The sequence below is a fragment of the Rosa rugosa genome, chromosome 4 (assembly GCF_958449725.1).
Source record: "Rosa rugosa chromosome 4, drRosRugo1.1, whole genome shotgun sequence".
NCBI lineage: Eukaryota > Viridiplantae > Streptophyta > Magnoliopsida > Rosales > Rosaceae > Rosa > Rosa rugosa.
The window spans coordinates 30,106,495-30,178,583 of NC_084823.1; the positions used below are offsets into that span (position 1 = coordinate 30,106,495).

Below are 72,089 nucleotides of genomic sequence, written 5' to 3' on the forward strand. Positions count from 1 at the left end.
CGCGGGAGACCATGGGCTTGGATCCAGATAGCCAGCTGATGGACCGGAACATCCTCAAGTCTAGCATCAAGGGGCCAAATGTTGATGCAAATTGTATGTCCCATAACAGACCAGGGACCACGATTAAGGATTTGCTGTCCAGTTTCCCACTCCATTGGTGTAATGGTGAAGGTACGGTGGTCACGGATAGCCTCAATATGAACCTCGCCAAACTCAGACCAGGCTCGAGTGAGGATTCGGATCACAGCCGCAACATTGAGAAATTTGTCAGCAATAAGAAAGCCGAGAAGAGTAAGAGGTTGATTGAGGTCCAGAACCTAATCAGCAGGATTTGGATTGGCCAGGTTTGGATTATCTGGGTTTGGGTTTGGATTACCTGATCAGCAAATCCTGATGGGTAGAGAACATTAAGTGAAGTGAGAGGATAGAGGTCGAAGGATGATTATGCCTGGAGAAAGGATCTCCGAGCAGATTGTGCCGAAGTAAAGGCAATTGTGTACTTGGACTGAAGATTTAAAAGCTTTGGTTCATCTTGTAGGGGACAGATGGTAAGTGATGAATAAAAACTTGAAGTGATAGTCTGCAAACAGAGAATTTGCAGAGAAATTGAAGGCTAAATGGAGAAAAATCTGGGTATTGACATGACCTGAAAAACAGAGGGAAATAAAAGCAAGTGGCGGATCTCATAGCATTGAAGCCCGATTTCAGGATTGAAAGATCTCATGCATTGAGGCTGGGTGATAGGAGGAGATCTGGGTTACAGAATGAGATCTGGGGAAGATTCAGATAGGGGCGCAAAGGTATTATGGTGGAGAGAGAAAGCAGAAGATGAACTGGTTCGTAGGTGGTAGTAGTAGATCATAGAGGAGAAATGGCGGATTTGATTGATAGGACCGATAACAAACTCCGAGTTTTGCAATTAAGCTCGGTGGTCGGAAAGAAATATTCTGGGAAGTCCACTGTTACGTGGGGGATCTCTAAAACTTAGAGAGAGACGCTCTCAACCTTAGTGAGAGGAGCTTCTGATAAATTTCCATTAGTAACTCTCTTTTGTCATTTGAAATGAAACTAGAAGCCTAAGAGATGCATTTTTTACAAATGAATGAAATTTGGTACTTGGATATAGTAAACAAAATTCTTCACTACCATAACATTTACTATTACTAAATAAAATTTAGTAAGTGCTAGCTAGCAAGTTTAGATTCACCCTTTTGGGCGTGGCCTGTTTTGGCTTCTATAAGCGAGACTAATAAATGAAAGACTACGTACTTTGGTTTCTATCATTAATTTAGGGCATGTTTTACGAAATAGGAGAGTGAAGTGATTGGAGATATCAATGGGGAAGGAGTGTGAGTGAGAATTAGAATCGATCATTTCCATGGAAAGTTGTTTCCAATTTACAATTTATATGAAATCCAAATAGGAATAATAAAGCTGATGATAAGTTGATAACTAAGTTTTTTAGTGTCATTGTTTTCAACCTAGCTAGCTAGGGTCTCTCTCTCTCTCTCTCTCTCTCTCTCTCTCTCTCTCTCTCTCTCTCTCTCTCTCTCTCTCTCTCTCTCTCTCTCTCTCTCTCTCTCTCTCTCTCTCTCTCATATTTCAATTCCTTTTGGTGGCGTTGAATGGGCAAAGATCACTCACGTACTCTAACTTATGCCAAGGAAAGAAAATTAGTACAAAAACCGTGACCTCCATGCGACATTATGAATATCTTATGGGTCCCATATATCTTCTTCATTCTAGTGAAAGCAAAAACATCATGAGGTGAGGTGATAAGACAGATTATGATCCTTCACCTAATTGTCTCTCTATAAGAAAATCCAGCTGCATGTGTGCCCCAACATTTCCTTTCAGCTAATTAAAGATTCTATATCACCGGACTATTTACTTTCGAAAAAGAGAAAATCTCACAAATAGTAATTGATTTATCGGCCACTAATAACTTTCGTACCTCAAGTTCAAAAAATATCAGATTGATACCTGAACTTCTGACCCCGACCCAATATCAGTACCTGGGAACAGTAAAATCGTTAACGGGGTTAATTTTTGAAGGGTAAATCTGTCATTTCACTGTTCATCATCTCCAAAACTCTCCCCTCTCTCTGCAATACTAGATTTCTTCTTCTTCTTCTTCATACCTCATCACCACTATCAACCAACCTTTCACTTCTTCAATAGCCACTGTCCCATCCACCACCAACTCCTCTCACCTCTCACCTCTCCTTTGGTCGATTTGGGTTTGTGTGTGTGAGGTACGAAGAAGATAATGAAAAATCTGGGTTTGCAGAGAGAGAGGGGAGAGTTTTGGAGATGATGAACAGTGAAATGACAGATTTACCCTTCAAAAATTAACTCCGTTAACGATTTTACTGTTCCCAGATATTGATATTGGGTCAGGGTCAGAAGTTCATGTACCAATCTGATATTTTTTTAACTTGAGGTACGAAAGTTATTAGTGGCTTGAAGTTCAGGTACTGTTTGTGAGTTTTTCCCTTCAAAAAACGATGTAATGTATTTTACTCTTCAAATACCAGAATTTCTTGCTCATCCTATTATGAATAAAAAAGTTCACAGCTCGTTATAGCTACCTCAGACATCACATTGGACAATCCGAGACACACAGATGTTGACGAAATGACGAACTATATAAGTAATTCAATCGAGAAATATATAACAAATGGAAGAAAAAAGTTTAGTTTAGTAAATGACATAATTAAATACCTGGCAGTTTCAGGCATCATCATCCGCCAATAGTAAGTCATGGCAGCCGGAATTGCACCGAGCATGAGTATCAACCTCCACGCTATGTCAGCCTCGTCCGGCGTCGCTTTCTCCGGATCCGGCTTGCTCGCAAAGTTAAAGACGGCGCACACCACGGTGGTCACTATAGAGCTCGCCAGAATCCCAAACCCTTGCATGGAGAACACAGCCGCTATGAACGAGCCACGCGTCCTCTTGTTGGCAAACTCCGACATGATGGTCGCCGAGAGGGGGTCGTCTCCGCCGATGCCGACGCCGAGGAGGAACCGGAAGAAGACGAGGCTAACTAGGACGCAGGTGGGGGAGGTGCAGATGGAGAAGCCGCACCCTATGGAGCTCAGCACCATCATCATCAGCGAAAGCCCGTAGACACGTCTCCTACCGACTAGGTCCCCAAGCCTGCTGAAGAGCAGCTGCCCCAGGACGGTGCCGAGGAGAGGGAAGCCCACCAGCGCCGTAACGACTAGCGCCGGGATTACGAAGTTGTTGTCGTTGTTGTTGAATACTGTGTCGTTTGGTTGACGTTTGTTGTAGTATATGCGGCCGAGGAGTCTTATGATGGGAGGGATACAGAAGAGGTCTTAGGCGTCGGTGAAGAGGCCCATGCCGGCGATGATGATGGCCTTGAAGTGGTACCATTGCGTTTTCGCCGTGTCAAGTGCGGAAAGCACCTTTAGCGCCATTTTTTTTCACTAATGTCACTTTTGCTTGCTCTATGTTGCTAAATGCTCATACTTTTTTTGGTCTGAAAGTGGTTCTACTTATACTATCTAAATATAGGTATAGCCTATAGATACAGATAGATACAAATTAATTACAATGAATAGACTAATATCTATTCATGAGTTTGAGCCCTTGAGGAAGGTATCGAGTAGTTTCGCAGGGTAGGACATTGATGTAATCCGAGGTTTAATTAGACTAATATAGTATTCATACAAGTCAATGATTCTACGAATATGCGGTATCATTTGATTCACCCCACTCATTCTTAATCTACATCATATGACAATGTAATACTAGTCAAAATCGTGCAAGACTTTTCATATCGTTTTTTTAAGGAATTTTTTTTTGGGCTAAAGACTGTTTAGTCCCTGTATTTCCTGACATTCCAATTTAATCTGAAAAGTCCCTGAGGTCTCAATTTCAGTCTAATAGGTCATTTCCGCGGGAAATTAGGAATTGACTTTGGGTGAAATGTCCAATATACCCCTCAGTTATTTATTTTTTCTTTTTTTCCTTTTTAATTTCTTTTTTTCTTTTTTCTTTTTCCTTTTTAATTTCATTTTTCCTTTTTTTATTTTAATTTTTTTCCTTTTTCCATTTTAATTTCTTTTTTTTTTCTTTTTTCTTTTTCCTTTTTAATTTCTTTTTTTCATTTTTTTCTTTTTCCTTTTTAATTTCATTTTTCCTTTTTTTTCATTTTTCCTTTTTAATTTTTTTATTTTTCATTTTTTCCCTTTTTAATTTCTTTTTTTATTTTTCCTTTTTAATTTCTTTTTTTTCTTTTTCCTTTTTAATTTCTTTTTTTTCTTTTTCCTTTTTTTTTTCTTTTTTTCCTTTTTCCATTTTAATTTATTTTTTCCTTTTTTTTTTTTCCTTTTTAATTTTTTTTTTACTTTTTTTTTTTTTTTTTTCTTTTTCCTTTTTAATGACCATCATATTCTGCTGCATCAGTAGCGCCACGTCAGCGAACCAATCCAGATCGACCCGAAACCCCAATTCTTGTTCTCCACGCCAGCGGCCATTTTTCTTTTCCATCACTATTCTTCTTCTTCATTTCTGGTTTTTGTCAACTTGGCCATCAAAAACCACCATTTCAACCAAACCCAAAATCCAAATCACCATTTTGAGCAAGACCCAAAAACCTCAGAGTTTGAAAAAATGGTAGTTTTCAGTGAAAAGTTAAAAAATGATAATTTTCAGTGAAAAGTTTCCAAATTGAGGCTTGATGTGGAGAGAGAAAGTGGGATTTGAGTGGGAGAGAGAGAAGTAGGCTGTGAAAACAAGAGGGGAGTGGTTTAGCGGCGAATTTCCGAGCTGATTGGGAAACAAATGGGTTGTGGAGTTTTATCGGAATGGGATTGGTGGGTTGAGGAAGTAGAAAGTAGGCAAAACGAAAAAGAAAAAAGAACTTTAAAAGGAAAAAAAATTAAAAAGGAACAAGAAAAAAAGAAGAAATAGCAAAAAAGAAATTAAAAAGCAAAAAAGAAATGAAAAAGAAAAAAGAAAAAAGAAAAAAGAAAAAAGAAAAAAAAGAAATTAAAAAGGAAAAAAATTAAAAACAAAATTAAAAAGGAAAAATGAAAGAAAAGGAAAAAAGAAATTAAAAAGGAAAAAGAAAAAAATTAAAAAGAAATTAAAAAGGAAAAAGAAAAAAGAAAAAAGAAAATTAAAATGGAAAAAGGAAAAAAGAAAAAAAAGAAAATAAAAAGGAAAAAGAAAAAAAGGAAAAAAATAAATTAAAAAGGAAAAAAAAGAAAAAAGAAATAACTGAGGGGTATATTGGACATTTCACCCAAAGGCAATTCCTAATTTCCCACGGAAAGGACCTATTAGACGGAAATTGAGACCTCAGGGACTTTTCAGATTAAATTGGAATGTCAGGGACTGAAACGATGAGAGAGTTATAGTACAGGGACTAAACAGACTTTAACCCTTTTTTTTTTTACCCTATCGTAAGCTAGTCATGCACTTCAGTTACATTAGCGAGTTAGCAACACATTACTCAGTCAGTATTCGGACCAAGGTCCATGCCAAGAGAGTATTCCAGCAAAATCAGACTAATTCTCTGCCGTAAACGCACAAACTCAAAATACCCTCAAAACTACCGGTCACAAACTGATGGAGTTGGGACTCAAACACAAATACTAACAAACTAGAAGAGAGAAACCGCTACTAAGCTAATATTAACATCAATTATAAGAAGTGTACTATTTTGAGGACCCTTACTTCTTATAATTCCCCATGTGAGTAATCAACTTTCATAATTTGAACCGCTATTAAAACATAGAATAAAGACGATCTCAATATGTAATCAATTTGAAACTCTTTTCAGTTTTCACAAACTCTATTAAAAATCCCATCAGCTTAACTGTTTAACATAATACATCACACATGTTTCTTCTAAGAGCAAGTCCACCCGTTGGGTAACCGGGTCACTTACTATTCACTACTTTTTATGTTTATTTCCACCCTCTGGGTCACGGGTACAGTTTCCAAACTGACCTGGGTCACTTTCTGGGTGAATTTTGTGACCTGCAAACTGACTCGGTGACCCAGGCCAGTTTGAAAACTGTGCCCGTGACCCAGAGGGTGAAAATAAAAATTTAAAACAGTGAATAGTAACTGATCCGGTGACCCAACGGGTGAACTTGCTCTAAACTTTGCTTTCTAACAATATGGTTTTGTTGTTTTCCTATTGAAGGGTACGTGTTGGACTTTTGGGAGTCACGCATTTTGATGAGTTATGGCGTTGTTGACTTGGAATTGAATTTGTTTAACATTTTGTGCCGCCGACTTTGGATTAGGGTAGATTATTTGTCTGCATCAGCTTTTGTATAACAATAATGAAATAAATAAAACACACAGCTAAATAATTACTAGGCGTTTAATGATCTCCGGCTCTCTTAGCTATCTCAAAGGAAATGTTGCAGTTGTCATAAAAAAAAAAAAAAAGGAAATGTTGCAGCCAGCAGTTGCTGCGGGAGCTGGAATTTATTTATTAGGGGGAGGGCTAGGTAGGTAGGTCATAATCCACGTCCTAGGAATATTATCATCATGGATCGGCTTCTTCTTTTTGGCCGCCACATGTCTATCTAGTTGCCTAGAGATATCACCAAATTTTTCCGGCCTAAGTTTTTGAAGAGGCTCATTCTCGTCACATAATTTCTTTTCTTTTCTTCATCACCACTCGTTGTACATAACCATATACAATGGCGGATCCAGGATTGGAATCTTGGGCGGGCTGGATTTCTTAAACAAAAAAAAAATTATATATATATATATTATGGAGAATCTTGACGGTGCGAGAGAATTTTATTAATTTAAAAAAAATGTACACCTAGTCAGGGGGGGGGGGGCGTAGTGAGCCTTACCCCTCAAATACATATCTATACAAAACTAAAAAACAAAATCAACAACAAAATAAACGTGCAATGCAATACAAGAACCTAAACTAACTAAATCTAACTCTACGAGTTCCATAAGCTTCAAACTCGTGCAATGCAATACATTTGTTCTTTTAAACCATGAGTCAATGAATTTTGATCGCTTCGGTTTTGGCTCATGATTTGACATTTTACTCTAACACCTATAAATTAAGAAATTAACTTTGAATTAACTACTTTTCATAATAACTAATTTAACAAAAATAAAAAACCACAATATAAGCCACAATTTTATATGCACTCATGCACAATGGAAAAAAAAAAGAAAAAAGTACCTTTGTGTTCCAGTTCGTAGTTCCAATTCATAAGTAAACCCACTGACAGAATCCCTTTGCCATTCACTTAATCCGTTATACTTTAAGTAAACCCACTGACCTGTTTAAGTATTGAAATCAAATAATCAATTAAACCCACAACAATTGCACAGCAGAAAGCCAGAAACTCAGATTTGCATTTAAACCCACAAAAAATTTAACCCACATCAATTCAACAATAACTTGCAGATTTGCAGAACCAAGAAGAGTAGAAGACGGAGAGAAATCAGATCAAATGCTGCATACCAGATTTCCAGACCAAGAGACAACCTTCTTCCATGAAATCTTCAATCCAATGGACCAATACAACCTACGAAATTGAATTTCACATCAATCTTAACCCTATAAATTGCGCCAAATTGGATTGATTCAATTAAACAAAATCTTACATTTAATTCATTGGCCCAAATTGAAGAGGGAGAGTAAGAGGAGGAGGACTGGAGGATGAGGACGAAGTCACGAACTGGAGGAGGACTCGAGGAGGCGATCTCTGAGACTGAGACTTGAAGTGGAGAAGCCGGGAGGAGGAGGACGAAGTCACGAACTGGAGGAGGACTCGAGGAGGCGACGAAGTCACGAACTGGAGAATCGAATACTGGAGAATCGACGAAGGAGGCGATGAAGGAGGACTGGAGAATCGAATAGGTTTAGTTGAAGTCGAAGTCGAGTGGAGTGGGTTTAGGACGGGCTTGAGTTGGACAATACCCATTGACCCGTAAAAAAAACCAAGTATACATCTAGCTTTTTTTTTAGGCCCAAAATTTTCGAACGGCTCAGTTAAAAACAACAATAAAATCATTGTAGAATCTATCATCAGAGATGATCATGACTTGATCTATTTGCTTGTATTGAAAATCTAGGGTGCATGGTGCGTGGACTAACATCTTTTCGGTGAAACTTTTGTTTTTCAAGAAAATTTATCTTAGGCTCTAATAAAAAGACTACAAGAAAGTTCTTGTTGAAGGAGACTAGCTTGCAGATCTTCATAGAGAAAATTATTGGAAGGTGCAACACACCTTTGTGCATGAAAACTTTAGTCAAAGGCATTATATATCCAGCTCAAATGTTCAAGACATCTCTCCAAACATGTTCAGCGAGAAGCAAACTTCACGGCCAATATTTTTAGCTAATTTTGGTCACTCTATTTCAAGAAGCCACTACTGGAAATATAGTCTTTTACTTATCATTTCAGCTTTTTAATTTTGATTCATTTGATTCTGATTGTGCATGAGATTCTAAAGTTCAACCTTTGTTGTAGTTATTTTCATTTTTTTTTTAAATGACGTTTTAATTCAACCACGAAGACATAGCATTACCGTCTAACATCCTAAGACAGTCTTTGAAACCCTAACAGACTTTCCTGAGCTAACCTAAGGATTTTAGACAGTAATTTTCTCATTAAAGGAGCAACAACGGGAAGAACAAAGAGTGTAAAATTTTGCAAAACCGCGTGGACCTTTAGATGGTGACACTTATTTGGATGAATCTTTCACTTAAATAATGTCCTAGTGATGGACTAACATAACTGCTTTCGTCTGTACCTTAAGAAACACAATCACAGTAGGAAGCATTTGCTCTAAGTAGCGTCATGCTGCTCCCACACTGAAAGCAATGAGGTGACTGACTTGAAGCAAAGAATGGTGTAAATACCAGATAGAACAAAATGATTAAGAAAACTTCTTTGCAAATGTAACAATGAACTTTCAAGTCAACACCAAGATTGCTAACGCAGTGTAAACCTCTCCACTGAGGAAACTTCACTGCGTGGCTTTTAACGTAACCAACACGAGAAAACAATCCACTATGAATCAAATACATTCACAGTATACAAGTAGTGTTGTTCATAACAATCACTTTCACTTAGCAAATAGCTAACTTGTTTTACAACTGTTCTAACTCCTAATTCAATAATCACCCTATTCAAATGAGTCAATCTTCCATTCTTCCTTGCACTCAACGTCTCACTGATCTTGAGAATGAACTATGCTAGAGACAGAGTATGCTAGGAAAAGAAACATATAACATGCAAAGAGAGTTTTTCAGAAAATAACTTGAGTAAACATATGCAGTACTGATACAACAAGTTTTGTTGCATAAAAACTTTATCGTTAAAATCAGTTCCGAAACCTTTTATAGAGGAGCAAGACTCCCCCTCAATCAAATCTCTTTTTCATATCAAACCAGATAAACAAGGAAAGCTTTTAAAACTGATTTCGATAAACACTCAATACTTCCTAACTGTTTGCAAATCCAATCTATATTTGATATGCATATCAGAAACCTTTTAATGCAGATAAGTATCTTAAATCAACTTAATCGACATGCATATCAATTTCAAAAACATATTAATGATATGGAATGAATACCACTTTTAACTCAAGATCAGTGAGTCGATTCTCCTTGATTTTCTCTACATAGTCCGATTTTGCAATCTTCTTTTTGTTTCCTTGAAACACCGGGAAAATAGAAGAAATACTCTCCTAGTTCTGTACAATCTTCTCGTCTCCTAGTGTCTTTGGGAATGTGTGTGTTGAATGAGAATAGCCCAACATATTTACAAATGGTGAATCATGTTTTCTCTACTCTACTAGAACAACATTCGTGCACACATGTTTTCTCTGTTGGATAACAGTAGAAGCGTAAAATCAGAAACTAATTTTGAGTAGGGAGATATGGTGCATGAATGACACACAATATGGGAGATGTACAGTCCAAAGACATGTACATAGCTCCTAGAGAGAGATATGGAGGAGACTCTCAAACTACCTGATAAAGGAATTCACTCTTATGATACTTCTATAAAATACTCTTCTACACACATTACTCAACTAGACTAGCCTACTTATATAAGTCTACACTAGACAATGTCATAAGTATGACAATTATAACGAACATAAGTAATTTACAACTCAAATTCTGTAACTCCTGTAACCACCATAACTGTCACATTATGTCACAATTATTCAAATCATAAAAACTCTCATAATTCTAAATTATTCATAACTTCCAACATCCTCCCTTAATTTAGAATTATTCTATCATTAAGGTGACTCTTTAGCTTCTAGCCTTAGTCATCAGTGATGTTGACAATTTCCTCCGTTGGATCGATACTCATTCTTTGATCCACACTTTCTTCTACATTTTGGTTGTTGCGAATTCTTTCTTCTTGCTCCATTTCTAACTCAACTATATCGAATTGCATTTCTGTGATTACCCCATCAAGGTGGTCAACATGTTCTCGGAGAGAATCTCTTTTTGCAGTCAACGCTGTCACTTTTTCCTTGAGCGCCATCAATTCATCAAAGTTGAAATCTACTACATATATTTCTTTCTCCAACTACAGATAATGCAAAGCAACGAAGGCTGCTTCATTTTCAGCTTCTTTCTTGGTGGCTTTCCATGGTCCTTTAAAGATGGGATGCTTTACAACTTTGGTGTCAATTTCACACTTGTATCTGGGAGCGTGAGAGGAGCCATCAATGGTTGTCATGAAAACAGGTTCAGGCAAACTCAACTTCCTGACCGCTTCTTGAAACACTCTTTTGAATGGAACAACAATATTTGTTGGCATCTTCACAAGATTGCAAAAGAGAGCATTAGTATTGAATCATGCATACGAATTCATTATGCATGCAACTTAATTATGCATTCATGATGCATTTCTTCATCGGGCACCATTATGCCACAAGGGAGTGATTAGTCTAGGCATCTTTGTGCCTCTAGAGAGTATGCAATTTCCTTTTGGCACCTACGTACCTCCTTCATTCAGGGACTTTAACCCTAACCTTCTTTCATTCTCTCAGGGTGTAACATCCCGTATCTTGATTCACCGGTTTACTAATCATTAGGACGGTAAACGACATTTACTATCACTTTTATTGTCGTTTCAGTACTTTTAGGTGGCCCTAAAAGTTGACTTTTTATTCGGGTCAAAATTTGAGAAAATGTTCTTCATGAAAGTTGTAGAGGACGTTAAACCGAGCGCGTGCATATGTAGTACGTAAAAATCGGAGCTCGTATGCAAAAGTTATAAGCGAAATAGTAAAGTTACTGTTCATTGGTAGTTAGTATATATTTGAAATTTTTTTACTATGGCCGGTAACTCTTTTCTCTCTCCCCCTTTCCCCCCCGTTTTCTTCTTCCTCTCCCCGAGCTGTCGCTCTCTCTTTCTCTCCTCTGCAACTCCGGTTGCTTTCTCTTTCCGGCCACCAAAAAGCGTGAAACCGGTGGCTACGGACTCGTCTCGACTTCCTCTTGGCGCTGGCGGTGGTGGCTCACGGCGGCTTGGCCAGAAAACGACGCATCAAGCCTTAGAAGTTTACTGTAGCAGTTTGAGTCAACGCCGATTTCTTCCTATTCCGGCCACCTCCGACGACGAACCATAATCATTTGGAAGCGGCTTGCGATGTAGATGATGCTCCCCAAATATTTTGCAACGATTTGCAGTGTAGAGGAAGAATCGACGATTGGAAGATTACGGTCACTATTCACAGTTTGAGTTCAAGCTTCTCCTTAATTGTTGAGGTACTTCCGCTCATTTTCTAACTTAGTTACAGTTGAAAGAATTATTGGGTCCGTTGAGTAGGTGCTGCTGCCAAAGTTTGGTGGCCATCGGAGCTGGTGGCGGTGGCGGCGGCGCCGCCACTGTGGGCGGCGGTAGCGGCGGCTAGGGTAGCTTTTTAATTTCAATTTCTGGCTAGTTGAATTCTATAATTATCATAGAGATTGTATGTGAAGTTTGGTAATTTTTGGAGGAGTTTGGAATTATTTGTCAATTTCCGAAGTTTGAAGTTTTGTGATTGAATTGTGGGAAATCCGGTCGTCGGATTTCCTTCGTTTTCGTTGTGGGATATATAAATTGAGGAATTGGTGTTGTGGAAGAGATTTGAGTTGAATTTGAGAAGTAATGGAGATAGGGATTTTCGGGTTTCGTTTAGGTTCGTAATTATTTTATCGGATTGTCGTTTACGGAAATATAATTGTGTACAGGGCAATGCCGCGAGCTACGGTTAAATGAAGGAACTCGTTTGCGTGGTCGCCCAATAGTACTGTGAGTGGACTTTTGTTTTTAAGTAATTGATGCATGCATTATTTCTTAAAGTATGCTCTATTTATTCATCAATTTACATTTCGAGTATGAGATTATAAATTGATTTAGTATTATCTCATATAAGTACTTTCATTATTGATTCGTTTCCGAAATTGCTTTTGATTTATAATCTTAATGGTGAATTAGCTTATTTCCGAGGTTATTTCCGGAATTATTCTCTAATTATATTTTATTTCGATTTGAGACTTCTAAAGGAGTTTCGAAATGGGATTTCGATGGAATTATTTCTTGTTTATTTATTCGATCTTTGGTTTTGGCATTGGGAATGCCTTAGTAATGATTTCGGTTTGAGAATTGTGATTTTGTTTGATCTCGCTTTTCTGCTATTGATTTGGAGATACTTTTGGCGTGTGGGACACGTCGTTGGAAATTCTTTAACGAGAGATGGGGGAAGCCTTATGTATTTTGGATTTACTGGATTTTCGGTTATGTTTCCCTGTGCCATACTGAGGGGTGATTTTATCATGCTAGCATTGATTTTCCGCCTTTGTGGCGCGGTGATGGGATCACCGTAGCCCTTCCGCCTTTGTGGCGCAGGTTACTGTCTCTGTGACAGTAATTCTGTAGCCCAGTATCCTATCGCTACACTTAGTGGCGTAAGGGTATATTACGGGAGTTATGGGAGTTCTTTAGCCTGGGAGGCTATCACCCAACCAAGCCTGAGTGGCTTATTCGTATGGCTATCATCTTCCCCTACTTATACTATTTTTGACTAACGGGGACTAGTCTGAGTTTTCTTAACCAGCGGGGCTGGACTTATATTTTCGAGTTTTGAAATTTCAATCTTTTACTCTATTGTTGTGACTAGCGGGGCTAGTCGGTTTTCTGGAGTTCAACGTTTTTCAGATTATTTTCTTAAGTGTTTTATAAAGGTTGCATGCATCCGGATTTTACATATATATCGAAAAATGTGGGAAAGTATGAAATACATTTGGTTTTAATTTGTTTATTTTTGTCCACTCACGCTAACGTGTTTTTCAATACTTTTCCCCTGGGCCCTTCGGTTTCAAATGCCCAGTTTGCAGGCGAAATTAGTTGAGGTCGGGCGTACATGGAGTCGAGGCATAGCCAACAGCATTGCTTCCGCGTACTCATTCTATTTCTGTTTTCTTTGTTACTTAGTGGATTAGTATTGCTCTGATAACCTATGGGATTAATATTGTTTTTGGGTTGAGACTGATATTTGTGAAATTGGAGTTGTGATTTGGGGAGCAGATGGCTCCAGAAGATTAAGGATGGATGATTTAGAAGTGTAAATGTTTTCCTACAGGTTTTGGGTAGCCTACTTTTATGGGAAGTTCCGCCAAATTTTTGGTAGAATCTCTTCTAAAGTGGGCCCCGCAGGGCCACTTCGGATTTCAGGGTGAAATCTGGGGCGGGTCCTGTCAGTTGGTATCAGAGCATTAGGTTGTTAGGTTCTGTAGACTCGTTTCTATTCTGTTACCTTATATGCTTGGTGTTGCCCAGTACCTCTCGAGTGATGGCCCGACTGCAGCGGTTCCCCATCGTGTACTCTTCGGTGCTGTGGTATCCATCAAGTGTGTAAGGTACAAAGCTAGTTGGTTTTCTTCTGGTGCTATGCCTCTTGTACGCCGACCTCTTAGGGATTCCGCTGCGTATTGGTCTCCTTACATATGCACCTTTCCCTGGTATTGGTAGAGTAAGGCTACTCTACAAATTCGAGTTGTGCTATGAAATGTGATTCGAGGAAATGTTATGGTTATCCCTTCCTCGATGCCGACAAGTTGTTGGGGCATGGTTAAGGTGCGAGACCGGAGTTTTATTTTGTACTTTATTGGTAGGGATGAACGACCATTGTTTTGGGCTGTCTCTGAGTATTATAACTGTTTTAGAATCCGGTTTTGGAGAATTGAAATTAGTAATAATGATGGTTCTAACATTGAATTGAGTTTTGGAGAATGTGTTACTTGATACGATCGGCTCTGTGAGCGGCATGAGGAATATTACTGGAATTCGATGGAGATTCTTTGTGAATCTCATTGTTGGAAATCATTTATAGAGAATCCACATTGGAATGTATCTCAACTGGACACCTTATGTCGGCATCATTACGCATCACTCTCCGGTAGACAACAGATAAAATTGAAGAGATGTCCTGGGTTGTTATGTCTAGAGGCTGTGTTTTCAAGTGGCTATGGTCACTGATGTTGGTAAGTGGGAAGAGATAACAGTAAATGAGAATTTTAAATAGAATGAAATTTTTTTTTTAAAAATTGTCGATTTGGGTCGTTGACCTAACCAGGGTGTATGAGCATAGTTTTGCTCGGAATAAAAGAAATTGACTTTAGATACCACAACTTATAGTTTTGTCTACCTGAGTCTTGGATGGTATCGAGTAGGGAGATGAACATGAGTGGGTTTTTATAGTTATGTGTTTGAAGTTCTAGAGATTGGTAGAATGCTTAAGGTTTTATAATAGAGTTACTGTTTTGGTCGGTAAATAATTGGGAGAGTTGGAATCAACTCTTCGTACGTGATATTATGCAAATGGGTGTCCTTGGTTATCCGCTTTTGAGTGAAACAGTTACACATAAGTTTGGGGAATAGCAGTAATGACCTTGTTGGGTGTCCATAGAAGTTCGAACGGAATTACTATGTGATATGGAATTTGATTCGAGTTTTGAATTATGGAGCCTTGAAGGTTGAATTGTGTTAGGCTCTTGGTGGAAGTTTTGCCTGACGGATGGGTTGTGATATGATATTAGCGGTTGGTGGAATAACTTTAAGGAAATAAGTTTTCAGTTAGTTCCGGAAATATTTTAAGTCAAGGTTTGACCAGGACTCTTGTTATTTTGGGTGGAAGGTATTGTAGCATACTTTAAGTGATGTACTTTAGTGTTGATTACTTTGAGGAAATTGGATCATTATTGTGGTGGGACCACATTCGGATCCGGATATCGCTTGGTGTGCTACAAGATGTTGGACGGGTGTCCTATGATATATATAAAGGATTGTTCAGGAAAGATCTTGTGAATTGTGTTAGCTACCTTGGGGGATTGATTATTGCTTGAATCGAATATACGTAATGGATTCCTTGGGAGGAATTCGGCGAACTTTGCCACCGTGGTGACCTTTAATTGGAAATGTATAGGAAGTTGTTGGTATGAATGAAATCCGGTCACCACTTATCTAAAGGTAAGACGACTTGAACAGGAAGTAGGAGTTGAGTTGGAATAAATTGATTGGGCTTATGTTCTATCAAGGGTTCAATGGATATTTAAGTACTAATTGTTGAGCTACTATGATTGAGTTATGTTATTGGATTAATTCTTGATGAGAAGATTTAGAAAGTTTTTGGTACAATTTTGGTTAGCACAGGAAAGTCATAGGAATTCTTGTTGTAGCTGAAATTTTATAAGTTAAGCGTCGCTCGAGGAGTGGATTCGTGGTTATCTTATCCTCTTTTCGGTAAGGACCGTCGTCCTTTATCAGCATTGGCCTTAAGTTAAATAAGGAGAGTTGACTATATTCTAGTCCTTGCAAGTTCAACGTTGTTTGACATGACTGATTTTTGGTGATTCTTGTAACATCAGATAATGAACTTCTTTGATATCTCATTTTCTTGTCTTGAGAATTAGATTTTCGTTTCTGTGGTACGCAAAGTGTTATTTGTTTAATTAAATGACTTTGAGCTTTTCCATTTGGCCTATTATTCGACTTTCTCTCCAGGTTGTTTTGAGCAAAAGAGTTTTTGCAAATTTTTGCTTAGTAGTGGATAAGACTTTTTGGTAATGCTTGAGGGTATATTTATACTTTAGAACTGTTGAGTCAACAAGGGATGCTGTGAATTTTGTGGGGATTGTTGCCTCTGACCAGATTCCAGCTTGAGGATTTTTCTTTTCAAATGTTGAATTTCTTTCCTGCTGGTCAGATTTTGGATCAGATTTGGAACAATTTCTAGTGTTGTTTGATGCATCATAGTCCATTAGAGGTATGTGTCCATTAGAGGATTTGACACATACAGAATTTAGAACTTTTCTATAATGTCATACCTGTAGTAGAATTGTTATGAGGTGATGTCGGACAGATGGTTGGAAATGTTCTACTTGGGACTGGTGGAGCAGTTATGAGAGAGAGTTTTTTTAATTATCTAAGGAAGTTATTTTATTTGAGTTTGATCAGAATTCCAATCAAGTATTTAATAATTACGGATAGTGGTGTTTTCGGTTGTGAGAATTACATTGGTATATGGATTAAGAATATCAATTGGGGCAACAGAGATCAACGAGAACGACATGGATTCAACCAGATTTTAGATCTATGACTATTAAAGAAGTGTAGCTTCGGCTAAGAACAACTTGAGTGTGATGCATCTTCTTCCAGATATGATTCGTTGAGCTGGAGTAGAGTTAGTAGTTATAATTCTTGCTTGCACTGGATTTTTGAGGATGTGGTACATGACATGGTAGTTAAGCGAGTACTAACTTGTAAGAATTATTAGCAGTTTTGATCAGAGGCATTTGTAAATAGTAAATTTCTTGTGACACATTTGATTTAGAAAAGTTTTTCCACATTATCATATTTATAAAAGTTTTTGAGTGAGGTGTTATATGTGTGGCCAGTAAGGTAGCTATCAAATGAGTTTTTTTAGTCGGCTCGGAACGTCATCTCAAGGCTGGACTAATGATTTTAGTCAGATATCAGAGTAGCGCAGTGGAAGTGTAGTGGCCCCATAATCTACTTGATTAAGAACTTATAGGTTCGTTTGAGGTCGACCTTTGTATGTTTGACAACTATGGGACCTTTACGTGAACGACATTTGATTAGGAACTCAAGCACAAACAAGGAAGTGCTGTCTTGTGGTAGCTAAGGAAGTGATGTCTTTTGGAATTGTTGATTAGCAGTGACCATCTTGTGGCATGGTTATCACAATGTTGTTGGTAAATGGGTTGGATTTTCACTAAGCGACTTTTGTGAGAAGGTTATGAATGCTATAATTTTAACAGGGTGATTTGTGACGTTAATACCATGTGTTATCTGAGCTAACCATTGAAATGAATTTTCTTTTACACCGGAATTCATGTACTTGCGAGTTTATGGTGCTACATGGTTTAACAAGACAAGTGAATCGATTTTGGACGTTGATAATTTTGGATTATAGGCATGTCTTCATTGCTTTTGTAGTGGGGATCATAAGAGTTTCTGTGGTTGTTGATTTGAGGTTGCGAAAAGGAAAGCTTAATCTAAGTTAGAGTGGGTAAGTTTTGAGATTGTGGTATTTTGAATCAATTGGTGTGTTCTTTCTTTCTAACCAGCATGAAATTTCGAGGGCGAAATTTTTATATGGAGGGGAGAATGTAACATCCCGTATCTTGATTCACCGGTTTACTAATCATTAGGACGGTAAACGACATTTACTATCACTTTTATTGTCGTTTCAGTACTTTTAGGTGGCCCTAAAAGTTGACTTTTTATTCGGGTCAAAATTTGAGAAAATGTTTTTCATGAAAGTTGTAGAGGACGTTAAACCGAGCGCGTGCATATGTAGTACGTAAAAATCGGAGCTCGTATGCAAAAGTTATAAGCGAAATAGTAAAGTTACTGTTCATTGGTAGTTAGTATATATTTGAAATTTTTTTACTATGGCCGGTAACTCTTTTCTCTCTCCCCCTTTCCCCCCCGTTTTCTTCTTCCTCTCCCCGAGCTGTCGCTCTCTCTTTCTCTCCTCTGCAACTCCGGTTGCTTTCTCTTTCCGGCCACCAAAAAGCGTGAAACCGGTGGCTACGGACTCGTCTCGACTTCCTCTTGGCGCTGGCGGTGGTGGCTCACGGCGGCTTGGCCAGAAAACGACGCATCAAGCCTTAGAAGTTTACTGTAGCAGTTTGAGTCAACGCCGATTTCTTCCTATTCCGGCCACCTCCGACGACGAACCATAATCATTTGGAAGCGGCTTGCGATGTAGATGATGCTCCCCAAATATTTTGCAACGATTTGCAGTGTAGAGGAAGAATCGACGATTGGAAGATTACGGTCACTATTCACAGTTTGAGTTCAAGCTTCTCCTTAATTGTTGAGGTACTTCCGCTCATTTTCTAACTTAGTTACAGTTGAAAGAATTATTGGGTCCGTTGAGTAGGTGCTGCTGCCAAAGTTTGGTGGCCATCGGAGCTGGTGGCGGTGGCGGCGGCGCCGCCACTGTGGGCGGCGGTAGCGGCGGCTAGGGTAGCTTTTTAATTTCAATTTCTGGCTAGTTGAATTCTATAATTATCATAGAGATTGTATGTGAAGTTTGGTAATTTTTGGAGGAGTTTGGAATTATTTGTCAATTTCCGAAGTTTGAAGTTTTGTGATTGAATTGTGGGAAATCCGGTCGTCGGATTTCCTTCGTTTTCGTTGTGGGATATATAAATTGAGGAATTGGTGTTGTGGAAGAGATTTGAGTTGAATTTGAGAAGTAATGGAGATAGGGATTTTCGGGTTTCGTTTAGGTTCGTAATTATTTTATCGGATTGTCGTTTACGGAAATATAATTGTGTACAGGGCAATGCCGCGAGCTACGGTTAAATGAAGGAACTCGTTTGCGTGGTCGCCCAATAGTACTGTGAGTGGACTTTTGTTTTTAAGTAATTGATGCATGCATTATTTCTTAAAGTATGCTCTATTTATTCATCAATTTACATTTCGAGTATGAGATTATAAATTGATTTAGTATTATCTCATATAAGTACTTTCATTATTGATTCGTTTCCGAAATTGCTTTTGATTTATAATCTTAATGGTGAATTAGCTTATTTCCGAGGTTATTTCCGGAATTATTCTCTAATTATATTTTATTTCGATTTGAGACTTCTAAAGGAGTTTCGAAATGGGATTTCGATGGAATTATTTCTTGTTTATTTATTCGATCTTTGGTTTTGGCATTGGGAATGCCTTAGTAATGATTTCGGTTTGAGAATTGTGATTTTGTTTGATCTCGCTTTTCTGCTATTGATTTGGAGATACTTTTGGCGTGTGGGACACGTCGTTGGAAATTCTTTAACGAGAGATGGGGGAAGCCTTATGTATTTTGGATTTACTGGATTTTCGGTTATGTTTCCCTGTGCCATACTGAGGGGTGATTTTATCATGCTAGCATTGATTTTCCGCCTTTGTGGCGCGGTGATGGGATCACCGTAGCCCTTCCGCCTTTGTGGCGCAGGTTACTGTCTCTGTGACAGTAATTCTGTAGCCCAGTATCCTATCGCTACACTTAGTGGCGTAAGGGTATATTACGGGAGTTATGGGAGTTCTTTAGCCTGGGAGGCTATCACCCAACCAAGCCTGAGTGGCTTATTCGTATGGCTATCATCTTCCCCTACTTATACTATTTTTGACTAGCGGGGACTAGTCTGAGTTTTCTTAACCAGCGGGGCTGGACTTATATTTTCGAGTTTTGAAATTTCAATCTTTTACTCTATTGTTGTGACTAGCGGGGCTAGTCGGTTTTCTGGAGTTCAACGTTTTTCAGATTATTTTCTTAAGTGTTTTATAAAGGTTGCATGCATCCGGATTTTACATATATATCGAAAAATGTGGGAAAGTATGAAATACATTTGGTTTTAATTTGTTTATTTTTGTCCACTCACGCTAACGTGTTTTTCAATACTTTTCCCCTGGGCCCTTCGGTTTCAAATGCCCAGTTTGCAGGCGAAATTAGTTGAGGTCGGGCGTACATGGAGTCGAGGCATAGCCAACAGCATTGCTTCCGCGTACTCATTCTATTTCTGTTTTCTTTGTTACTTAGTGGATTAGTATTGCTCTGATAACCTATGGGATTAATATTGTTTTTGGGTTGAGACTGATATTTGTGAAATTGGAGTTGTGATTTGGGGAGCAGATGGCTCCAGAAGATTAAGGATGGATGATTTAGAAGTGTAAATGTTTTCCTACAGGTTTTGGGTAGCCTACTTTTATGGGAAGTTCCGCCAAATTTTTGGTAGAATCTCTTCTAAAGTGGGCCCCGCAGGGCCACTTCGGATTTCAGGGTGAAATCTGGGGCGGGTCCTGTCACAGGGACTTTTATCCTACACATTCTCTTAGGGACATTTACCCTACATCTTCTTCGAGGAACTTTTACCCTTCCATAAAAACCACATTGGTTTTTCATCATTCTTCAACTCTTCTCCCTGTTTCACTTTCTTCTCACCCTTTTCTCTTTACTCCCTCTCTCACACTTTCTCCTTCTTTTTTTTTTCATCTAGACTCTCATTTTCTCTCTCTCTTTGTCTCTTCCCCTCTATTTTTTTCAAATTTCCTCTTTCTATTTCTCTCTCTTCCTCCTTTTTTTTTTTTTTTTTTTTTCTCCTTCTTTTCTCTCACAACTCAGTGTCTGCTCTCCTTTTTTTTTTTTTTTTCCATCCTTAATTTAATTTCATTGCCCATTAGCAATACTTCATACACCATAGATTTCTTCCACCACCTTGCAACAATAACCGCAAGTCTTGGTATGGCCGGTCACTCTAACTCTTGAACCTCTTTGCAACCTTTGAGTTTCAAGGTTGATCTTCATTGAGAATTTTGATTCTCAATTCCACAGTTTCGGAGCAAATATTTTACTCCAAAAATCTCACTGAGACACCATCACATCTTTATCATCACTCACGATCAACACCTAAGCCAGCACACTTGACACCATAATAGTCATACACGAATAATATTTTACCTAAGGCTCTGATACCACTTTGTTGGATAATAGAGGAAGCGTAAAATCAGAAACTAATTTTGAGTAGGGAGATATGGTGCATGAATGACACATAATATGGGAGATGTACAGTCCAAAGACATGTACAGAGCTCCTAGAGAGAGATATATATATGGAGGAGACTCTCAAAATACCTGATAAAGGAATTCACTCTTATGATATTTCTAGCTACAAAATACTCCTCTATACACATTACTCAACTAGACTAGCCTACTTATATAGGTCTACACTAGACAATGCCATAATATGACAATTACAACGGACATAAGTTGACAGGGCCGGCCCCAAATTTCACCCTGAAATCCTAAGTGGCCATGCGGGACCCACTTTTAAAGAAGATTTTACCGAAAAATTCAGCAGAACCTCCCCTAAAAGTAGGCAACCTAAACCTGTAAGAATCCAAAAACACTTCTAATAACCCAACCGTAAACTCCTGGAGCCACCCTGCTCTCATATTCCAAACGACCTCTCAATAAACAATAATAATAATACTTCAAATACTTAAAGTCCAACAAAACTCCACAATTAAATACAACAATTCATCAAACTTAGGTCATGAACCCCAAATATAATCTACTACAAGTCTGGGTCACAATTCCCATAGTAATCAGAGCAATCTAAAAAAAAAACACAGAAATTGATATAAAGTTCAGTAGGTGAAACAGGTAACCTACGATATGAGATATCGGAAGCAGATGCGGTCACTATGGCTCACTCCTAATGTGCCGAGCAGCAACGCTGTAAACTGAGCATTTGAAACCTAAGGGCCCGGGGGGAAGCATTTAAAAACGTTAACGTGAGTGGACAAAAAGTTAATAATTATAACATAAGGAAAAAGTAAAGAGTTTTATACTTTCCCACAGTTTAACTTTGGAAAATAAATTTCCGATGCATGCAAGATTTAGAAAAATTTATTTTCTTAACTTCGAAAGGAGCGTAAGAAAGAAAAATAATCCAGCCCCGCTGGTTAAAATAAGCAATTAATATGGGGAAGGCGAACATCACCATACTGTAAAGAAGCCTCCCAGGCCCTATCCTCGACTTCGACCCACAAACACAAAGTAAGTGAGGAGGAGCCTCGACTGCAACTCATGTGAGGAGGAGAACAAGAAAATATAGTAACCCGAGTATAGTGGAAGATAAAAATCAAAAACCAGTAAATCCATAAAGCTTCCCCCAAAAATCTCACAAAACAAAAAATACGAGTACGATTCCCAACCGTACGCGGAAAATCTCGTAATAATTCTGAATAAAGCAACGACGTGTCCCACACGTCAAATTAATTTCAAACGGGTAACAATTCATAAGATTAAATTATAAATGATAATTATTCTTCCCTCGAAATCCCATTTCGAAAAAGTAATTATAAGAAATTCAAGTCGACAAAAGAAATTAACTTAATTTCCGGAAATTATCTCAGAAAATGATTTGTCGAAAAAAAACAAACAATAACCATGTTATCCAAATCGAGCATAGAAAATTTAAAAATCGAAATCATGCTAGAAGCATTAACCAAATAAAATAATGTGATAATCCGAAATTAAAATAATATGCTCGATAAATTTCATGCTAATTAGTAAAGCATTAATTTGATAAAGTAAATGCATGCATCATTTCTTAAAATAAAAGTCCAATCACAGTATTCGGCTAATCCTGTCGTCGATTGGTATTTTCCTTGTATGGAGACTCCTCTCGTCCTGTATGAATAGCACTTGTAAAAATATAATTACAGGACGGGAATTTAAATTTACGATAGTTAGAAATCGAAATTCTAAACGTCTCCTTCAAACCCAACTCCTTCAATCCACATTGGATTCTATCCAACTACACTAATAATGTCGATTCACCGATTTAAAAATTCTAGGCAACTTCGAGAGAAATCTGACGGTCGGATTCTCGTAATCGATAACCGAAATTCTAAATTTTCAGAAATTCATAATCGACTAAAAACTTCTCCAATCTTCACCAAAATCACATATACAAAATCTATATCAATTATATGGTTTAATTAGCCAAAAACAAAAACTAAAACCCTGCTCCATGCGCCTCTACGCCACCCACAGTGGCGGCGCGTGCCGGCCACCAAATTTTGGCAGCAACACCTACTCAACAAGCCCAACACTTTTGTCAACTACAATAAATTCTAGAAGTGCTCGAGATTGGCCGGTGAAAATTTTTCAGAAATTTCAAACCCTAGAATCGGGAATTTCTTCGATTCTCTCTCCACACTGTGAATTGAAGCTAGAAGCTTGAGGGAAAATGATCAATGGCTCGAGGCGCTTCTATTAGACCCGGTTTGGTGGCCGGAGATGGCCGGAATTGGAAGAATTTGCCGGAAAACTCTGATTTGCTACAGTGTTGCTCTTGGCTTGATTTCTCTCTATTCCGGCCAAATTGTCGTGACCCACGGTTATTGGCATGTAGAGGATGAAGAGGGGGTTCCAAAATGGCCGGTGACACGCTGTCAGGTGACCGGACGGCAGAAAACGAAGGGGAGAAGGAGAGAGGCCAACCGGAAAGAGAGAGAGTTACCGAGAGGGGGGGTGTTGGTTTCCGGAAATGAACCGTAACTTTAGTATTTTAGCCATAACTTTCGCATACAAACTCCGATTTAAGTGTATCATTTGTCCATGAACTCGGTTTAATGTCCTCTACAACTTTCGTGAAGAAAATTTTCTCAAATTGTTATCCCATAAAAAGTCAACTTCTAGCACCCCCCCAAATGATAAAAACTGAAACCGAGGACAGTAAAACGTATAATAATTCACTTATACACAAAAAAGGGGTAAATCAGATACGGGGTGTATCAATTCACCCCCCCCCCCCTTAAAAAAATTTCGTCCTCGAAATTTGCATACCTGTTAGAAAAGATGGGGGTACTGCTGTCTCATATGATCCTCTGGTTCCCAAGTAGCTTATTCCACCAAATGATTACTCCAAAGTACTTTAACCAAAGGTATCGTCTTGTTCCTGAGTACTTGCTCCCTTCTATCGAGTATCTGGATCGGTTTCTCCTCATAAGTCAGATCCTTGATAGGAGCATAATTATGCGATATTAATAACGTTAATCTCTATACTTTCTTTGTTAGTTTAGTGTATTTTCTCGTTATTTACGTTGTTTATTTGTTTTATAGGTATCTTTGAGCAAAAGAAGAGGAAAAGAAGTAAAAGAGGGATTGAAAGGCCAAATCAGGAAATCTGCCTGTGCAGATCAGTCAACTTCGACAGATCACTGAGACCATTTCACAATGATCCAGAGGATGATATTTATATTGATGGAAAGCTTCATATGTCTAGTTTCCAGATCTTTTTACGGCTCATCAATATCATTTTTCTAGAGGAAGTTATGGCCGATTTTGTACAAGAAGGTCAGGCTGCGTGAATCTGAGGTTGGACTGGAATTTATATTTCGAAGCCCAAATCACACCGAAAAGCCCGAGGACGAGTTTGTGTATCCTATTCCGACTTATGATGGACAAATGGCACGATGTGAATGGTTGGAATAAGTCATCAAGTTCAAGAGCCAATAGGAAAACTCCACCTAAGCACGTGAACCCTAATTCTTTTAGGTTTTGGATTTCCTACACAACAAGAAAGATGAAGGCAACCTCTAAGCATATATAAAAGGAGACCAATTTGCAGCAGCTCTCTCTCTCTCTCTCTCTCTCTCTCTCTCTCTCTCTTCCTCCCCTTCTTTAGTTTGCTTTGTTTCTTCTATATTTCGATAGTTTTTATTAGTTAGGGGGCTGCTTGAAGCCCCTAGACATGAACTACAAGATGATTTGACTTTTGATTTTATTTTCTTTTAATTCAAGATGAGACTTTAGTTTACTACTTTTCCATTGATGAATGCTTGCTTGTATGCTTTGAGTGCACGCTTAGTATGCATGTTAGGGTTCTACCGCTTTGATTGTTTGATGCCTGTGTCAATAGTTGGACTCCTCAAACCTTCTAGAGAAGCAATTGTTAGTTTTCACTATCAAGTAGACTAGGTCCTAGGTTTAGCAAGGCGCTAAGTTTATTGCGATGCCGAGTGATGTCTCAAACTCTTTTAGACCTTAATGATCTCTGCATGTTAAATCTAATAAACATACCTTTAGGTTGCATTGCTTGGGAATAGTCTAGGTGTAGAGCACTTCCTGCCTAGCGTACAAAGTAAGAAAGGGTAATACGTTGTGTTCAAGCGTACCGAGCCAACCTGAGCATCCTCATCTAGATTAATTGAATTAGGATTGAACAAATTGTCTTGTGTGTGATTGTCTGGGGTGGGTGCATCTTCCCTAACTATCTTCATCATATTGTTTTCAAACCATCTTAAAACCAGTTTTTGTTATTTTCAGCTTCTGTACTCTATATTTTCGTATTTGTTTAGAATAGTACATCAATTCAGAATAATCCCAAATTTTTAGTGCTAGACTTCCTGTGTGTCTAGTACATCACTGTTAATTTTCATAATTTTCTGAATAGTTTAGATTAGGTTTTTAATTAGGTCTTCGACTGCTGTTCACTAGGAACAGTGGTCACTTTTGTGACATTGTTTTCAGTAGTTAGAACTTTAGTCTTCTGCGGGAAAGACCCTTGTTTACCCTTGCTACAATTGATAATCTTAAGTGTGAATAAGGAAAATCAATAGCTTATAAATTTAGCTATCAATTTTTGGCGCCGTGTCTCCGGGGACTATTGTGTTCTAATTACTTGTGTTCTTGTTTTCTGTTTTGATTGTTTTTGTATATATTACTAATTTTATTTTTGTTTCCTTTGTTTCAGATGTGGCATCAAGATTCTGAAGCATGTTCCATATGCTCCATGGTTGGGCATTCAGCGGAAACATGTCCAAACATGCAATATCAAAGTGACTTTCATCAAAATAGCATGTTTGGAGGATATCAAGCAAACCGAGGGCATTGGAATGATCAATATGCGCCTGCGTACAATCCGGCATGGGATTATCCTCCATACTCTAAGTGGAGTGGGTACCCAAATGCCCAACAAGGATGCCTTAATGCTTTTGAAGCTTCCTCATACCATGATTATCAATCGCCAACACCTCAAGGTGACTCTCTTGAAGAATTAGTTGCTTCTATGACTAATAATGTTTCTTCTTATATCCAGGACATGAGAACTTGTAGGCAGGATATTAACGAATTTGTTGAGAAGATTGAACAACATGTGGAGACAATTTTGGCCTACTTGAATCAAGAGTCAAGGGAGCAAGAACCACTTCAAGAGTTGTCCATAAATGAGGATGATGATTGGCCAGCACTTGATGAAATTTTAGAGACCATGGTACGGCAAGAGCACCCTCCTACACCTATGATAACTCTATAGGAGGCCCCTACGGCTACGACTTTGCTTCAACCTCATGATGCACCACTTAAATCAATCTTTTATGAGGATGAAGGCTTGGATTTGGATGACCTCCATGAAGAGAAACTCAAGGCCGTGACTTGTGAGGATTATGCAGTACGGTATACGAATGAGCTTGAAGCCTGTGCATATAGTGATGATGAGGACTCTTACCATGAGGAACTTTAAGTTGAGTTTAATGACAATGTGTTCCACAGGCCGGAAGCAATCACAATACATCATGAGGTTCAAGAACATTACAAGGATAACATAGGTGATTCCTTAGAGAAGGAGACCATCAAAGCTCCTATGTTTGGGCCTCTACTTCTAGCACCTGGTAGACCACCTGATTATTCCTTGTCACATTCAATCTCTACGCATGTTCCTTCTATCCACAACGCTCTTGCCTTTGTCGATCATGTGGAGATGGTGATCTGTGAGCATCTGAAATCTAATGAGGAGATCTTTCTATCCATGCTTGGTGGATCAAATCGAAGATGGAGACAATGGAAGAAGAGAAAGAAAAAGAAGAGTATCCAATCATATATTTCCATTGCTCCTAAGGTACCCAAGTTGCTGTCAAGAGACCATGAAACTTCACTAAAGAGAGTTAAGCATCTTGTGGAACCAAGACCTAAACCTCTTGATTACTCTTGATGATGAAGAGCTGCTATGTCAGGCTGAAGACATTAAACCAAGCGTTTCTTGGGAGGCAACCCAATTAATAGAGGAAGAAGATTGCAGCATTTAAAGCTTCTACTTATAAGAGACGCTCTCTTTATTCCTTTTCTTCTCAATCTTTGCTTCATATTTGTTCTTTGGGAAAATTTCACAAATGGTCACTCAATTATGACTCATTCGACACTTTGGTCACTGAAGTTTCAAATATATCACTTTGGTCACTCAACTATTACACTCTCAATCACTTTAGTCACCTTGTTAATTTTTTTCATTAAAAAAAATACTCATTGGGTGACTAAAGTGATTGAGAGTGTAATAGTTGAGTGACCAAAGTGATATATTTGAAACTTCAGTGACCAAACTGTCGAATGAGTCATAGTTGAGTGACCATTTGTGGAATTCTCCCTTTGTTCTTTTTTATGTTTTTGGTATGTGTGCAGGTCATATAGTTGAGGAAAGTTTGAGGAAAATCACTTTTGAGCAAAACAATTTTTCTGCCTCACTAATCAGTTCAATTTGAACGGCTGCCGATCACAGCTCACTGAGAACTATAAGACGTACCATATATAGATCCAACGCCCCAGAAGTCTACTTTTTAATGGCGTTGGCAGATCAAAATTCCGAGTTCTAATGAGTCTGCAGTCTCTAGTTGAGTACAGAAAGGTCGGGGCAGAAAACCAGAAAACTGGGAAGCTGAGCCACATAAAGTGCAAAACATGGGATACTTCCTGGAGTCCAAATGAGACAAACCTTATATGGATTTGAAGCCCCAGATGTCTACTTCATTCCTACCAAAGGGTTTCTGAATGTGACCCCACTAGCTTCCGATATTCAGGTTTGAATGGACAAAGGTCATTCTGTCAGCATTCTTTCAGTTTTCTGTAAATTTTTGCTAACTTTGCAGGTCTCAAAATAATTTTTTATATTATTTCTCTATTTCACATGACTAACCCTAAGTCCCTAAGCCTAGACTCGCCGCTTCCTTCTATTTTCCCTCTTCTCCCACAACGTCTCTCTCTGGGCCGCTCCTCTCTACCACCGACGCCAGCGCTCCTCTCCGCTCATCTCGGCTCCTCTCTCCCTTCTCTCACGGCCTGAACCTCATAGCTGGTAAGATTAGAGTAGTTCAACAATGTTCAAAATCAAAACTTCAAATCAAGTTGATACAAGTCTGGTTCTTAATTTTACTTTCTTTGTGCTTATTAGGAGTGAAGAAACAAAGAACGAGGAAGAAGGTACTGGTGTTAAGAAACGCGTCCCAGATCTGCGCTGGTGTTAAGAAGGTACAGAGTGGCTATAATCTGCTCTGTCTCCGTTTCAATGTTTTTCGTTTTCTCTTCATATGTACACAGACACACACAACAACACATCTATTCGTCTTCTCTGATGGGTCAATCTTGGAGTCATCAGATGGTTGATTAGTAGTTGGGTCATCAGATGGTTGATTAGTAGTTTGATACTTTGATGCATTTCAAGAAAAGGTTTTGCTGATTTGGGGCTTTGAAAATCGAATTAGGGTTTTGAAAATCCATTTGGGGCTTTCTGATTTTATAGTTTATTTACTTTATTAATGTAGTTCAATTGGTTTTTGGTGATTGAGTTTCATTGTTTTTCATGGATATGTGCAGATTATGGAGGGGATTTCCTCAACTCCGACACCGAGTCCAACTGGAACTGCAGACTCTAGCATTGGGATGACCCCCACACCGAGTCCCACAGTGACTCCTACTCCTGCAGTTGTCCAAAGTGATATTCCAGTACCACCACTTCCACCACTTCCCCCACTTCCCCCACTTCCTGGAGAACAAGATGGATCAAGCAAGAGGAAGAACAGCTCAATTGTGTGGCAGCATTTCGAGAAGTTGAAGAATCCAGATGGGAGTTTCTTGAAGCCAGGGCGTTCAAGGTGCAAGTACTGCCCCCAAACCTACGCAAGCGATTCCAGAAGCAATGGCACATCGGCGATGAGGACACACGTGATGTACCAGTGCAGGAAATCGCCAATCTATGTCCCGAATAAGAGGCAGAAGTACTTGACCTTTGATTTGGCTGATAGTGGAGGTAAATTAATTGCTGTTGCTTATGATAAGAAGACTTCTAGGGTAGCTTGTGCGAAAATGGTGGTTCGTGATGAACTGCCATTTTCTTTTGTTGAGAATGAAGGGTTTAAGGATTTCATGAAGGTGACTCAACCTCAATTTAAGTCACCTTCTAGGAGAACAATAGCTAGAGATATCTGGAAGCTTTATGAGGCTGATAGGGAGAGGATTAGGGGGTTTTTAGCTGTTAATCAGCAAAGGGTTTCACTCACAATGGATACTTGGACAAGTATCCAAAACATTAATTATATGGTGTTGACTGCTCATTTCGTAGATTCTAATTGGAAGCTGCACAAGAGGATTTTAAACTTTTGTGTGATTCCAAATCACAAGGGTAAAACAATAGGCAAGCTGGTTGAATCTTGTTTGATTAGGTGGGGGATCGACAAGGTTTTTACAATTGTTGTCGATAATGCAAGTCCAAATCAGGTGGCCCTAGACTACATGAGGGAGAAGATAGGAAATTGGAATCAGTTGGTGTTAGGAGGCAGTTTTCTGCATTTGAGATGCTGCTGCCACATTCTTAACCTCATTGTGAGGGATGGTATGGAGGAGCTAGACTCTTCCATCGATGGTATTCGAAATTGTGTTAAGTATATTGGATCATCACCTGCAAGATTAGAGAAGTTTAGGAAATGTGCAGCTCAACAGAAGATTGAGCATAAGGGAGGAATCGTACCTTTAGATGTTTGCACACGATGGAATTCAACATACTTTATGTTGGATCTTGCGTGCAAGTATAAGAAGGCTTTTTTGAGGCTTGAGGATGAGGATCAGCAATTTGAGAATTACTTTCAAGAGAGAGTGGGTGGAAGCAAGAGACAAGGGCCTCCTAGAGCTACAGATTGGGAAAAGGCAGCAAGGCTCGTCAAATTTCTCAACATCTTCTATGACACAACCTTGAAGTTTAGTGCCACTAAGCATGTAACTGCTAATGAGCCTCTACTTTGGATGTGCACAATTGTTGGTGAGCTTGATAAGTGCATAGCTAGTGAGGATCCTCTTCTTGTTAGCATTGGCACCTCGATGAAAAAGAAGTTTGACAAGTATTGGCTGCAGCTTGAAGATTTAAACAAAATTCTTCTTATTGCCGTGGTTTTAGATCCAAGATACAAGCTATTGTATCTTGAATTCTTCTTCCCAAAGTTGCAAGCAGATCAAGGATGTGTGCAAGAGATGATCGATGACGTGAAGACAACCTTGAGCTCACTGTTTGATTTTTATGCAGGTAACTCTTTACTATTTTTTCTATTTTCATATTTTCGATTTTGTATCACAGTTTATAGTACAAGTATACACTAATTGAACAATTTTTTCTTGAATTGCAGATGAAGATCCAGCTGCTACAGCAGCTTCAAGGAATGTGACAATGCCAAGGATTGAGTCTACGCATCAGCAAGCTGATGAGGATAGTCATGCAGCAAATCTGCTTCAGTTCAAGCTTTTGCGGCAAGAGAAAGATGTTGTGGTGATCAAGAATGAGCTGGACAAGTATCTATTGGAAGCTTCAGAAGACCCTTCGAACCCCAAGTTTGAAATTTTGGCTTGGTGGAAGGAGAATGCTCCAAGATACCCCATTTTGTCCCAAATTGCCAAAGATGTGTTCGTTGTACCTGCTTCAACCGTGGCGTCCGAATCTGCATTCAGCCTTGGAAAGAGAGTGGTGGACCCTTTTAGAGCTTCTCTTACCCCTAAGATGGTTGAGGGATTGGTTTGCTTAAGTGATTGGCTAAGGGGAGCGGGATTTGATGCATATAAGGAACCAACCAAAGATGAGCTGCAGCTTTATGAGGAGTTGGAAAAGCTAGAAATTGGTAAGAGTTTTCATGTTTGCTGCTTTTTCAATGGTATAATAATGGCTTTTTCAGTTTCTGTTTTGCACATGTATAATGAGTTCATTGAGCTGCAATGTTGGCTTACTTCTTTTTGTTTTTCTGTTTTGCACTTGTTGGAATTTGATGGATAGATGGAGGAGCAAGTGTTGTTAGTGACACTGAGGAATGAAGTGAAGGGCAAGATTGCTTGGAGGAAGATGGAAGTCGGCACTCGGCAGCGCTGGAGTTTGGCATTTGCTTGTTTGTTGGACTGCCATTTATTTTTTCAGTTTTCTGCATTTGGTGAATTTAGACTTTGGGAATGGTCTGTAATTTGGCACCTTGATGAACCCCTATTTCCTTTTCTGCATTTGGTTAAGTTGAACTTTGGGAATGCTCTGTATGTTTCTCGGGTAGTTGGTCTGTATGTTTCTTCTAGTGTTTGCTTATATTTTGTTTCCACATTTGGTTGATTAGTAGTTGGGAATTTGGTTTGCTGGAAGTAGAATGTTTCAAGTTTTAGTTGATTTTTTTTTCTTTCAAATTTGGAGCCTGCCAAATTTCCAGGTTTTTGTTAGATGTTTTAATATGCGGTTTGGGTGCAAACTGCACCGATAAAACGGTGCAACCGAAAATGCAGTCCAAACATTGTAAAAGCGGTTGCAGTGCATCTTAGAGAAGTTTATGTGTCTCTCTAGTGGATTCTATGTCACTATCCGAGCTATTTAATCCAATTGGATTTAGACAAATATTGGCTTTGTCACGACAGGATAGATCATCCTAGTTATAATATGATGATCCGTCTACAAAAGACTTCACACGGACATCCATTCTCTCGAGCGAAATGAAGCATGAATCAAAGGTTGATTCTTGGACTAAGTGTGACCGCAGCCGCTGCCTCTGGCACCGCCGCCGTCCACCACCAGCCTAGGGCTGGCACAGTCCCTATCCATGACACCATGGATGGCGTCCATCATGGTGATGGCGCCCTAGGTGATGCTACAATCACCAACTTTGCTTCAAGTAGTGTTTCAGACGCTCAGGCCTAACCACAATCCTCATTGGTTGCTTCTAAAACCTCTCGCTCGTTTACAAAGCCTGTTCCTTAGGAAAATTAGGACTGAGACCGTCCTATGCAAAGGATATGACAATACTCATTCTGTTCTTACATAGAATCCGTAGGGATTTTGTGGACTGATTCAACCAACTTGCGGACGTTTAAATATCTCATAATGTTGGTTGACACGCAAACACATTGGTCACGTGTTGTGCCATTGTCCACCTGTAAATGCTGCCTATGCTACACTCTTAGCACATATCATATGACAACGGGCTCACTCCCCAGATCATCCTATTCCGTCAATTGGACTTGACGATGCTAGAGAGTTTACATCGAAGACTTTCGATGGTTATTGCAATGGGACTGATGTTGGACATCATATTCCCATGTACACACCCAAATGGTCTCGCGGAAACGACTACGATGGTAGTCTGGACATTGGTAATGCGCATCAATCTCCTTATATTCGCTTGGGGTGATGCAATATCGCATGCATCTATGCTAATTCGTCTACGACCCACCGCTACTCAATGTACCTCTGTGTTACAGCTAGTGACTGGGTACAAGTATCGTACTTACGCATATTTGAGTGTGCCATTTATGTGCCAATTACACCGCCACAGCGCTCTATGATGGGTCCTTATAGACGAATGGGCAACTACGTTGGATTTGAGATTCCAACAATCGTCTGCCACTTAAATGCCCTTGCTAGGCGATCTCCTTACCTCTAGATTTGCGAATGTCACTTTGAAGAGACAATCTTCCCGTCATTAGGGGGAGATAAGAACACGGATGTTCAACAGGAACGACAGGAATTGTCGTAGTCTGTCTCCACTATGTCTCATCTCGATCCCAGTTAAAGTGACGAGATCACACAAATATGCTGCAAACATGCCTGCAAGGAAGGACGTCCCTACGAGAGGATGTAGCGACACCCTACACGGAGGTAGGCATGGCGCCAACGCCAAAGAGAGTGGTACTCCGGCATTATAGGCCATGGCCTAAGTTAGGATGCGTGGGAGGTCCGTCAGTTCGAAGGATACTTTGGCACATTTCAATCCTTTGATCATCAAGACACAAAATTCGTCTCATGAGAATCTTCCGGATTATGGTTATCATTGGGGGACGCCTCAACATCAGAACCTATTCCTGAGAATATAGAGCTCTATGAAAATTACACTAGTGTACATGAGATGTGGGATAGAAACTCCATCATAATTGATGATGTAGTTGCGCATTTCATTGCGCATGAGTTTGTTGAGTCCGTTGATGAATGAATGCCAATGTAGAGAAATTTGGCCTAAATGGAAAGATGCGATCCAGGTTAAGTTGGATTCTCTAACGAAGAGGAAGGTTTTTGAGCCAGTGCTACCAACACCTCCTAACATAAAACCTATTGACTAATGGGTCTTCGTTAGAATGCGTGATGAGAAAAAGAGATGGTAATCTCGCCTTATGGCGCAAGGCTTCTCACAAAATGCCCTGGAATCAACTACGATGAGACATATTCTCTCGTAATGGATGTCATTGCACTCCACTACCTTGTCAGTTTGATAGTTTCCAAATAACTGAACATGCAGCTTACAAATGTCATCACTACGTATCTCTATGGGGATCTAGATACGGAATATACATGAAGGTTCATGGTGAACTTCATTTACGCAAGTCAAGTGGCTCTAGACCACGGAGCGCGTTTACAAAGAGGTTGAAACGCTCACTAAAATAACTACTTGATTGGGAAGGGATATGCCCACGCGTTTTCATAACAAGTTTCGGATTCTATCGCAGTTCATGTTGGACATGATATTCATTGGAAGCCCTTAAAGAGTTGAGGGAAACCGCTGAACACTTGAAATCCGAGTTTAAGATGAAGGATTTTGGGAGAACACGATTATGTCTCGGTTTGGAACTAGAGCATCGTGTTGATAGATGCTTAGGCATTTTGACAAGATCAAGCCTTCAAGCACCCCCATGATCGTCCGTAGTCTTGATCCTGAAAAGGACCCTCTTCGTCCAAAGGATGATGACGAAGATGTGCTAGAGGCAGGAGTGCCTTACTTTAGTATAATAGGCGCATTATTGTACTTAGCTCAATGCACAAGAACGGACATCTCATTTGCCATGAACTTGTTAGCTAGATATAGCTTTGCGCCAACGCGACGCCATTGGTTTGGTGTAAAAGATATCCTTTGGTACTTGAGATATACGATTGATATGGGCTTGTTCTATCCCTACAGAGAGATGATGGATTCGGACCCATCACACACCAGGAACGCCGCCAACACTGGCCTGCGTCCTCTATCCCCATCCCAAAACAACATGTCTTTTGGAAGGTTTTGCTGATGTTGGGTATCTCTCAGACCCACACAAAGGTCATTCCCAAACTGGTTAAGTGTTCACCATGGGTAAAAGACCGTGATATCTTGGAGGTCTACAAAACAGACCCTAGTTGCTATATCTTCTAACCATGTAGAGATTATTGCTCTTCACGAAGTGGTTCGTGAATCTATATGGATTGGAACTATAATTACACATGTTCGAACAATTGTGGTTTGAAGTCTACCACAGATGAGCCTACGAGCATTTAGGATAATGCTGCTTGTTTTGAACAAATGAAGCAAGGCTACATCAAATGCGACAACGCCAAGCATAATCAGCAACAACAGAGTCTCCTCAAGATCAAAGTGAATTAGGTTCAATTTGAGGACAGTGTGGCAGACTTGCTCTCTAAGTCATTGCCTAAATTCCACTTTCGAGAAACATGTTGGTAGCATCGTTTGCGGAAATTATCCGAACTCCCACGACCGTTGTCATCAGGGGGAGATGCAGACATCAGGGGGAGATGTCTACATGTATGGTCTCGAAATGTGAAGGGCGTGTTGTGCTCTTTTTCCCATTCGACCGAGGTTATTTTTGTCCCACAAGATTTTTGTTACTCGGCAAGGTTTTTAATGAGGCAACGAGAGGAGCACCACGTTTGGGCGACACAAGGGGGAGTGTTCAAGTAAATCCAGAATATGTGTCTGGCCCAAACTCGAGATTACTTGCTCTAGTTGAAATAGAGTTTATATTAGAGATATTCTCGGAGAATCTTAGGAGATATCCAATCAATGTACGATTATGTTTCCATGTACAACTCTATCTCTATGCTTGTAATCCTCTATATAAAGAGGCCCCTATTATCAATGAATGTACGACTCAATTCTCTCCCAATTCAGTTTTCCTTAAACAAATTTTTATATTTTAGTGGCTTTATGGAAGATAAAAACATATGCTGGCTTTATTGATAATATAAATTTTAAATTGACAATTGCGGCTGATTTGCTAGGTTTTTTTGCTTATTTAATTTTTATTTTATTTTAATTCGCATATGGGTAAAATGGAGATTAAAATTGTACAAAAATTTTAGGATCTCTGAATACTAAATTAGAATATCTAACTAAAACCACTATTTTAACATCATATTCGATGCAAACTAGGTTTCAAAATAAACTATTGTTTCACTATCTCAAAAAAAAAAAAAAAAATTCAACGTACTTGTGCTTATGACCCTAGATTTACCCCAAACCCTTTTCTTTCTTAATGATTTTGATATGTTAAACTTAGTGAGCTTGTGTCTAGGTTGCATTGATCAGAAATAGATTAAGTGGTGAGCTTGTATACACTTAAAGAAGAACGACTAAGAAAGGGTAATGAGTTAATTCGAGTTTGTGAGTTAATTACTTCGGATAACTTCATTTAAAATTAGCAAACCATGATTGAACATTATTGATATGATTTAGTGTGTTTGGTGGTAGAGAATGAGTTCTTAGCGTTGTTTTCTCAAATTGTTTTCACATATCAAAAACCCCAAAAATTGTATTCTATTTTCACAAGCTTTCTGCCATCTATTTGTTTTATTTATTTAACATAGTAAATTAACTCCGATTAATCCCAAATTTTGAATGCATGTACTTTAGTGTGTCTAGTTTATGTCTGTAAAGTTTGTGATTTTTGTTGAGTCTAGCTTAAGTAAATAATTTTGTTTTGTTTGCTGCACAGTATAGAGTTTAGTGTGGAATCAAGTCTCAGATTAACAATATCCACTATTGAAGACTCCTACTTTCCATTACTATTAGCAACTAACGATTTAGGCTTGCAAGATTTAATTGTGTGCTTATTATAGGCATATTAATTTCACGAGCATCCACGAAGGTGATATACACCAAAGAACATAAATAAATTAAGACACCTTGATAATGGAATAACATCCTGAACTAGGAACATAGTAGTCCGAGGAAAAGTATGGACACTAAACTCTGAAGATTTCAAATAAGAAATAGTTGAAACTTTAGATCCACATATCCGTGAAAAATATTTAAAAATTCTATGTTATAATAACGTATTGATACATTAATGGTATATCAACTCTCTATAGTTTACCAATATATGAAGCTAATGTACTCATATTTCAAATTGATCTACTTGATATATCGATACATGCATTAATACACACACACACACACACACACACACACACACACGGAGCTGTTCCAAAGAGGACGTCCGCACTTTCGCTAAAGTGCGGACGTCGACGCTGCAGCTCGGCTCGGGGCGCGACGGAACGACGGGGCTTGCCGGACGGAGGCCAGGGGTCGGACGGACTGGTCTGTAGTCGGTGGAGTTGCCGGTGACGTGGTTGCAGAGCTGCCCAGAAACCTGCAGTTGCAGGTGAGGTCGTTGCCCAGAAACCTGCAACCTCGACCTCCTCCGACCTCGATCACTGCCCAGAAGCTGTCTGGAATGCCTCCGGCCTCCGTCCGGCCCTATTGGCGCCGCTGTCGAGGCCTGAAACGCTGTAGAAGATCGACGTCTGCACTTTAGCGAAAGTGCGGACGTCCGCTTTGGAACGGGTCTATATATATATATATATAAACGAACGCCAGAATAATACTAAGAAACTATTTGGTGTTGATCGATAGCTACAAACACCTGGATACAAATCAATTCTTCATGTACAGTTGGTTTAGATGGTAAGAGTAGTCTGCTAGAAATACATTTTTTTGGGGAGGCTGAGTAAACATAAAGATTAATACAGCAAAACTGATGAAATGAACAGAGGGAGACTGACAAAGTTGCAAGTTTGCTTTGCAGAATCACACCCTCAACTGAGTAGGTCGGTGGTTCCTGTCAGTGCAGGTCCGTCCCTGATTCCTGAGTCCTGACCCTCTTACCCCAGCTAGCTTAATTAGCTAGCTCCATTCATTAATACCATCCATCGATCTGTACTACAATATACAACAGTATTTCATCGAACTTGAGACACAGAGTTAGCCACCTACCATTCTTACACTTCCATCCATGTATAAAATTCATCTGCAGCTTAATTACTACGTACGTCTAGCTTGCTTCATATCAATTCCCTCTCTACTGAAAAACAAGCACTAATATATATATATATATATATATTAGTATATAATATGCATGCAGATGCAGAAATTGAAGATTAAACTGGAGTACTCTGTCCCTGAATATGATGCGAAGCTGGTGTTCCAGAGAGGAGGCTGCTGCTGCTGGGCTAGCTCATCAGCTCTGTGGTGGTTCATAACTAATTTCATGCAGATCATGCATGCAGTACTCCAATAAATTAACGGCTGTTTTTGCCAGCTTTCTGCTTGTACAACTTTAGGATAAACATTTTTAGAATTTGAACACTTGTCATTGATCCACAGGGTGAAATATTTTGCTGCTGAACTTTAAATTTGTGACTGACATTTTGAAAGCTATGAATGAAATCAGTCTTTTTTGAATTCCTTGTTTTTGCCCTTTTATGCTATGTGACTCTATTTTGCATGTATACCACATGGAGAAACTTTAAATTGATTTGGTTTAATTACTCACAACAAACCGTTATTCACAATCAGGACTAGAGAATCAAGTCCTTAACGAGCAAGATTCATTCCCAAACGTAGTCAGCTAGATTCAGTTGAAAAAGAAATGAACAAGGTCCTAATTGAATGAAACTTTACACGCAAAAATCTTCTCCATATCGAAGTCCACTAATGTTATCCCAAACCCTCGATCAAATCTTTATCCCTGCCATCTACAGGAGATAAGAGAACAAACTCTAATGGTTCCAATAACACACAGAACTTAAAATTGCTTCTCTAGCCATGTAACATGTTTTTCCTGATCATGCATGTTGTTCATTTCCATTCTCATTCTCATTCTCTTCTAGTGATCTTCCCGTAGTTTCAGGTGTGAAGAAATGCGTTACCACCAATCCCAGAATACAAACTACACCTAAACCAATCAACGACCTCTCGATTCTCGTCTTTTTATCCTCCTCGTTTTGACCATGTGCAGCCCATAGAAATCCAATTGATCCGATCAAGGCGCCAACCTTCCCCGACGCTCCAGAAATCCCATGACAAGTTGACCTAAACCTCGCCGGGAAAAGCTCAACAGGCACTATAAATGTAGTAGTATTTGGTCCAAAATTTGCAAAGAAGAAAGTGAGGCCATAGAGGACCATGAAACCTACATCTGTATTTTTTGCCCAGTGAGTTTTGTAGGGTATCCCAATCGAGAAATAAACAAGTGCCATGACGAAAAACCCCATCATTTGAATTTTTCGCCTTCCAATTCGATCAATGAAGAAGACACTGAACCAATATCCTGGAATTGTTGAGCATATTGTAACAATTGCTTGCAACTCAGCAACATGCAAAGCATCTTGGTAGAGATTAACATTGTATTTTGGGTATTTTTTGTCGATATATCTTCTATATATTTGAGACTGGAATAGGTTGCTGCTGTAGAAGACAACATCAACAAGAAACCAGTTGGCAGCACAAGAGAAGAGATCGCGGCCATGGAGACGTAAAAATTCCTTGGAGAAGAAGGGATATGATGATGCAGGGTTTTGTCCTACTGATAGTAAATCTGGTTCATCTTCTGCAATTTGACTCAAGGAAACAGCCAACACTTTCTCCATATCCTTGGCTGCTTGCACCACATTTAGCTCAACCAGTGCTGTATACCTGAAAGGAATTAAAAATTTGGTCACATCCATTCAGCGAAAATGCTAATTTCAATTCAATTCTTCACAAAATGATATGTTTATGTTTATCGCTACAAATGAATGAAATTTGGTACTTCGATATAGTAAACAAAATTCTTCACTACCAAAACATTTACTATTACTAAATAAAATTTAGTAAGTGCTAGCTAGCAAGTTTAGATTCACCCTTTTGGGCGTGGCCTGTTTTGGCTTCTATAAGCGAGACTAGTAAATGAAAGACTACGTACTTTGGTTCTATCATTAATTTAGGGCATGTTTTACGAAATAGGAGAGTGAAGAGATTGGAGATATCAATGGGGAAGAGAAGGAAAGTGAGTGAGAATTAGAATTGATCATTTCCATCGAAAGTTGTTTCCAATTTATTATATGAAATCCAAATAGGAATAATAAATAAGCTGTTGATAATTAAGTTGTTTAGTGTCCTTGTTTTCAACCTAGGGTCTCTCTCTCTCTCTCTCTCTCTCTCTCTCTCTCTCTCTCTCATTTTTCAATTCCTTTTGGTGGTGTTGAATGGGAAATTAAGATCACTCACGTACCCTAACTTATGCCAAAGAAAGAAAATTAGTGCAAAATCCGTGACCTCCATTCGACATTATGAATATCTTATGGGTCCATATATCTTCTTCTTTCATTCTAGTGAAAAAAAAAACATGATGAGGTGATAAGACAGATTATGATCCTTCACCTAATTGCCTCTCTCCATAAGAAAATCCAGCTGCATGTGTGCCCCAATTAACATTTCCGTTCAGCTAATTAATGATTCTATATTACCAGACTATTTACTTTGGAAAACGATGTATAACTATTAGTGTATGTATTTTACTCGTTCAAAAAAGTAAGATCTAAAATGGGTCTAAATTCAAATATATACCAGCATTTCTTGCTCATCCTATTATGAATAAAAAAGTTCACAGCTAGCTATAGCTACCTCATTCATCACATACAGCCAAACAATCTGAGACACCACAGATGTTGACGAACCATATACATATATAATTCAATAACAAACGGAAGGAAAAAATTTAGTTCTTCAGTAAATTAATTAATTAATACCTGGCAGTTTCAGGCATCATCATCCGCCAATAGTACGTCATGGCAGCCGGAATTGCACCGAGCATGAGTATCAACCTCCACGCTATGTCAGCCTCGTCCGGCGTCGCTTTCTTCGGATCCGGCTTGCTCGCAAAGTTAAAGACGGCGCACACCACGATGGTCACTATAGAGCTCGCCAGAATCCCAAACCCTTGCATGGAGAACACAGCCGCTATGAACGAGCCACGTGTCCTCTTGTTGGCAAACTCCGACATGATGGTCGCCGAGAGGGGGTAGTCTCCGCCGATGCCGACGCCGAGGAGGAGCCGAAAGAAGACGAGGCTGACTAGGACGCAGGTGGGGGAGGTGCAGATGGAGAAGCCGCACCCTATGGAGCTCAGCACCATCACCATCAGCGAAAGCCCGTAGACACGTCTCCTACCGACTAGGTCCCCAAGCCTGCCGAAGAGCAGCTGCCCCAGGACAGTGCCGAGGAGAGGGAAGCCCACCAGCGCCGTAACGACTAGCGCCGGGATTACGAAGTTGTTGTCGTTGTTGTCGAATACTATGTCGTTTGGTTTACGTTTGTTGTAGTATATGCGGCCGAGGAGTCTCATGATGGGAGGGATACAGAAGAGGTCGTAGGCGTCGGTGAAGAGGCCCATGCCGGCGATGATGATGGCCTTGAAGTGGTACCATTGCGTCTTCGCCGTGTCAAGGGCGGAAAGCACCTTTAGCGCCATTTTTTTTTTCTTTCACTAATCTCACTTTTGCTTGCTCTAAGTTGCTAAATGCTCATACTTTTTTTGGTCTGAAAATGGTTCTACTTATACTATCTAGATATAGGCACAGCCTATAGATACAGATTGCAGTGATTGGACTAATATCGTATATATTTATGAGTTTGAGCCCTTGAGGAAGGTATGGAGTAGTTTCGCAGAGTAGGACATTGATGTGATCCGAGGTTTAATTAGACTACTATAGTATTAATACAAGTCAATGATTCTATGAATATGCGGTATTATTCGATTCACCCAACTCATTCTTAATCTGCATCATATGTATGTGTCTTCTCTACATGTATATACTAGTCAAAAACTTGCAAAGACTTTTCATATCGTTTTTTGAAGGAAACTTTTTTTTTTTTTTAATATGTGTTTTTTCTTTTTTGATTGGGGGTGAGGTAGTAATCCATGCGCCTCGGTTATGCTAGCGATTTAATAACATGTACATCCACTCAATCACTATTCAGACCAAGGTCTATGAATTCATCCCGGCAAAGTCATACTAATCCCCCGTTGTACGCACACAAATCCAAAAATCCTCAAACCTATTGACCAGTGGCGTAGCCAGAAACATGAACTAGGAGGGTCAAAATTCAGATAACAATGATTAAACAAAAATAAAATTTCATCAAATAACATAAAATTGCATATATTAGTTTATATATAACATTCTTCTAATAAAAGAAAAATCATAAATCATTACAATACTCAAATATAATAGATTCCTTCAAACCAATTATAATTGTTCACAACGATTGCTCTTATTTTGGTATATATTAATGGAGTTTTATTATCAATACAATCAAACATATCTTTCTCAATATATGTAATCAACTGTTATTCATCCACACATCTCACGTTCGGTTTGGCAAATCACCTTTTATAATTTTTATGGTAGAATAAATTAAATTTATTAATCTGTAAAAATTTCTGAACTATACAAAGAATTAAAGGATTTTTTTTTTTTTTTTTTGAATTGAAGTTATTAATAAGTTACAAACAAAAGCTTAATCTCTAGTAAAAGACAAGATGAACTCTTTGGTCATATATAGATATAAGCGTAGAAAGATGACTAGGAGAAAGAAAAAACAAGTAAAAAAAATATAAACATATACAGGATAATCATTCATTAACTGATCAATGAATAAAATATAGTATTTTGCCAAAAAAAGAAAAATGAATAAAATATAATAAGAAATTAAAAGAATGGTGGAGCTGTGCAATTGTCCAAGCTGTGGATAATTGGTAAGAGAGTTAAAACTGTTCAACCATTTTTTTGTCTTTTCTGTCAGAAGGGTCAAACAACACATTAAAATACAGTATTATGGAGAAGTCTATAATAATTCAACCAATCAGGAAGCATTTTCAAAAACTGAGAAGGGTCAAATGACCCTTCTGGCCCTAGTGTGCCTACGCCCTTGCTATTGACTACAAACTGGTGGAAATTGAGACTCGAACGCTAATACGTACTAGCAAACCAAAAGAGAGAAAGCGATACAGTGTACTATTTTGAGGACCCTTATAGTTCCCCATTTTGTGAGTAATTAACTTTCATAATTTGAACCGCTATTAAAACATAGAATAAAGACGATCTCAATATTTAAAAAAAAAAAAAAACAATCAATTTGAAGCTCTTTTCACAAACTATATTATAAATCCCATCAGCTTACCTGTTAAACATAATACATCACACATGTTTCTTCTAAACTTTGCTCTCTTACAATATGGTTTTGTTGTTTTCCTATTGAAGGGTACGTGTTGGACTTTTGGGAATCACACATTTTGATGAGTTATAGCGTTGTTCACTTGGAATTGAATTTGTTTAACATTTTGTGCCGCTTGCTTTGGATTAGGCTAGGGTAGATTATTTGTCTGCATCAGCTTTTGTATAATTACAATAATGAAATAAATAAAACACTGCTAAATTAAACGCCTGGTAATCTCCGGCACTCTTAGCCATCTCAAAGGAAATGTTGCAAAAAATGCAGTTGCTGCAGGAGCTGGAATTTATTTATTGGGGGAGGCTTAGGTAGGTAGGTCAAGTTTCAGAATCCAAGTCCTAGGAATATTATCATCATGGATCGACTTCTTTTTAATGGCCGCCATATGTCTCTCTAGTTGCCTAGAGATATCACCAGAGTTTTCCAGCTTAAGTTTTTTAAGCTTTTCTTATCATCACTTGTTGTACATAATCATGTATTTAATTCAATTTTGATGACTCGGTTAAAAACAACAACAAAGTCATTGTAGAATTTGTCATCAGAGATGATCCTGAGTTGATCTATTTACTGGTACTGAAAATTTAGGGTGCATGGAGAAACATCTTTTTGGCGAAACTTTTGCTTTTCAAGAAGATTTATCTTGAGCTCTAAGAAAAAGACTAAGAAAGTTCTTGTTGAAGGAGACTTGAAGATCTTGATAGAGAAAGTGCAACACTCCTTAGCGCATGAAAACTTTAGTCAAAGACATTATATGCTCAAATGTGAAGACATCTCTTTTAAACATATTCATCAAGAAGCAAACTTCACGGCCTATGTTTTTAGTTAATTTTGGCCACTCTATTTTAGGAAGCCGGCTGCTACCGAAACAATAGTATCTTTTATTTGTTCCTTTTGCTTTTATTTTTTATTTTGGCTATGTATGAGATTCTAACATCTTTAATCTTTGTTGTAGTTTTTTTTTATTAAAAAAAATGATAGTCTTAATTCGAAAATCACGAAGACATAGCATTATCGTCTATCATCCTAAGATAGTCTTTAAAACCCTAACAGACTTCCTAAGCCAAACTAGGGGTTTTAGACCGTAATTGATGTAGGGACGAGCTTTTAGCCAATTTTAACAAAAAATCTCGAAAAGAAAGAAGCGTCTTCACATTAAGAAAAATAATTTGAATATTGGAAATTAGTATTCAAATAGGCTTCTTAATGATGGAAATTACTCTTTTGGATATATCGGGATTCTATATCTCAAGCAAAATCTTGATTAGGATTCCAAGCGTATTATTCTTTAGTATCTAGGATTCTATTTCAGATTTTTATTTAATCAGGTTTAATAAGGTTTCCTAGTTTTAGTCTACAATAAATTGTTCTTTATGTTTTCTAGCTAGTTGTATTAGTTTTATGCTATGTGACATATATATGGCACCTCTTAGATTGTAATTTTCATTGAAGTTATCAATAAAAAATCAAATATTAGAGAGAAATTTCTTTATGTTTCTTACGGCTATGCCCGTAATTGTTAGTGGATTCTAACTCAGCTTATATGACTTTCGACGCTTGACGGAGCCTCTTACTATCGTGTTCACGTTTCCTGTATCAGTAATTTTCTCACTAAAGAAGGAACAACGATGGAGAGAACAAAGAAGTATAAAATTTTGCAAAACCGCGTGGACCTTCAAATGGTGACACTTGTTTGGACTAATCTTTCAGTTAAATAATCTCCATTTAAAGGACTGACATAACTGCTTTCGTCTTCGCCTGCAGAAGAAACACAATCACAGAAGGAAGCATGTTACTTGTGCTCCCCAGTTTTGTTGAATTTTGCTCCAAGTAGCGTCATACTGCTCCCACTGAAAGTAATGGGGTGACTGCTTGACTTGAAGCAAAGCATGGTCAATCAACGCGATGGGCACTCGTGTGATCCTTCATGTCGATGCTTTTTCAGAGTCGGACACTCACTGTGCTAAGAGCTTGAGCCCGAGTTTCATTTCATGAGTTTCCAATTGATTCCTCAATAAAATCTATGAGCAACTTGTCTTCATCGTCTTTGTAAATTGAACGAAAAGAAACATCTGAAACTGTTGGGAAATCCTTTTCTAGTAAATCGAGTTGAACGCATTCGTTTTTGCAGTAAAAAATGAGACCGCAGATGTCTGCGTTTTCATGCTCTTTGTTAACCCACAAGCAAAGAGGTATGTCATGGAACAGACTTCCCTTACAGAAACTTTACATCAGATGGTTACTTGGGGAAACTTGACAGGGGAAGACTTGTTACCATTAAAAGGGAACTTGAGGAATTGCCGAGACATTTTGGATTTCATAACCACCACTTCCAGGATTCCATCTGGCCGAAAGCCAGGAGAAAACAGCCGATTATCAACAGATCCTGGAAGATTAAAAGAGATGGTAAATGGTCCAGCTGCACATAGTTCCTGGTCGACTTTCATTTGGTACAAGTTGATGAGTTTACGACAAGTCCGGTCTCCGTCATGAGTAATGACTCCTTCAATATGAACCTTCCCTTCACTTCCGATGATACATTTAACTGTACCTGTTAGACCAAGAATTAAATACTTGGTTATCACTATCTTCAATTATTATGGTAGGCATTTAAAAGAGCGTACCAGTGCAAAAATAGTGCTTGTGCATCCAAGTAAGAGAGGCGCATATATGATGAAAATTACAGACAAAGAATCTCAGTTTGTTTCCTCCGAAGACGTCCAGGTCTGCTCGAAATAAGTTGGCAGCATTACTCACGCCAGCACTCACGCCAGTGTCAACGTACATGACCAATTAATAGTTGGTCCAGCAGTACCTTCATTCAACAACTGGCTTCAGACATGGATGGTAACCAGCATTATTTGGGCTGTCTATATGCTTTTTTTTTTTTTTTTTTTTTTTTTTTTTATGCTATATGCTATCAATTTACTTCCTTATGGTCTTGATATCTCAGATGCACCTATTAAGCCAAAAAAGTTAATAATATATTAGTTTAACTTGTAATAAAGAGTTGAAAGCCACATCTCACATCTCACTAAGTAATACAACCTTCTCTCATCGAGAAAAAGTAATAAAATCTTCTATTTATATAGCTCGATTGTTTAGAATAAAGTCCTTGATTTTTTATTAGAAGTTGTGTAAACTCGTGTTTAACTTGATTTAACTTATTCTCATAGAGTATAAATTGATGGGCTATGGATCACAAACCCGTGTGTCAGTAGCGTAAACTCATGTGCAAAATATAATATAAACTGCAATTATTTTGATTGCATCAAATAAATAGACAGGACTAATCGTCAACTATCATCATCAGTGTAATTGCATAATCAAACGATTACTGCCCCCCTAGAATTTTTTGTCAAAATAAACTTTGATGGCTATGGCCATAAGAATTTTGCTGCTGACTCTAGTGGTAAACCTCTACTTGCAGCTGCAAAAGAATTTGGAAGTGCCACAGTTCCAATAGCAAAAGCAACAGCGTTAAGAAATAGTCTTATCAGTGCCTAGCAACAAGGTTTTTTAAACGTCCAAGTAGAGGGCAACTCGAAACTTGTCATTGATGCCGTAAAGGGTACTATAAACAGTGGCGTAGCCAGAAATATGAAGTAGGAGGGTCATTTTTCAAATCATAATGATTATATTAAACAAAAATATAATTTTATTAAATAACATAAAATCGCATATGTTTATTGTTAAAAAAATAATTTAAATATATTAGTTTATATATCATTCTTTTAATAAAACAATATCATAAATTATTAATATACTCAAACATAACAGATATCTTCAAACCAATTATAATTATTTGCGACGATTGCTCTTAATTATTTTGAACTCTATACATGGTGGTTTCATCATCAATACAAGCAAATATATCTTTCCCAATGTGTAATGATACTGCCACTCATCCACATATCTTCCATTTGGTTTCCGAAATCACTATTTATGATCTTCATGGTAGAATAAATTAAATTGACTAATCTCTAAAAAAATTTAAACTTTGTAATGAATTAAAGAAATTTCTTTAATTGAAGTGATTTATTAACAAGGGAACAAATCTTACTCTCTAGTTGATTTCAAGTCTTGCCGTTCATAGGAGAGAAAATTGAGAAAGACAAAAGACGAATTCTTTGGGAAATATAGTTAACAGCATAGAAATATGACTAGGATAAAGGAAAAATATTTTTTTTAAAAACTAAATAAATATGAGGTAATCATTGATTAATTGATCAATTAATAAAATATAGTAGAAATTTAAAAGAATGTTGGAGTCTTGCAAGTCCAAGTTGCACGTGGGTAATACTTGGTGATGGGCCAAAACTGTTAACAGTAATTTTTTTTGGCTGTCAGAAGGGTCAAATCACATATTAAAATCTAATATTTACATAAAAACATCTAAAATTTCAACCAATCAGCGACTATTTCCAAAAGCTGAGAAGGGTCATTTGACCCTTCTGGCCCTAATGTGCCTACGCCCTTGACTATAAAACCGCCTTGGAGGATCTTGAAGGTTGTACTAGATATCCGGAAGATCGCTACAATGTTCTCTTCTATCTTTTTCAAACATGTCCATAGGAAAGCTAATTTTGTAGCCGATGAAATTGCAAATGTAGGTCATAGATCTTTGAAAACATGTCAATTTACCCAAATTTGAGGTACACTAACTCCACTTAACCAAAAATCTTATGAGATTGCTCAGTTAAGCAAGAAATTACATATTTTTTGCCCTAATACCCAATTTAATTTTTTTTTTGTTAAATTTTGGGACAATTTTGCCCCCCCCCCCCCTCTCTTTCTCTCTTTTTTTGTCACTTAGAGAGAAAGAAGTCATCGGAGACTTAGCCAGACTCCGGGGACCGGCCACCCTAATTCGGTGATCGAATATCGGATTCCAGCGACCGGTGACTGGAGATCGGAGTCCAGTGTCATGTTTTATTGCCCCTCAATAAACTTTATTAAAAATTTATTGGGTTTTATTGGAGGGTAACAAAAGTCTCCAGCAACCTCTTTTGGAGACCTCTAGCAACCCCTAGACCGATAACCGAAGTCTGGCGTCCGATTTAATTGCCCCCAAATAAAACCCAATAAACTTCTATTGCCTCCCGAAAAGAATTTATTGAGTTTTATTGGGGGTGATAAAAGTCTCCGGTGACCTATAAGATCTCCGACGACCTCTTTGGGGACCTCTAGAGACCGGTTTTATTACCCCTAATAATACCTGATAAACTTTTATTTCCCTCCGGTGATCTCTCTGGTGACCTATAAAATCTCTGGCGACCTCTTTGAGGCCTTTGGTGACCAATGGCTAGTGATTGGAGTCTGGCGTCTGGTTTTATTGCCCCCAATAATATCTAATAAACTTTTATTGCCCCCAATAAAAATTATTGGGTTTTATTGGTGGTAATAGAAGTCTCCGACGACCTCTTTAGGAACCTCCGACCAGTGACCGGATTCCAGCGAAGTCTTTAATGTCTTTTTAATTATTCGGAGGGCAAACTTGTCTTTTTACATTTAAATGGGTTAAGTGAGCACACAAATCTTTTAGTGGAGTTTGTGGGCATTTGTTAGGCCCAAATTGGGTAAATGGTCAAGAGCCCTAGATTTTTTGATGGCCTCACTTGGACCAGCGCAATTCTAATAAATGCCTCAAATGCCTTATTATTTGATGTTGTAACCGCTGGTTAACCTAGAGGCTTTCATATTTAATTATAGTCTTTTGACATTGAAAAAAAAAATGATTACTACGCGCATTTTTTTTTTAATGTCTGAAAATTAAATTAAAAAATTACACTATCAAATAAAAAAAAGGGAGTTTGGGCCAGGGTTTATCGATTACAAAAAAATTTCGGATGGAATAGGAACTTTTGACAATATCTCGCCCATAGAGTATTAACTTGACTTTGACTAAATCATTTGGCATCACAATCACTTTCAAAGTATAAATCAGTAGGACACAAAATTTGCTCGACTGATAATAGCTTAGGAATACAGTTGAACAAAGATGTCTATTGCAAATTAGCCAAAATATGCTGTTTGGCTCTAAAATTAGTCCGGGTAGCAAAATGTCTCTTTTGAGTGCGCGAGCGTGCCAACACCTTGCGGTGTAGTCGTCGGGGCGTCCCTTAACCTGACTTCTTCTCAAACGCTGTGGACGAGGAGAGCACCAACCTCGTCACCAGGTTCTTTTCTCTACCTTTCGGAAAATGACTTCTTGCCTTACGGGTAAGGACTTGCATGTGGTGTGATCTCTTGCGTCACCGAGTCGATACTTAGTGTTGTAGACTAAGCAGAGCAATCACTGGGAAGTAGGAGAAAGCACGGGTTTTGCTAAAGTGTGACTTTAGCTTCGCTGGGTTCAACTAGGTTGAATGTAGGTTTGCTCCGGAGAGACTTTGATAATCTGAGAGATTAGTTGATTGAAGAGTTGTTGTTTCTTTGTTCTGTTTTAGCCTCTATATATAGGCTACTCACTGCAGATTCTTCTTCTTAATAGGAGTGCAATACTATATTTTAGGCCACAGTTATTGGTCTTGAATCCAATCAAAACACTTAATAGTCTTGATAACTATCTTATATAATAATAGATAATTATCCGCTTCTGTCGTAGCTAGAATATAGGCAAGGTTAATTGTCTCTTGGAACTTCTTGGGCGAACTGTTCGCTACGCACGTCTTAATTGCATATATATATTCATATATCCACGCAATTAAAGATGATAACTTCCTTAATTGATTTTCTGCCATGCAAATATGTATGTGAGTATGGTAGCCACGTGTTGGCCTTTTTCATTCAACAAAGGAGATTCACCTTCCTTAATTGACCCATGCATGAGCAATTAATATATTATATTCCTTGTTGATCACAATCAAGCGTGATTGCATGCTTCCATTTGTTTCCGTGTTTGCCATACTCCTTAATTTCATGAGAATATATGAATATTTGCATGGCTCACGTCCTTGCTCCTTCTTACACAATACTTGGTAATCAAACAAATAAATCACCATTAATTATCAAATATTTGATAATTAATAGTAAATCAGTGAATATCCAGATTTGCCTCAAGATTGCTTAGTCTCTAAGTAGACTTTATTTAACCTCTAAACAATATATTCCGAACTTATCAAAAATATATAGCTTGGGCCACAGATATTGGCCCGGATTCTCCCGAGACACCCTTGTCCAAAAAAAATATTAATTTTAGGTTCAAACATATGCACCAACAGTTCAATTTCTGAAAGCCAAAATTGTATGATCCACACATCACATTACAGCCATATTTTTGGTTCCTAAAATTTGGAGTGGTTGGCTATTGCATGATAAGGCATAGGCGTGCGATGCAAGATCAGAAGAGTGCCCTCAAAGCTCGACAGTTAATTCTCTTAGACAAGTAGAACTACATTTACACATCCATCGTTCTCTGGATTATTTGTCACCTGAGCATATTTCCCTGCATCCACCGGCAAAGATGTGTACAACCACACAAGTTAAAAATCTAAAAGTACCCTCATTTAAAAAGGGGGAGTACGATAGCAAAGTGAATTGGAAATTAAGCAGAATGCCAAGCACACGGAGGTTTTGAACTCACCCCACACATGCAACTTTCCCGTTAGGTGTGACTAGACCAAGCTCACTTACATTCACCTGAAATTCACAGATAAACAAACAACAAACAGCTTGAGACGTCATGATATAGAAATTCTAAATGTCATGAATCAGCACACAAGACTGAGATAGGTACCTCAATGATGGTTCCCTTGGTCAAGCCACCAAGAGAGGTATACATTTGACCATTAGGGTTTTTCTTCACACCATCTTAAGGTTAAAAGTACATTTGAGTTCAGGGTGAGTCACATGAGCTTTAGTGAATCGCAATCCACTGGGCCGGATAAATCACTCATACTAGGGAGGTTTCCTTGTAAAAGCAGGTCCCACAAATGTGGCTTTTGTGATCATCCGCTTCCATTGCTTAGCTACACAGAAGAACCAAAATATAAGCTATCAAGAATGAGAGCAATAAAATTATACTCGTGCAAAAGTTTTACAAGCATATCATGAACATGAACGAAGAACAATTTTATCTGGTTATGTGGAAAATACTAAATCATAAGCCTTAAATAATGACTGAATAAATATAAACGACCAATTGGCTTCAAACTTTATCGATGCGAAGCTAACTTCAAACTTGGATGCATAGGGATAGAGAGAAGTCAAGTTCTTACTCTTGCGTTTGCCCGTTCTAAGCACTTTAAACATCTCATCTTCAGCCACAGGCCTCACCTGGAAAAGATACAACTCAGTCACAAAATTATTTATTCACACATGAAAGAGTACAGAGTCAGAAAGTTGCACTTGTCTTACCTTAGGCAGAGGGACTTCCCATTTTCCAGCTTTCTCTTTCCGTTTTTGCTTGATGGAATTGCTAAGAGTCTATTTACAGCATAAAGTCAGATACCATCCACGAAAAGCTATCTTAATCATTCTATTTAATGGCTGTTCAACCATACCTTTGCTCGTGTTTTATTGTCATGATCCAACATCAATGTTGGAACAGCTCCTTCATGGACATCATCATCATCAACCTTGTGCCTAGTCAATGACTCCTCATGCATAGCCAATCTGTCAACATTCATAAAATAATATTTAATTGTGAATTACAAGTCACTATAATGACTAGTTCAATAAACAGTAAACACACCCTCCAGCGTGAACTACCAACACAACGACAAACTACTTGATAAGCGTATAAACTTGTACATATGATCGTTACTTCGTATTGTGTATTATCAAACAACAAATTAATCATTATCAAGTAATCATTGCTACATGAATATAAATATATAGGGTTATTATCACAAATGGTACCTGAACTTATCATCTATCTTATATTCATATCGATGGTATCTAAACTTCAATTTTAAGGGTTCCCCTTGAGTGCCTTAAGGTATCAGTACCTTAAAAATCCGTAATTGCATCTGGGCCGTCTATTTTACACGGCTAAAATGGACGGACGCGCATTTGCGGGTGCAGATGCGCGTCCACCGCATGTAATCGCATGGTGACCTGCTATAGCAAGTTTCAACAATGCGATTTCAAAATTTTGAAATCAAACCTTGAAACCGTTCTAAGCTGGGTTTTTGGCGATGGTTCAGTTGTAATTTTACGTTCTCTGATGAGAAATAGTCGGATTTGATTGTGAGTTTCAGTAGTGTGGATTTGATGATGGCATTTCTCAGTTCAACCCATTTACTGTGACCGATTGAAGTTCATCTATGGGTGGTTTCTATCCTGGCAGGCAAAATGGTCAGCTTGGCAACAACAATGCAAAATTCAACAACAATTCTGGTGGCTACAGGGGGAACAACAATTTTAACAATGGCATGAATAGCAAACCACGAAGGTGCCAAAACTTGCAGGACTTTACCAAATTTTCAGAATGCCTCAAATTTTCCTCTTTAGATGTTATTCAGTTTAGTCGGATTGGGACTAGTTTTCCCGAGCCACATATCGCGAGATGTGAAGATAATCTCAGAATTTTGGGAGAATATTAGGAGTTTCGCGAAAATTTCGAATATTTCCTGAAGGTGCCAAAACTTGCAGGACTTTACCAAATTTTCAGAATTCTCAACAAGGCAATTCAAGCATCACTGGCTGTCAATACTGTGGTAAATTTTTAAATATCACACATATTGGTAACTCGAGTCTTGGAAGGTTGAGGAATATCCAGAAAGGCATTTAGGGAATCGGTCTGATTCTATCTCTGTTTGTTATCCAGAAAGGCATTGGTTGTCCACGGATTCCATTATCAAGAAGTGTATATGGTTTGAGGAACTTTAATCCTTATAAACACAATACTGTGGTAAATTTTTAAATATCACACATATTGGTAACTCGAGTCTTGGAACATTGAAACTGAACAATGTGTGTGTTGAATGAGAATAGCTCAACAGTACTCTCCTAGTTCTGTGCAGCCTCTTGTTTCCCAGTGTCTTTGGGAATGTGTGTGTTGAATGAGAATAGCCCAACATACTTACAATCTCCCCCTTTGGGCATTCCCATTCAACACACAACTTTTCATCTTGTATCCTGCAAATAAGACTTCACAGACACTAGCTACAACAGATAATCACAACTCAACTTAGATCGAACATAGTAACCAAAAGGTAGACCAATAGGTGTCACTTGGATTAAGGAATCAGTTTCCATCCTTTTTCCAGATCTAAGTGACCAAAACAAATACCTAACAAATAAAATAAGCATCCAAATAGTCTGTGCTTACGCACTTACAACCGAAATAAAATTTTTGTCCATCAAAAGTTAAAATGCCGAAAAAAATAATAATAATAAAAAGTTTGTTTTACTTCTCCCCCTTTGAATGGGAAGGCACATCAAACTCCTCCATTAGCTTGGTCACGGTATCCTGAAACTCCTCGCTGTCCATGGAAGCAGTGCTGTCCTCCTGTGCTTCTTCCTCTTTGAGTGCAGTGGACGGACCAGGAGCGCCAAACCCAAGAGGGTGGCGCTGCATGTTCCGGACCTCCTTGAGGAGGTTGGTCAAAGTGTTGTGAGTGCGGACCAGGAGGGAGTGCATATCATTCATGTCATTTGTGAGGCAAGCGATCCGCCAGTCAGCCACCAGGATGTCGTCACAAAGATTGTCCAGAGAGACCGGAGGAGGCAAGGCAGAGGAAGATGCCTCAGTAGGAAGATGAGAAAACTGACGAGAGGAAGGAGGAGGACTCCGGCTCCGTTCGCGATGCATGCCAGGATCCTCAGGAGGAGGAAGACGCCGGTGTCCACCAATGCGTGAGGTGATCTTAGTGCGAACCATGATGAGAGAAAAAGTTTTGGAAAAACCTGTACACTTAGACCAACCAGAGTGAAATCCGAGAGAGATATGATAGATGGTATTGATATCGAACCAGTAGGGTTAGAGAAAGAGAAGAGACAGGCCAGTTGGAGAAAGCGTCTCCAAGAAGGAAAGAAATTATTACAAGTTATGGTTCCTAGATACACGCATGCAAATAACTTCTCCCCCTCAACGTATGCTTAATCAGTAAGAAAATTAAATTCAACCAGATGGCAGGAAAAGAGAGAGAGAGACCAAGAGGAACATAGATTCCCATAATCTGCAATTAATTCCTCTTCTAGGTATCGACAGAGGTGCTTTTTCTGTCCTTCAAGTTCCCCAGAGGTGCCAATAAAGAAGCATCCCCCAGAGGTGCTTTTTATGTCCTTCAAGTTCCCTCCCCAGTCAGCATCAGAGTATCCTGCAATTGCCACATTAGTGTCAAAGGTATAGAAAATACCACAGTTAACTGTACCAGCAACATATCGGATGATCCTTTTGACAGCTTCTAAGTGAGATTCCTTAGGATTTGCTTGAAACCGAGCACAAACTCCCACACTGTAGGAGATATCGGGCCTACTGGCAGTGAGATAGAGCAGGCTGCCAATCATGCTTCTGTAGAGGGCCCATTTTAGCCATATAAAATAGAGGGCCCAGATGCAGTAACAATTTTAAAGTACTGATACATCTCCCATTTCCATCTCCCATATTGTGTGTCGTCTACATACAAGACCTTGCAATCGCAATGCTGAGAGGTGATTGATACGTACAGAGAGCAAAATGGAATGGATTAATTCTATTACTTCTTAAAATCTAGGCTTTTAGTCATTCGAATTTAACAGATGTACTTACCCCCATACATTACGTAATTCTAGCTGCAGCAGTTTGACGTGCCATTTTCACGCAAATCTTAAGAGATGACCCAAATCTGGAGGAATCATCCCACTTCTACAGTTCTCAAATCAAAGCTCCATAGTTCCAATTCTCAATCCAACAAACAAGTATGAATACAAAAAACAATCCAAAGCAGCTATAGTTCTTAGACCCCTGAGTAACACAATTTATCCTTCCGATCATCCAATTCTTATCATTCTTGAATTCAGGTTTAACCAACAACCAAAATCGTACTAAGAGGTTTCTTTATGATCAGAAATTAGGTGGGTAGAGGGCCGAGCTTGGTTTAGAGGTTTAAAACCCGGCCCGGCCCATAGACCAGGCTTGCCAAAAGCCTATCAAAGCCCGCCAAGCTCGGCCCGTAAAAGCCCGCCAGGCCCGACCCGGAAAAGCCTGTAAATTAATTTAATTAGCTTAATTTTATTTACTTTACACTTCCATAAATTGTTAAAAATAGCTCGGGTGTCCAAAATAATCAAAGAAAAATTTCACAAACTCGTCATGTAGTGCGTGTTATTATTATATCCAAAGCCTCGTATCCGCGGTCGTCACGCCATCGGTCAACCAAGAAGGAATACAAGTGATGACGGTTGACCAATTCGATCGAATTCGAAAATATGGTGAAATTGGCTAAATTTTTACCACACTCATAATTTATTGTAATAATCTCATCCAACGGTCGGTTTTTTTTTTTTTTTTTGAATTGATAGAGGTTGCCCTTTGGAGTCAGATGACACAATACATTACTGGTCTCTAGGACACAATACATTACTGGTCTCTAGGACACAATACATTACTGGTCTCTAGGACATAAACATGCCCTTGGGAAGGTTTAAGGTTGCAAAGCCCAGAATGGCCCAACGGGAAGACAAAGCCCGGAACCAACTTTGTTCTTTCTTGATCGAAGAAGAGTGAGAGTTGAGAAATAAACTGAGAAATCAAGGCCTCCCTGAATTTAGCTACCTCGTTTGAGTTGCTGCCGGTTATTATAAGATCATCCACGTACAGGCACACAATCCCCTCTCTTCTGGTGCCACTGATCGAGAGCACTAGTCCATCCCCTCTCTTCTAGTGTCTCCAACAACATAAGTCATTCAATCAATTCACGAACAACAATCTCAACAAACGATCATCACAGAGCACCAAAACAATTATTACAATCACAATATAATATCTGCTCCGGAGGTCGCAAGTCATGATTAACACTCAAATTAACATCTGCTCCATGCTGATCTAGCTTTGACTCCACAATATAATATCTCATGTTGTTGCTTCGACTAGTACCGGACAATTCTTAAAACGACGACCTGGTGTTCCAAGGAGTATACATCCAATACGACCTGCTGTTGAAAGGCTTGGTATAGGGTTTAGGCCGGTGCTTCTGAGTTAGAAAGTTCTATAACTTCCATTTCTTCCTCAGATTTTTCCGATGGGCTACTCTGTCCGTTACTCCTGGGGCTCTTTCAGCCCCTCGGTCTCTACCATCTGCCTCCATCTGCCGCCAAGGAACCAAGATTGAATCCTGAGTCCACATGAAGCCCTTAGATCAAGAGATTGCATTTATTCGTTATCCACTATTGGCCCGGTAAATCATTTGCAGCTTCTCAGCTTGGAACGGTTTCAAGGTTTGATTTCAAAATTTTGAAATCGCATTGTTGAAACCTGCTATAGCAGGTTACCATGCGATTACATGCGGCAGACGCACATATGCGGGTGCATATGCGCGTCCGTCCATTTTAGCCGTGTAAAATAGAGGGCCCAGATGCAGTAACAATTTTAAGGTACTGATACCTTACGTCATGGCAGAACTTTCCCAATTTTAATCACAACCAGTACTTGAACTTTTCGACTTCATTTCAAATGGTACATAGCACTAACTTCCGTTAATGTTCCGTAAAAAACTAACATGCGCAAAACACATGACCTATATTCAAGAGTAGTTTGACGAAAATACCCATTTAAATAATTTTGTTTACTAGATATTTTGATCATTTAATATGTTAATAAAAATAGAAGTTCAATTAAAAATAGAATTAAAAATGTATCTCTACCCTCTTATGAAAATAATTTTAAAACAAGATCTTAACAAAAATTAATTTGTTTTATAAATACAGACAAAACATTTCAAATAAAACTATAAAACATTTTTTTTGGACGAACTATAAAACATTTAAAAACCAAAGCTTATCAAAACTTTTGTAATTCTTTTTTTTTTCCTGTCATTCATATTTTTAATTGAAGTTGAAAGTTTTCCCCTTTGATAGTCTCATTTTTTATAGCCACAATATAAGTGAAAATAAGTGATATTACAAAAAAGAAGAAGGTAATTTACAAATTTATCCTTGAAAAATGAGTCACATGTTTAGTACATGTCAGTTTTTAATGGAACATTAACTGAAGTTAATGATAGGTACCATTTGAAATAAAATCGAAAAGTTTAGGTACTGGTTGTGATCAAAATTGAAGTTCAGGTACCATCGATAAGATAGAGAATAAATTCAGGTACCATTTGTGATAATTACCCAAATATATAATATTTATGAGTCAAGAAGAACATATTAACAGTCTAGGGTGGAAAAAGAACCATATCAATAACCACAAAAGAAGAATCTCAAAATTAGTAACTATATGCAAAACATATTAACTGATAATACAAAACTTCCGCGTTATGAGCAAAGATTTAAGAGAACAATCCACATAGCAAAACTATGAAGAAATAAACAAAAAGGCTCAATTAAATTAAACTGAAAGCCAAGAAACAGAACTCACGTTTTCTTCATTAGAGCCTTTTCTGCAAAGAGTTTCTTGGCAAACATCTTGCCCTTGATACCCAGAGCCTGTTCCATTACAAAATTAGTAAGAACCATAATAAGGACAATTTTATTTTATTTTATTGTAATTTCTCAGTAGAGTAGGTGAAAACAAATAGAATTGACCTTTTACGCAATTTCAGAGCGCTTGTGGACCTCACGAGCCTCCTTCTTGCGCTTGCGCTCAAAGTGATCAAGTCTATACCCATATCGCTTCCTGTGAAGGTCTATATAATCTCCCTGCGGCTGAACTCCACAAATAACAAACAATATGAAATTTCATCACAAATAAAAGATAAATATAAACAGAGAGAAAAAGATAAAGAAACAAAACCATGGTTACAGGGATTTGTTGCTCTCAATTTGTTGTTATAAATCAAAAGCAAGCCTCAACAACAATCTCCAAAAGACTGACAGACAATGGTGGAGCCAGAATTTTAAGCTCACTGGGGCACACATTATTAATATCAAAACATACAAAAATCTCTACATGAAATTTCTATCTATTAAAATAGTGATTGTTCTCGACTAGATTTCATATTTTAAAATTGCTTCAAAACAATCTCAATCTCCTTATTTATACTAGTAAAATGTGTTTCTCAATAAATGAAATCAAACAATCAAGTATAAATTAAATCACACCCAATGAATAGCCAACGAATTCCATGTAAAAATGCATATGGAGAACGAAAAAGAGTTCCTTTGCACTATCTCTAATGATTGCAAATAAAGACGCATCTTAGACAAACGTATGTGTCTCTCTAGTGGATTTTATGTCACCACTATTCGAGCTATGAAATCCAATAAAGTTATGAGAGAAGATCTCTTGGATTTAGACACATATTGGCTTTGTCACGACAGGATAGGTCATTCTAGTCATGATATGATGATCCGTCTACTAAAGACTTCACACGGACATCCATTCTTTCGAGCGAAATGAAGCATGAATCAAAAGTTAATTCCTAAACTAAGTGTGACCGTCGCCGCTACCTCCGGCGCTGCTGCCGTCCACCACCTGCCTAGGGCTGGCACAGCCCCTATTCATGACGCCATGGATGGCGTCCATCATGGTGATGGCGCCCCAAGTGATGCTACAATAACCAACTTTGCTTCAAATAGCGTTTCAGACGCTCAAGCCCAACCAAAATCATTATTGGTTGCTTTTAAGGCCTCTCGCTCATTTTACAAAGCCCGTTCCTTAGGTAAATTAATTAAGACTGAGACCGTCCAATGCAAAGTATATGAAAATACTCATTCTGTTCTTATATAGAATCCATGGGGATTCTGTGCACTGATTCAACCAACTTGCGGACGTTTAAAAATTTCATGATGTTGGTTGACATGCAAACATGCTGGTCACGTGGTGTGTCATTGTCCACCTGTAAATGCTGCCCGGATCATCCTATTCAGTCAATTGGACTTGACAATACTAGAGAGTTTACATTGAAGACTTTCGATGGTTATTGCAATGGGACTGATGTTGGACATCATATTCCCATGTACACACCCAAATGGTCTCGCGGAAACGACTATGATGGTGGCCCGAAAATTGGTAATGCGCACCAATCTCCTTATATATCCGCTTGGGGTAATGCAATATTGCATGCAGCTATGCTAATTCATCTATGACCCACCATCACTCAATCTACCTCTGCATTACAACTAGTGACTGGGTACCAGTATCTCGTACTTACGCATATTTGAATGTGCTATTTATGTGTCAATTGCACCACCACAGCGTACTATAATGGGCAACTAAGTTGGATTTGAAACTCCAACAATCGTCTGCCACTTAATGCCCTTGCTAGGCGATCTCCTTACCACTAGAGTTAAGGATTGTCACTTTGATGAGACAGTCTTCCGGTCATTAGGGGGAGATAAGAACACGGATGTTCAGCAGGAACGACAGGAATTGTCTTGGTCTGTCCCCACTATGTCTCATCTCTATCTCAGCTAAAGTGACGAGATCACACATATCTGCTGCAAAAATGTCTGCAAGGATGGACATCCCTACGAGAGAACATAGTGCCACCCTACACGGAAGTAGGCATGGCGCCAACGCCATAAAGGGTGGCACTCTGGTGCTACAGGTCATGGCCCTAGCTAAGATGCGTGGGAGGCCCGTGGGTTCAAATGATACTTTGGCACAACCCAATCCTTGGATCATTGACACTCAAAATCCGTCTCATGAGAATCTTCCTGATTATGGATATCGTTGGGGGACGCCTCAACGTCAGAACCTATTCCTGAGAGTATAGAGCTCTATGAAAATTACACTAGTGTACATGAGACGTGGGATAGAAACTCCATCATAATTGATTATGTAGTCGCGCATTTCGTTGCGCATGAATTTGTAGAGTCCGATGATATCGAACCACGCTCCATTGATAAATGAATGCCAACGTAGAGAAATTTAGCCTAAATGGAAAGATGCGATCCAGGTTAATTTGGATTCTCTAACAAAGAGGAAGGTTTATAAAGCCAGTAAACACCTCCTAATATAAAGGGAAAATTTTGCAAACAGTACACCAAGTAAAGGCCACTAATAATTCTTATACATAAAGTTCCAAACCGAGCATTTCGGTACACGAAATCTAAAGTCCTACCCACTATCCGTACACACCGTCAATGACGCCGTTAATTTGAGGGGTAATATGGTCTCTTCAGATTTTCACTATGAGCACCCGGCTTTCTCTCTCTGGGCACCCAGCTCTCTCTCTCTCTCTCTCTCTCTCTCTCTCTCTTTCACTATGGGCACCCATCTCTCTTCCCCCCTCCCAATCCCGATCACCTCTGTAATTCCAACCATTACCATCAATCCGCAGCTTTTCACCTCTGCTGCATCAACAACCATTACCATAATTCTCCCAATCCAGATCCAATTGAAGCTCAGATCCAACAAAAAGGTCCAAAATCGGAGCCACCCTTCAGGAATCTCCAGCTGAACCCTCTAATCCCAATCCCAGTGTTCAACAACAACTCCGGGTTCTCACCGCCTCTTCCGGTCTTCCCCGACCCGAACCCGACTTGCTCCGCCACCAAGCCACCCAAGACCTCGACCGCCACCTCGCCAATCGCTTAGTCACTGCTTCCCGGCCTCTATGCGCCGTAATCGACTGCTAGATCGTAATCCATCTCGTAGCTCATCATCCAAAACCCCAATTCCAATTTCAAATGAATCTTTCTTCTTCTTCATCATCAAAACCAATCATTCACACACAGAAACCAGTCCAACTTAAACACGATGGATTTCGAAGATGAACAGTACCTGAAGCAAAGACTAGACGAATTGCAGAGAGACGTCGCCACCGTCTTGAAGACCCACTACACCTCCCTCTCTTCGGCCTCGCCCTAACCCTAATTTCCAACCCGGCCGAGAAGAACCAATTACTCAATTACATTCCCGAGGCCGAGAAGGTCGTTCGTCAAGAAGACGACTTTCCCAATCTCTCGTCGCCGAAGCAAGGTTTTAGAGAATATCAGAGCTGCGAGGTGGAGGAGATGCAGGCGAGTTTGGTGGGTGCGGATTTAGAAGGTGGAGGAGATGTGGTGGTCGCCGGGGTCATAGAGAGCTTTCTGGGTATGTGGAGAGAGAGAGAGAGGAGATCGGGTTTTTTTTTTTTTTTTTAACCAAAAAAAAAAGGTAGAGTGAGAGAGTACTAAATTACCCTTTGATAAATGAATTATTACATAAGAGTTAACGGCGTCATTGACGGCGTGTACGGATAGTGGGTAGGACTTTAGATTTCGTGTACCGAAATGCTCGGTTTGGAACTTTATGTATAAGAATTATTAATGGCATTTACTTGGTGTGCTGTTTGCAAAATTTTCCCTAATATAAAACCTATTGACTAATGGGTCTTCGTTAGAAAGCGTGATGAGAAAATGAGATGGTAATCTTGCCTTATGGCACAAGACTTCTCACAAAATGCCCTGGAATCGACTACGATGAGACATATTCTCTCGTAATGGATGTCTTTGCACTCCATTACCCTGTCAGTTTGGTAGTTTCTGAATAACTGAATATGCAGCTTACGAATGTGGTCACTATGTATCTCTATGGGGATCTAGATACGGAATATACATGAACGTTCATGATGAACTTCATTTACCCAAGTCAAGTGGTCCTAGACCACAGACCGTGTTTGCAATGAAGTTGAAACGCACACTAAAGTGACTACTTTATTGGGAAGGGATATGCTCGCATGTTTCCAGAACAAGTTTCGGATTCTATCGCAGTTCATGTTGGTGACATGATCTTCATTGGAAGCCCTTAAAGAGATAAGAAAACCGCTAAACACTTGAAATCCAAGTTTGAGATGAAGGATCTGGGGAGAATATGATTATGTCTCGGTTTGGAACTTGAGCATGGTGTTGATAGATGCTTAGGCGTTTTGACAAGGTCAAGCCTTCAAGCACCCCTATGATCGTCCGTAGTCTTGATCCTGAAAAGGATCCTCTTCGTTCGAAGGACGACGAAGAAGATGTGAGAGAGAAATGTGCCCTACTTGAGTACAATAGGCGCATTATTGTACTTAGCTCAATGCACAAGACTGGACATCTCATTTGCCATGAACTTGTCAGCTAGACATATCTCTGCGCCAATACAACGCCATTGGACTGTTGTTAAAGTTATCTTTCGATACCTAAGTGGTGCGATTGATATGAGCTTGTTCTATCCCTACAGAGAGATGATAGATTCGGACCCATCACATGTTAGGGACGCCATCAATAGTGGTTTGTGTTCCCTCTCCTCATCCCAAAACGACATAAGTGTTTGGAAGGTTTTGCTGATGTTGGGTATCTCTCTGACCCACACAAAGGTCGTTCCCAAACTGGTTATGTGTTCACCATGGGTAAGACCGCGATATCTTGGAGGTCTACTAAAAAGACCCTAGTTCCTACTTCTTCGAACCATGCATAGATTATTGCTCTTCACGAAGCGATTCGTGAATGGATATGGCTTAGATCCATAGTTACGCATGTTCGAAGCAATTGTGGTTTGAAGTCTACCACAAATGAGCCTACCAGCATTTATGAGGATAATGCTGCTTGCATTGAACAAATGAAGCAAGGCTACATCAAAGGCAACAACACCAAGCATATATAGCCCAAGTTCTTCTACAATCAGCAACAACAGAAGCTCCTCAAAATCATAGTGAACCAGGTTCGATCTGAGGACAATGTGGCAGACTTGTTTACTAAGTCATTGCTGAAATCCACGTTCGAGAAACATGTTGCAAGCATTGGCTTGCAGAAGTTATCCAAACACCCATGATCATAGTCATCAGGAGGAGATGCAGACATCAGGGGGAGATGTCCACATGTTGATCTCGAAACGTGAAGGGTCTGTTGTGCTCTTTTTCCCCTTCGACCGAGGTTATTTTTGTCTCACAAGGTTCTTGTTACTCAGCAAGGTTTTTAATGAGGCAACAAGAAGAGTGCCACGTTTGGGAGACACAAGGGGGGAGTGTTCAAGTAAATCCGGAATATGTGTCTGGCCCAAACTCTAGGTTACTTGTGCAAGTTGTAATAGGGTTTATATTAGAGATATTTTCGGAGATATTCGTAGATATCCAATCATTGTACGATTATGTTTCCATGTACAACTCTACTTCTATGCTTGTAATCATCTATATAAAGAGGCCCCTATTATCAATGAAACCACAACAAATTCTCTCCCAAATATCGATTCCCTAAAACAAGGAGGTCTAAATACTAAATTAGAATATCTGACTAAAACCACAATTTTAACATCATATTCGAAGCAAACCAGGTTTCAAAATAAACTATTCTTTCACTATCTAAAAAAAAACAAAAAACAAAAAATATTTCAACGTACTTGTGCTTGTGACCCTAAATTTACCCCAAACCTTTTTCTTTCTTAATGATTTTGATAGGTTAAGCTTAGTGAGCTTGTGTGTAGGTTGCATTAATCGAAAATGGATTAAGTGGGGAGCTTGTATACACTTAACGAAGAACTAAGAAACGGCAATGAGTTAATTCGAGCTTGTGAGTTACTTTGGATAACTTCATTTAAAATTAGCAAAATTAGCAAACCATGACTGAACATTGATACGATTTAGAGTGTTTGGTGGTAGAGAATGAGTTCTTAGCTTTGTTTTCTCAAATTGTTTTAACAAATCAAAAACCCCCAAAATTAGGCATGGGCACGGTCCCAGCCCGAGGGTCAATATGCTAAGCCCGGGATCGAGCCCGAAGTTTTCGGGTCGGTCTCAGATCAAGTTTTCCAGAAGTCGAGACCGGAGAAAGCCCAGACTAAGTTTTCCGAGCCGGGTTTCTCGGGTTTTCAGGTCTATTGCACCATCTTGAGATTTGGAATATCCGGTGAAGATCTATCACGAATCCGGCTAGAAGCAGATCTGCCAATGAAGAAATTTGAGGAATTTAAGAGGTCAAGATTTTGGTCGAGGAATTTGACGAAAGAAATCAAGCCAGAAACATGTTCGTCAGGATTTAGGTGGAGGAATTTGAGGAGGTCGAGGTTGTCGTCCTACTGGCAGCGGTGGCCGTGCTTCGGAGAAAGTGATAACTGACGAAGACACTTCGTTGAAGCTCGGGGCTAAGGACGCGAAAAGGAGAATAGACGATGGGGATGAGGTCTCTAGTTTTCGGAGGAGGAGTAAAGTTGGGGACTTGGGGTTGACTGGCTGAGGAGAAAGAAGAAGAAGAGAGAAGAAGAAGAAGAAGAAAAAGAAGAAGAGAGAAGGAGAGAAGAATTGTGTGGCTGAGGATTAGAAGAATATTTATATTGGGGTGAGGATTACATTCGGTAAGGTATACAATTTTTGTTCAGACAACCAATAATTGAACGACATGTGGGATATATATATATATATATATATATATATATATATATATATATATTTTAGGTTTTCCGAGTTTTCTGATTGGTGGATTCCTAGGCCCAGGACCGTCCCTTTTTTTCATAAACTGTCTGGGCCTCTCATTGTTCATTTTTTTTTTTTTTGTAAAATACAAGCCCAAACCCGGCAGTCCGGATCGGTCCGGTGCGGGCAGGTTTTCGGGTTAAAATACCCGTGCCTACCAAAAATTGTAGTCTATTTTCGTAAGCTTTCTCCATCTATTTTGTTTTAATTATTTAACACAGTAAATCACCTGCTATTAATCAAAAATTTTGTGTGCATGTACTTTAGTGTGTCTAGTTTGTGTCTGTAAAGTTCTATGATTTTTGTTTAGTCTAGCTTAAGTAAATAATTTTGTTTTGTTTGCTGCACAGTATAGAGTTTAGTGTGGAATCTAGTCTCAGATTAACAATATCCTCTATTGAAGATGTAATACCCCAAAAATTTGTTATCAATTTCTGATTATTTTTTGGAAATTATTAAGTTGATTGTTAGGACGATTTCTTGGTTCGAAGGTAGAGCGAAAGTGGTTCGGACGAATAATTACTCGAAACGTTTTATTTACGAGGGGTTAAAGGGTTGACTTTTTATTCGTTGAGTTTCTCTGAAAACTTCCTCCATGAAAGTCATAGAGCGCGTCAATACGAGTTCGTGAACATGCGGAACGCAAAAATCATAGTTCGTATGAAGAAGTTATGGTCATTAAAAAAAGTTTCTAATTTTGGATAAATAGAAGAAAAAAAATTGAAAAAAATCAGAAAACCCTAGTTTCCAAAAACGGAAACTCGAGCTCCCTTTCTCTCTCCCCGCGCCGACCAGACCCAGTTTTAGTTTTCCGACTGTATCTCCTCCATCCGGCCACCTTTGGACGCGCCACCAGTCATATTAGAACCTGCTCTTCCTTCTCCATCCTTCTGTGGGGATGGTACACGGCGATTCGCCAGCGGAACGACGCAGCAAGGCAAAAACCTTCGTGGCGGTGCGATTTCAGAGCTATCTGGATTTCTTCCGTTTTCGGCCACCTCTGGCGCCATTTCTTGAGGGTTTTTCAAGGCCATGAGGCGCTGATCATTTACCCTCAAGCCTCTTGAACCAATTTGCAGCGAGGAATCAAAGGAGAATCGACACATATTGGGATTTTAGGGTTTCACCGAATTCTTGACATTTCGAGGTAAATTCCAGCCAAATGGCTTAGATTCTGACTTTGTGCTAGTTGTGAAAGTTGTTGTACATGTTGAGACGAACATTTTGGCATAGGTTTCATGGCCCAATTTTGGAGTTGCTAGAGGCGCGTGGAGCCCACGCTCAGCCACTGCCGGCGGCGCGTGGCGGCGAATCCAGCCAGTTTTTGGGGTTCTGTTTTCGTGGTTGTCAGCTACTCGTCGATACAAGCATGTTGATATATTATGGGGTCATGTTGTGACCATTTGAAGCATGCTAGATTTAACGTAGTTTCGGTTTTCTCGGTTTGAGACCCGTGAAGATCTGACTGTTGGATCGTCTTATAATTTTGAGAAATTGATCCTAGAAGTGTTCCGAAGACCTTGGGAGGTCTCGGAGGATGTTTTGTCTCAATTGACAAAATTTTCGGTTTTTCGTTCAAATGCTCGGTTCGAACCATAACCACTTTCATTTTAATCGTGTACTAAGTTGAGACCTTATTTTACTTAGGTGATTGACGGAGTGTGTTCTATACTTTATCTCGATTGTAAGAGAAGACGCAGCGGAATTTAGAGGTGAGTAAATCTCACGAGGTTCATTTATGAACGGAGTTACTTTATTATTCAGATTTATTTGTTAAATTGTGAAATAGTTTTCGGAAATAAATATTTGTTTTAAATTATATGAACTTGATCGGCTACTGTTCATAGGTAAGTTAAAATGAGATTTTATTATAAAAATAATTTTCTCGAGTTTTGCGATTGTGGACTATAGTTGGTATTAGTGACATTTCTAAATGGATGACTACGTGTGTGTGTGTGTGTGTGTGTGTCTATATATATATATATATGTGTGTATATATATATATATATATATATATATATATATATATATATATATATATATATATATATATTACGTGAAATATATATCTTGGTGGTGTGGCATTGTGAGAAGTAAAATAATTGTGATTTTATTTGGGTTATTGTTTTGAGCATTTACTCTTTTCGGGAATGCAATATATCATGTAATTGTTGATTTTTATAGTATTGAAGAGTACCTTGAGTTGAGTGTAACATTTTGAGTCATGTATGACTTTTTAAATGTTTTGGGTCTGAGGACCTATTGTCACAATGGTGATTGAGTTGAGTGTAATATTTTGAGTCGTGTGAGGCTTGTTAAATGTTTCCGGTCTGAGGACCTATTGTCACATTGGTGATCGAGGCAAGGAAATCGGGAACCACGCCTTTGGCGGGGTGAGTGGTTACGATCAGTTAGAGCTCTAGTCTGTCTGCTAATGTACTGCTTGGGGGATAACTTTGTGTTATCGTTCTCGTGAGTACATGTTTGTAAAAGAGAGTTTCGAGCGTTTCTTTCTTTTATTGTCCATGAGGAACTTGGGTGTTGTATTTAAAAGGTGAGTGTTTCTGGTGGCTTTCTCCGGGTACCTCACGCAGAATGCTATACCGTCTGGGGTACCAATCCAACTCCTAAATCCTGAACCAAGAACAGCGTTAGAGGGGTAAACCGTACCGGGCGGTTTACGCCTCTCCTATGCCTGAGTGAGAAACTAATATATAAGTGGATCAAGTAAATAGTGGATAAAGGAGTTATTACCCGTAAAAGGTGGTTGTGCTGATACTCTAATACTAGAGCAGGGATAAGGGGTTTCCCCTATCTTCGATGTGGGACGCATGTTATCTTTTTACAGCCATATCAGTCTTTCTGGTGTATGCTTAGATGGACTGAACTGGTCTGGTCCGGACCCCTCTGTGCTCGGGGTGCCGTCCCTAACGCGAACCATCCCGGTGGGATGTGAACCCGGCCCTTGGTCCGGTACTTGGGTCTGACCTACGGGGCCTCAGTTGACTGCTAAACCTAGTGAATTATCTAGTAGTATGTACAGTGAGAGTTTTTACTAGAGTTGAAAGGGCGATTTCTTGGCTTTAGTGTGAGTTGTTTGGTTTCCTTATTTCTTTTTCTTTTTCATTTACATTGTTTGATTTTAATGTAATCTCCTGAACTAAACTATATGAACGGATTACTATGATTTCTATTGTTTGATTTTAATGTAATCTCCTGAACTAAACTACACGTAGCGATTACAATGATTTTTGATTATGTGCTTTTTGGTGATCTCCTGAACTAATTTTCTATGCAGAGATTACTGGTTTTATTTAGTTTAATTTATGAGTGCAGTTGTGGTTGAGACTCGTAGTGAATTGAGAAATATGATAACATTATGGTGATAAATGCTTCCTGTCGAGAGGAAAGAAAAGTGATTTCTGGGATTTGTTAGATTTCAAATGATTTGGTTGGTCACAGTGGTGACATGTATTTTCCTTAAAAAAAGAAAAGGATTTGATTTTGAAATAATCATTGAGTTGATTTGTTATCCTTGAGTCCGAAAGGTGTTTTGTGGTTATTTGGGTTTACTCGCACGAGCTTGCAAAAGCTTACCGGGTTGAAACAACAAATCCTGTAAGCTTTTGCAAGCTCGTGTGAGTAAACCCAAATAACCGCAAAAAACCTTCACAAAACACCTTACCGGGTTTGTTGTTTCAACCCGATGCACTATTCCATGGTGTAGAGGTTATTGTGCAGGTCAGAGTAACGAGTAACTGTCGTTGAAGTTGAAGCTTTGTTGCTGTCATAGCTTGGATGTAGAAGCACTTTTGGTTCTAGTCTTCCGCTGTATAGTGAGTGTGGTGGGTGTGTTTACTCATTGAATTGTTATTCAGTTTAATTTGTACTCTTTTGTAATGTAATATATGACTCTAAAGAACGAGTTGGCATTGACATTGTGAGCTCGGTTTGTTTTGTTGCTCGGTTTAAATGAAAATTTTTCTGAGTGTTCTTTTGGGTTTGTTAGGTTAACGCATTTTGGATTCGAATTTCTTTATTTGAAATTCAGGACGTGACAGAAGACTCCTACTTTTCATTACTATTAGCAACTAACGATCTAAGCTTGCAGGATTTAATTGTGTGCTTATTTTAGGCATATTAATTTCACGAGCATCCACGAAGGTGATATACACCAAAGAAAATAAATAAATTAAGACACCTTGATATGGAATAACATCTTGAACTAAGAACATAGTAGTCCGAGGAAAAGTATGGACACTAAACTCTGAAGATTTCGAATAAGAAATAGTTGAAACTTTTTTTTTTTATCCAAAGAAATTTCATTCATAGAATGGGGTTTATCCCAATTGGTTACAATCATGCTTCAGTAGCTCCAGAATTAGAGCTGGAGGTTGGGTCTGCCAAACACCGGCATTTCCCACGTCATAGACCGAGTTTGCTAGACAGTGAGCAACTCTATTACAAACTCTGGATGTATGCTGCACTACAATATCTCTCCTCAGATGAAGTTCTTGCCTGATGTCATCTAGCAGACCTTCCTCATGCATATACGTGTACTGCATGTCTGCAATGCTGGATACCGCGTCCAAACAATCAGTTTCGATGACAACGTTGCCAATTTGTACAGCTGCCACCAAGTTTAGACCTTCTTTGATAGCCCTAAGTTCCACCTGTTTTCCAGAGGCCACATTTGAGATAGGTTTCGCAAAGGCAGCCCTAAAGTTACCTCTGTCATCTCGTAAAACACCTCCCACACCACCCAGAGTGGTATTTGGAATAAAGCTACCATCAACATTGAGTTTCCAAGCTCCCACTTCCGCCGGCCTCCAAGTCTTTTTCAGTTTTGAATGAGCCAAATGTGCAACTCGTTTTGCTTTGTTAAACTCATCCAACCATGCAAGCGAACTGAGGACTAGCGCATCCGCTGACTGCTTTGTATTATTCCACAACATGTTGTTTCTATTTTTCCAGATTGCCCACATAACCATTAAGAGTTTATCAAACACCTCTTTCTTCAAGTGCAACGCCTGTTCAAGCATCCATTCCTTGAGGTCCATACGAGGAAGTATAGTACTTTGAAACTGGAAAGGTAGTGCAACTAGAATAGCAGCTGCAGTTGGACACGTACAAAAGATATGGGAGGTGTCCTCATACGGATGAGAACACAGCAGGCAATGAAGGTCTCCCTCATATCCTTTAGTAAGAAGTTTAGCTCTTGTAGGAAGCTGGTTGGAGCATGCTCTCCATACGCAGATCTGCACCTTCCCCGGAACTTTGGCACTCCAAAGTCTCTTCCACAGTTCCTGAAATGGATCTCCGCTAGATGTAGAGACAAGAACATTCTCTAAAACCCGAGTTCGAGCTATCCAGTACACTGTTTTAACGGAATAGAAACCTTTTTTCTCTGGACTCCAACAAATCTTATCACAACGATTTCGACGACTGAGAGGAATACAAAGTACCTTGTGAGCTACGTCAAGTGGAAAGATGGCATTGACGGCCTCTGGAATCCATTGTCTTGTATGTGAGTCAATCAAATCCGAGACAAGCTCAAAAACACAATCCCGAGGTTTGTGGATCATATACTGCGGGCAGTTAGGAATCCATTTATCATTCCAAATATTGACTTGTGTGCCATTGCCAATACACCACTGCACCCCAGCCTTAAGTACCGGTCTACCATTTAGAATGCTTCGCCAAGAAAACGATGGCCAGTCTCCCACTTCAGCCTCCCAGAAGGAGCAATGTGGAAAATACTTGGCCTTGTATTATTTTGCAATCAAAGAATGAGGGTTGGAGAGTATTCTCCACCCTTGTTTGCCAAGCATGGCGAGATTGTACACATAAATATCCTTAAAACCCATTCCACCCTCATGTTTGGTGAGGCATAACTTCTCCCAACTCCTCCAATGGATCTTTTTCTTGTCATCTGTGTCGCCCCAGAAGAACGAAGCACAGAGCTTATGAATGTCATCACACAGAGTTTTAGGTAGTAAGTAACAGTTCATTGCGTACAGTGGCATGGTTTGAGCTACTGCTTTGATGAGAATTTCTTTGCCTGCCGAACTAAGGATCTTTGCCTTCGAGTTAACTAATTTATGCGTCAACCTTTCCTTAATGTACGCAAAAATTGCAGATTTTGATCTCCCCACCCTCATAGGTAAACCCAGATACTTATCATGTTCCTTGACACATTGAACCCTCAAAATAGCTGCCAAGTGATGTTGTCTATCCTTCAGAACATTATTACTGAAGACCACACTACTTTTCTGAAAATTCACTTTTTGTCCTGAGGCCCTTTCATAAGTATCTAGAATTAACTTGTATTGTGTGCATTCTTCATCAATGGCAGAACCAAAGAGTATACTATCATCTGCAAAGAAAAGGTGGTGCAAAGTAGGGGCTTGAGGGCACATAGTGAGTCCCTGAATGGTTTGTTGACTCACAGCCTAGGAAATTAATGCTGATAAACCTTCACCACATAAAATAAAAAGATAGGGTGACAAAGGATCACCTTGTCTGATGCCTCGTGTAAGAGTAAGCAGAGGAGAAGGCTCCCCATGTAAGAGAATGGAATATGTCACAGAACATATGCACTTCATGATAATTTAAATCCATTGAGATGCAAAACCCAATTTCGTGAGAATGGCAAAGATAAACGACCAATCAAGTCTATCATATGCTTTAGAAATATCAAGCTTGAGGGAGAAGAAACCTGCCTCTTGATTTCTGAGTTTGTGCATAAAGTGTGCTGCCTCATTTGCTACTAAAGTATTGTCAGAGATGAGCCTACCCGGGACATACACACTTAATTTGTAATGGAGACACAATTTCAGGAAGCCAAACTTTCAACCGATTAGCTACAACTTTCGATCCAATTCTGCATATAACATTACACAACGCAATCGGGCGAAAGTGCATTGCATCCTTTGGGTCCTTTATCTTGGGTATCAAGCAAAGGTACGTATAGTTAGACTCCGGCCACATCTCCCCATGAGTCAACAAATCCCGCACTGTCAAACAAACATCATGACTAACAATATCCCAATATTTCTGATAGAAAAATGGAGACATACCATCGGGTCCAGGACTTTTTGAAGGATGCATTTGAAAGAGAGCCTTTTTAATCTCTTCGTCCATGTATGCAGCCATCAAAGCATTATTCATGTCAGTCGTCACCTTGCATGGTACAGCCCCTACGACGGTATCAAGAGCCTCCCAATCAATTTGTTCAGCTAAAAAATCTTCTGAAAGTACAAAGAGAAGAGTCGTTGGATCTCATGCTCGCTTGACTGCCACACATTGTTTTCATCCACTAGTCCCCTCACCATATTCCTACTTCTCCGGTTACTTGCTTTCCGGTGAAAATAGGCTGTATTTCTATCTCCTTCTTTCAACCAGAGGGCACGGGATCGCTGCTTCCAATACTTCTCCTGACTAGACAGTAACTAACTGAATTGCACATGTAGCTGCCTTTGCTCTTCGTATCCCTGAACTGAATAGGGTTGCCTCATCAAGTCTCTGAGTTTTTCTTGAATGATTTTCATCTCATTCTGTTGCCTGGTGAACTCAGTTCGATGCCATGCACCCAACCTACGTCCCAACTCTTTTGTCTTGTTACCAATCTGCTGAAGGTCATTCCCTGTCGTAGGCAGTGCCCAACCTTGCCTTATAATGTTTGTACACTCCTCCTTCTCAAACCAACACTCCTCGAACGGAAAGGTCTATTAAGTCTTCGCCGCACCCGTGGCTCCATGTAGGCCTTAATTAATAAAGGACAATGGTCGGATTCCGATGGACTGAGGGTTATCACCCTACTATATGGAAAACGACTACGCCATTGGTTGGTTTGGAAACCCCGATCCAAGTGTTCCTTTGTGTATCTATTCGACCAGGTAAAACGACTCCCCACAAAACCCATATCACAAAAACCACACCCCGTCATCGTCGGTCGAAACTTCGCCATCGCTGCA

General features: G+C 39.1%; 2 protein-coding genes, 3 long non-coding RNA genes and 1 pseudogene across 5 annotated transcripts; 2 read left to right on the forward strand and 4 right to left on the reverse strand.

The window, feature by feature from the left end:
* Positions 1-6,773: 6,773 nt before the first annotated feature.
* On the reverse strand, positions 6,774-7,528 carry LOC133742662 (uncharacterized). The gene is made up of 3 exons (XR_009862664.1): positions 7,490-7,528; positions 7,205-7,304; positions 6,774-7,072 (listed from the first exon to the last, which is right to left on the reverse strand). It is a non-coding gene; the product is annotated as an uncharacterized LOC133742662 (long non-coding RNA).
* Positions 7,529-11,360: 3,832 nt separating this feature from the next.
* Positions 11,361-13,610, forward strand: LOC133707319 (uncharacterized). Its single transcript, XR_009845051.1, has 3 exons — positions 11,361-11,767; positions 12,233-12,293; positions 13,372-13,610. It is a non-coding gene; the product is annotated as an uncharacterized LOC133707319 (long non-coding RNA).
* A 4,372-nt stretch (positions 13,611-17,982) lies between these two features.
* LOC133707396 (uncharacterized) lies at positions 17,983-20,232 on the forward strand. Its single transcript, XR_009845100.1, has 3 exons — positions 17,983-18,389; positions 18,855-18,915; positions 19,994-20,232. It is a non-coding gene; the product is annotated as an uncharacterized LOC133707396 (long non-coding RNA).
* Positions 20,233-37,902: 17,670 nt separating this feature from the next.
* Positions 37,903-41,015, reverse strand: LOC133745899 (probable inorganic phosphate transporter 1-9). Its single transcript, XM_062174061.1, has 2 exons — positions 40,171-41,015; positions 37,903-39,076 (listed from the first exon to the last, which is right to left on the reverse strand). Exons 1-2 carry the CDS (start codon positions 40,890-40,892, stop codon positions 38,227-38,229), a joined length of 1,572 nt encoding a protein of 523 aa, XP_062030045.1. The 5' UTR covers positions 40,893-41,015; the 3' UTR covers positions 37,903-38,226.
* A 3,314-nt stretch (positions 41,016-44,329) lies between these two features.
* On the reverse strand, positions 44,330-45,525 carry LOC133745900 (increased DNA methylation 3-like). The gene is made up of 2 exons (XM_062174062.1): positions 45,277-45,525; positions 44,330-45,203 (listed from the first exon to the last, which is right to left on the reverse strand). The coding sequence occupies exons 1-2, from the start codon at positions 45,437-45,439 to the stop codon at positions 44,884-44,886; spliced, it is 483 nt and encodes a 160-aa protein (XP_062030046.1). The 5' UTR covers positions 45,440-45,525; the 3' UTR covers positions 44,330-44,883.
* A 4,506-nt stretch (positions 45,526-50,031) lies between these two features.
* On the reverse strand, positions 50,032-60,056 carry LOC133744626 (uncharacterized; annotated as a pseudogene).
* Positions 60,057-72,089: the final 12,033 nt, after the last annotated feature.

Coding starts and splice junctions, on each gene's coding strand:
- LOC133745900 (XM_062174062.1), bottom strand. CDS start 45,439: ATGTACGTTGACACTGGCGTGAGTGCTGGCGTGAGTAATGCTGCCAAC. Junction 45,204..45,276: donor CAAGCACTATTTTTGCACTG/GTACGCTCTTTT, acceptor TTGGTCTAACAG/GTACAGTTAAATGTATCATC.
- LOC133745899 (XM_062174061.1), bottom strand. CDS start 40,892: ATGGCGCTAAAGGTGCTTTCCGCCCTTGACACGGCGAAGACGCAATGG. Junction 39,077..40,170: donor ATGATGCCTGAAACTGCCAG/GTATTAATTAAT, acceptor AATTCCTTTCAG/GTATACAGCACTGGTTGAGC.